Source organism: Salmo salar, chromosome ssa17, assembly GCF_905237065.1.
Source record: "Salmo salar chromosome ssa17, Ssal_v3.1, whole genome shotgun sequence".
NCBI lineage: Eukaryota > Metazoa > Chordata > Actinopteri > Salmoniformes > Salmonidae > Salmo > Salmo salar.
The window spans coordinates 13,432,105-13,504,193 of record NC_059458.1 but is presented as its reverse complement, the minus strand read 5'-3'; the positions used below and the strand labels follow the sequence as shown (position 1 = coordinate 13,504,193).

The following is a 72,089-nucleotide window of genomic DNA, read 5'->3' as shown; positions in this document are numbered from 1 at the left end:
AGGGCTGGAGCTGGAGCTAGGGCTGGAGCTAGGGCTGGAGCTAGGGCTGGAGCTGGGTCTGGGGCTGGAGCTGGGGCTGGAGCTGGGGCTGGAGCTGGGGCTGGGGCTGGGGCTGGAGCTAGGGCTGGAGCTAGGGCTGGGGCTGGAGCTGGAGCTAGGGCTGGAGCTAGGGCTGGAGCTAGGGCTGGGGCTGGGGCTGGGGCTGGAGCTGGGGCTGGAGCTGGAGCTAGGGCTGGGGCTGGAGCTGGAGCTGGAGCTAGGGCTGGAGCTAGGGCTGGGGCTGGGGCTGGAGCTGGGGCTAGGGCTGGGGCTAGGGCTGGGGCTGGAGCTAGGGCTGGAGCTGGGGCTGGAGCTGGGGCTGGGGATGGAGCTAGGGCTGGGGCTAGGGCTGGGGCTAGGGCTGGAGCTGGAGCTGGGGCTGGAACTAGGGCTGGGGCTAGGGCTGGGGCTGGGGCTGGAGCTAGGGCTGGAGCTGGAGCTAGGGCTGGGGCTAGGGATGGGGCTGGAGCTAGGGCTGGAGCTAGGGCTGGGGCTGGGGCTAGGGCTGGGGCTGGAGCTGGGGCTAGACCTGGGGCTGGGGCTAGGGCTGGGGCTGGAGCTAGGGCTGGGGCTGGAGCTAGGGCTGGGGCTGGACCTGGGGCTGGACCTGGGGCTGGACCTGGGGCTGGGGCTAGGGCTGGGGCTAGAGCTAGGGCTGGGGCTTGGGCTGGGGCTGGACCTGGGGCTGGGGCTGGACCTGGGCAGCATGCCAGGGCCTCAAACCCTACTTAACCAGGCCTACGCATTTTATAAAGATACCCAGGACAGGTTTCTAGCAGGACACACCCCGTGGATCATGTTTAATTACCTTACGGAAGTAGAACAGGAATTTGACTGGACAATTAGATGGCCAAACAGATTAGGTCTTTTTTAAATTGTAGTTGGTTAATCTTCCTAGCAATGTGTCATATCAGGGTTATGCTGCACTGTAGAGCTGTCCTGTGGAGTCGGTGGATGTGTGAAAGAGGCTGTGGAGACTTCTAACACGTGTTTGTATACTGTTTGGAGAGTTTAAAAAACGGAGTATGCTTGGTACATTTCTGCATCTAAATGACTCTGAAACAACTTCCATTGACATGTGAATATGTCCTAATATGGACACCGTACTGAAAGTCATACTGCATGAGTCAGTCTGGGACGTTTGTTGATGTGCTTGGTCACGCTCAACACGTGATAGCTTTGTCACGGTTCTCTGGGCAGACAGTTGCAACGCCAAGCGGCCAGAGAGGACACGTAAATAACAGCACAGCATCACTAGGCTGCTGCAGGCTGAGGCTATGCAGTTGGATAACTATAGGTCCCACAACGCTAGTTATTTAGCTGCCCTCATTCTGCCCACAAGCTTAACATACTGTAAATCTGTAGGAATCTCATTAAAGCAATAGCGGAGTCTAGACTGGGGGATCTTCAGGCACAAGCGTTTATTACCCTATAGCGGATGCTGCCACATCCAGCAAGTAAACAAAGCCTAATCCTCTGAAAATGTTACAGCTCACTGAAGCATAAATCCTCCACAGCCGCACAACATCAGTTGAACTGGGAGTCCCAAACTGTATAAATGTATACTACAGTTCATATATCAAAGTAAGTAGGTATTACTAAGCATATGGTTGTCTCTATATGTTAAACAAAGTCATGTACAGTTTCATATTTTGGGGTCAGTGAAATGTATATTAAAAAAAAAGATGATCTCATGTTTTGGCGTGAGTTGATTATTCGTACTTCATGTTGGATATTAGAGCAGGATAAGCTTTACAAACAGGTGTTTCAAATGAAACAGGCTTTGCCTAAAGACATTTAAATACAGTGCCTTCAGAAAGTATTCACATCGCTTGAATTTTTCCACATTTGGTAGTGTACAGCCTGAATTTAAGCTGAGCTGAGCTAAAATAAAATATTCCTGAAATTTTCCATATGCACAAAAATCTTATTTCTCTCAAAATGTGTACATACATTTGTTTACATCCCTGTTAGTGAGCATTTCTCCTTTGCCAAGATAATCCATCCACCTGACAGGTGTGGCATATCAAGAATATGATTAAACAGCATGATCATTACACAGGTGCACCTTGTGCCGGGGACAATAAAAGGCCACTCTAAAATGTGCAATTTTATCACACAAAACAATATCACAGATGTATTGAGGGAGCGTGCAATTGGCATACTGACTAGAGGAATGTCTACCACAGCTGTTGGCAGAGAATTTAATATTTATTTCTCTACCATAAACTGCCTCCAACGTCATTTTAAAGAAATTGGCAGTACGCCCAACCGGCTTTACACCTGCAGAGCATGTGTATGGCGTCGTGTGGGTGAGCGGTTTGCTGATGTCAACGTGGTGAACAGACTGCCCCATGGTGGAGGTGGGGTTATGCTATGGGCAAGAATAAGCTATGGACAACGAAGAGAAATTGCATTTTATCAATGGCAATTTGAATGCACAGAGATACCATGACGAGATCCTGAGGCCCACTGTCGTGCCATTCATCCTCCGCCATCACCTCATGTTTCAGCATGATAATGCACGGCCCCGTATTGCAAGAATCTTTACACAATTCCTGGAAGCCGGAAAATGTCCCAGTTCCTGCATAGTCACCAAACATGTTCCAGTTCCCTCACGACAATCCCCAGCAACTTCGCACAGCCATTGAAGAGGAGTGGGGCATCATTCCACAGGCCACAATCAACAGCCTGATCAACTCTATGTGAAGGAGATGTGTCGCGCTACATGAGGGAAATGGTGGTCACACCAGATACTGACTGGTTTTCTGTTCCACCTTTTTTTGTTGTTGGTATCTGTGACCAACAGATGCACATCTGTATTCCCATTCACGTGAAATCCATAGATTAGGGCCTAATTTATTTATTTCAATTGACTGATTTCCATATTTGAACTGTAACTCAGTAAAATCTTTGAAATTGTTTCATGTTGCGTTTATACTTTTGTTCAGTATATATCAAATTGTGATTTTGTGTCACTGGCTTACACACAATACCCCATAATGTCAAAGTGGAATTATGTTTTTAGAAATGTTTACAAATGAATAAAAAATGAAAAGCTGAAATGTCTTGAGTCAATAAGTATTAAACCTCTTTGTTATTGCAAGCCTAAATAAGTTCACAGGTAAAAATGTGCTCAACAAGTCACATAATAAGTTGCGTGGACTCACTCTGTGTTTCAATAATAGTGTTTAACAGGATTTTTAAATACAATTATCTGTAAGGTCCCTCAGTTAAGCAGTGAACTTCAAACACAGATTCAACCACAAAGACCAGGGAGGTTTTCCAATGCCTCGCAAAGAAGGGCAACCTATTGGTAGATGGGTAAAAAAAAACAGACATTGAATATCCCTTTGAGCATGGTGAAGTTATTATTACATTTTGGATGGTGTATCAATACACTCAGTCACTACAAAGTTAGAGGTGTCCATCTTAACTCAGTTGTCTGAGAGGAAGGAAACTGCTCAGTGATTTCACCATTAGGCCAATGGTGACTTTAAAACTGTTACAGAGTTTAATGGCTGTGTTATGAGAAAACTGAGGATGGATCAACAACATTGTAGTTACTCCACAATACTAACCTAAATTACAGAGTGAAAAGAAGGAAGCATGTGTAACGTCCGTCGTTAAAGGTAGACCAAGGGTTCATCATACTTTAATATAAACGGTGAACCAGCAAAAACCAAAACAAGCAGCAACACAACGAACGAACAGTTTCGCAGGCTACTCACAGCAGTGCAAAAACAACTTCCCACAAAAGACAGGTGGAAAAAGGGCCACCTGAGTATGGCTCCCAATCAGAGACAACGATAGACAGCTGTCCCTGATTGAGAACCATACCAGGCCAAAAACCAAAGAAATACAAAACATAGATCGGGAACATAGAATGCCCACCCCAACTCATGCCCTGACCAAACTACAATAGAGACATAAAAAGGGACTCTAAGGTCAGGGCGTGACAGCATGTTCAGAATAAAAATATTCCAACACATGTATCCTGTTTGCAACAAGGCATTACATAAAACTGTAACAACAAAAAAATGCCAAAGAAATTAACTTTATGTCCTGAATACAAAGCTTTGAGTAACACTCTTCATATTTTCAAGAATGGTGGTGGCTGCATCATTGTATGTCATCGGTAAGGAATATGGATTTAAAAAATATATACGTACGGAATAGAGCTAAGCAAAGGCAAAAGAGGAAAACAAGAGGAAAGCCTGGTTCAGTCTGCTATCCAACAGACACTGGGAGACAAATTCACCTTTCAGCAGGACAATAACCTAAAACACAAAGCCAAATATACACTAGAGTTGCTTACCAAGACGGCATTGAATGTTCCTGAGTGGACTAGTTACAGTTTAGACTTAAATTGTCTTGAAATCTATGGCAAAACCTGAAAATGGCTGTCTAGCAATGATCAATAACCAACTTGACAGAGCTTGAAGAATACAAAAATTATAATGTGCAAATATTGTACAATGCAGGTGTGGAAAGCTCTTAGAGACTTACCCAGAAAGACTCACAGCTGTAATCACTGCCAAATGTGATTCTAACATGAACCGACACAAGGGTGTGAATACTTATGTACATGAGATATTTCTGTATTTCATTTTAAATAGATTTTAAATAGATGTCTAAAAACATGTTTTCACTTTTTCAGTAGGGGGTATTGAGTTTAGATGGGTGAGGAAGCAGGCCGTAGCAACAAAACGTGGAATAAGTCAAGGCGTATGAATACTTTCTGAAGGCACTCATCCTCATCGTCTGTTTGTTTTGAGATGATGATTTATTGAGATAGGCATAGAAATCTACACAGCATAGTCTTCAGAAATCTACACAGCATAGTCTTATACCGAGAGCAAAAAACATTAGGGACACCTTCTTAATATTGAGTTGCACCCTCTTTTGCCCTCAGAACAGTCTCAATTAGACTCTACAAGGTGTCGAAAGCGTTCCACAGGGATGCTGGCCCATGTTGACTCCAATGCTTCCCACAGTTGTGTCAAGTTGGCTGGATGTGCTTTGGGTGGTAGACCATTCTTGATACACACGGGAAACTGTTGAGTGTGAAAAACCCAGCACCGTTGCAGTTCTTGACACACTCAAACCGGTGCACCTGACACCTACTACCATACCCCGTTCAAGGGCCCTTCAATATTTTGTCTTGTCCATTCACCCTCTGAATGGCACACATACGCAATCCATGTCTCAATTGTCTCAAGGCTTAAAAATCTTTCTTTAACCTGTCTCCTCACCTTCATCTACACTGATTGAAGTGGATTGAACAGGTGACAGCAATATGGGATCATATCAATATGGAGAGAGCAGGTGTTCCTAATGTTTTGTACACTCAATGTACTTTATGTGTCACCAAGAAGTGCACGTTCATATGGTACAGCATGTGCATTGAATATCATCACGTTGTCATATAACCAAACAGACAGAGGGTCATTAAGAGAAAAATGGCCTTCGAGACTTTTCCAGTCACCCAGGCAAGAGGCAAAGCTTCGTACCTATCCTCAATCAAACACCTCAAAAAAAGCACTTGTGTCGCATTAAGGAAATCCATTGGATGAGAGCCATGTCAGTGAGTCAATAGGCGACGGATACTTATCCAGCTTTTATTAGGCCAGTGAATGAAGCGGTTTCCCCATTAACAGCAATAGGTTCTTAATCACAGCTCTACCGTCTGTGGCCGTCAGAGCTTGATTCGCCCGGACGGAGGGACGAACTGTTATCTAAAGCAGATACAATTAAATTCCTGGCATAGGATTAGTGGTCAGTAGCATCTGCCGACTACCGGCCAGGAGGGGAGTCGAGAGGGGAGTCCCAGCTAAGGCCGTATTCTGATTAAAAGGGGACCTTCTGCCCTCTCCAGTCTCTTCTCCAGTCTTAGCCAGGGCCAAAAAAGCATGGAGAGGCCTGGCCAAGGTTGGCGTACTGGAAGTGGACACCAAACAGCGTGCCTAATAAAACGCCTGGCATTAATATGAACCTCTTCCTCTCCTCAGTCCACTCCTCATCCATCAGTTTTCAACTGGACTGGACATATGGGGTTCATTAGGCTAATCGACCGGGAGGGAGTAGAGCGGGCGTGAGGGGCTTACTTTGTTCGCATGCCACTCACCCTCCTTCGACCCCCCAACAGAAGGTATTTTGGGTAATGAATTTGACAGAGGTCAAGTTCACGAGAACCATGGCGTGTGTGGAAATCCACCGGGTTTATCTCACTGACCTTATGAGACGATGCAGAAGGGGTTAATACTGTGTGTGTGTGTGTGTGTGTGTGTGTGTGTGTGTCGGGGGGGTTGGAAATGTCTGTCCATCGGCCTGTCAGAACATACGTGGAACTGGGTATCTTTTACCTACAGATATAGGATCTGTACAGCAAATATATATTTATCTAAGATCAATGTTTCGGGTCACATAGAGTAGGCCGTTGTCTGTTCACTTCAACAGACCCCCAAAAGTTTCTGAGATTGGCCCCACGGCATCTTTTGCGTAGTACACACTTTCTGGTATTTGGCTATTTTGCGTGTTAATTCAGGTGTTAAATGATGTGTCTCTTTGAGTGTTAATCCATTCTACATTTAGTAGGGTAATGTGTTGAAACAGTGGGTCTACCCACCACTGGCTCTATGCGTCAACAGAGTCCAGACTGTATGAGGATTTGATGAAGTCGCACAGTTTCAAGATAAACTAAGATGAACACGGCAGTAAGTGGTGTTGGGATAGTAGATGGTAGTCAGTTCTGGACGGCGGTGTGGTGCAGTCACTGACCAGGAACGCCATGGGTGTCTATTGACGTCCCTAAGCTTCCTGTCCTGCAGATGAATGTGCAATTTGTGTGGATGGATCATTGCTGTGGATTTTGCAGAGTCAGAGGGCGAAACAGGCTTCATTTTCTTGACGAACATCTTATGTCATCATGGTAAGTACCCTGCCATTAACGTGCAAGTCACACCCTATCAATGTTGACCCCTTCTCTGAAACCTTGAGTCATTGGGTGTGTCACATGAATTGTGAATTAAAAGGGATTTGTTTATGACAGAGCAAAACATCATTGTTTTTCCAATGAAAGCGCAAGAAAAATCTTGCAATAGTTTTGCCTTTGTTTGTCAAGACTTCTGCCGAAGCCGATGCCCCTCCTTGTTCGGGTGGTGCTCGGCGGTCGACGTCACCGGGCTTCTAGCCATCATTGATCCATTTTTTATTTTCCATTGGTTTTGTCTTGTCTTCCTACACACCTGGTGCCTATCCAATTCATTACATGTTGTGTATTTAACCCTTTGGTTCCCCTCATGTCCTTGTCAGTGATTGTTTGTTGTTTTGCGTGTGTCGTCATTTTTGGTGCGTAACAGGGTTTTGTACCCTTTTTAATTTTTTTTATTGTACTTTGGTTTTGGAGTTTGTTTTACTTTATTAAACTACTCCAGTTCCACCAAGCTTATTTCTCCTGCGCTTGACTTCTCTGCCACCTACACACATGCCGTGACATTGTTTTGGAAACTCCAGTGCCATTTGAGAGCACAGCTAACTCTATCCAGCTGTGATGCTCACAACTCTGTCCTGTTCTAGGAGTTGTAAATCAGGAAAGCTGTTCTCTTGAAGACAAATTGGATCTGTGTTTATCCCATCGATCAATGTTTGTACTCTGTGTGTGTGTGTGTGTGTGTGTGTGCATGCTCTGGTAGGGGTCTCCCCTGTGTGTACCCACCACATACCAGTGTTCACAGGAAATTGACCACAGCTTTGAAGATGTGGATCAAGGGATTTTTTTTTCTCCATTGGGGATCACAAGTTAGTTCTAAACCACATTGGTTTTGATTATGGTGACTGTTGATGCATTTTGATGAGGGATCCATGCTTGTCAACATAGTTAAACATGTGGTAAATTGTTGTTGGTTTCAACCCCACTTGGACTCCCGGATGTTCCAGCGGTGCGTAGGCATGGGATGTGAGGTGAAATGTTTGTCATTCGGCAGAAGTGAGTGGGGATATCTTTGGAGCGTGTATCTTGCTTTTAAAGAGATTGATGGGTAGAGTGTATCATGATCAGTTCTCTACGTTGTCATGTCTACCACAATCCCATTGAGATTAGGCCTAGCTAACAAATGACAACTAATGATTCAATGTTTCGGGAAGAGCCTTCATAGTCCATGCAATGTCCATCGACGCAAAATCAACATTCCTTTTGCAGTTCCAAGCATTCGTTATTTGTCTACTTAATTCATTTATTTAGTCAGCTAATTAATCATTTAAGCCATTATCAGTTTATCAAGCCACTGTCATTCAATCGTACATTAACGGTATCAGAATATCTGTCATTGGTCAGAGTGAACACAATGCCTGTCCAGAGAGGGCAGTGTAGCCTACCTACTGCAGCGTGAGTACAGTAATATAACAACTGTAACCAGCTGGCTAAAATCAGTCACTGTCGCAGATACGCAGGTTAACCGATCAATTGAATGATCATTCCCGCCTTTTGGTGTATGAGATGAGATGACATCCTGTGACAATGAGGCTGTAGACAGCTGGTGTGTCTGATCAGCACAGATTGGTTTTAGTGGCACTAATAAAGCTGATTAGCTATTGGACCGCAGGCCCATTAACCTGATACAGACACCATGTATGCTCTGTGTGTGTGTGTGTGTGTGTGTGTGTGTGTGTGTGTGTGTGCCACACGTCCTCAGACACTAACACACACAACGTTAAAAGGAAGAGTTTAGTTAAGATACCTCATAGATTAAACAGCTCAGTTGTCTGAAAGTACAGTGCAGAAAATCTATCTGCAATGATAAGATTCCTGTGCCTGGTTGCATAAAACAAGCCTTGTGTCTAGCGACAGAGGTCTAGACAGAGATGCACAGTGACGCTGAGGTAACATGCTGTCTGGAAGGTACAAAGCCTCGACTGGAGGAGTCTAGGGAACGCCTCAGAACACACCAAGAAGACAGGAGAGCCCAAGCAGATAAAGCTGTTCAATATTTAATGCTTGGTTGGTTCCTCTCTTTCTCAAATGTCAAAGGAGCCCCTCAGAGTACCACAGACAATACTGTGAAAACAAACATTCACTGGATGTTTCTCTTTTAAAAGGTCTATCTATGTTGACCTATCAGATATCTGGATATAGGAATTCCTGGCTGACTGAGCCTATGATAACAGTTATTGTAAAAGATTAGGAGTAAGGGAAGATGGGAGAGAAAATGGAAGAACTCGCTATTCAAAAACAACACAAATGGTAAATGATCTAAATCTTTGTTAGTGCGTTACTTTTGACAGCCAACAGTGCCATGTAAAGACATGCTGAGGATGTTATATGTTTGAAGAAGAGAAATCACTGAAAGCAATTTGATTAAAACGTTGACTTCATATAGTGATCATGGAGAACATAGTTCCATTTTTCATACTGTTTCTCCTCACATTTACAAATGACTCTAGGAAAGCAACATTGTCCTCACGTTAGTCTCTAACCACAGTGTGAGGGCAATAATGATCTGATACCTGGACGTCTCAGGTGGAATCTAACTTCTGGGCTATCTGCAGAGCAGGTTGGCATTTATTGTCATGAATCTTGACCTGGAGGCAGCTCTGCAGAGTATTCACTAGTCACAAAGTCATGCAATCTAACACTAACCTTAACCACACTGCTAACCCTAATGCCTAACCCTAACCTTAAATTAAAAGCACATTTTAGTTTTCGTGAATTTCTGACTTTGCAGCTGACCCATTTAGCCAGCCATTTAGTTTTATCTCCATCTCTTCATTCAAAGACTCAATCATGGACCCTCTTACTGACAGTTGTGTCTGTTTTGTATGATGTGTTGGTTGTCTCTACCTTCTTGACCTTTGTGCTGTTGACTTTGCCAAATGTTTTTTGTACCATGTTTTTGTGTTTCTACCATGTTGTTGTCATGTTTTGTTGCTACCATGCTGTGTTGTCATGTGTTGCTGCCTTGTTATGTTGTTGTCTTAGGTCTGTCTTTATGTAGTGTTGTGTCTCTCTTATTGTGATGTGTGTTTTGTCCTATATTTATATTCTATTTTTTAATTTTTTATTTTAAACCCAGGCCCCTGTCCCCACAGGAGGCCTTTTGCCTTTTGGTAGGCCGTCATTGTAAATAAGAATTTGTTCTTAACTGACTTGCCTAGTTAAGTAAAGGTTAAAAAAATATATTTTCTAGCGGGAATCGCTCAGTTCTGCCTCCAGGGCAAGATTCATGACAATCAACGTCAACCTGAGTCTACAGAGCTCCTCATTGTTTACTGTTCTAACTTGAGCCACCTCTTTAAAGGAAGTTAAAACCACCATGATAGCCCATGAAGATCAAATGACTTTGTACCCATCATTCCTTCACAAAGTGTTCAGTTGTGTCCCGTTGTGGCTTTCTTCGACAGTGAACAAAGCCCTCTATAGTTGAACTGTACATGTTATATAGGTGTACAGTGGATTATTTTATTTTGCGCTCCATGGCCTGTGAAAGCAATCTGGCATCAAAGGGAAGCCAAGATACAGGTAACACAATGCTACATCAGTGACCATACAGTACGACTGTTAAAGTGTGTTTTGTGTTCTCGTCCCTACACCCCCCACTCCCCCCTCCCTTCCCACAGTGATGTAACATAACAAGGTTTTAATGTGCACGCTCAACTGACAAAGACGCTTTGTGAGCGCAAGGCTATGTACGAATCCATTGACCTTAGAGAAGTAGATCAGTAGATATAACAGCACGGCTCAGTCGTTGTCAGAGAGTGACACACCAAATGTACAGATTGAAACAGATAAGGGGGACTTTTTATCGCCTTTGTCAGAAACAAAGACTTGTAAAGTAAGATGATAAATGTGTGTTGTAAGGGGAAGAGCACCATGTGATGTTTATTCTGGGCTGTAGGTGGGCGTGATGCCCGACATTGAGGTCTTGTTGCTTTTTCTTGATGAAGCAAATCAGGTAGTGGTTCTGTTATATTTAGCTTTTAGGTTCGCTATGAATGATCTGCCACGCAGCTAGTATGACAACATCATCTTTTCCGTTGTCATTTATACAGGAGTCAATTGACAATGACATTCAGTTATTGTTTTTGACAATGGTTAAGAGCCTCTCTTCCACAATGGACCCTTATCTGACGGTCGGAGGCAAAGACTGCTAATCAGGATTACGCTTTAGTCTTTATGGGACATAAATGAATTCCTAGACTTTGATAGATGATTACTCTGTGATAAGATTTTAATAGCTTAATGTTGCCAGCAATTAATCTTCTAAGAAGCTGCTGAGTCTTTGTGCTGATTTGACCAGCGGGACCGCTGCACTGCTGGGGACCGAATCTATTTAATTAATCCTTCAGTGTGTTTGTTCCACAGGCCAGTCAAACATGTTGCCTTTCAATTAGAAAAACAATGACTCATAATAACAGTTCGTCATGTGGAGTGTACATCTGAGAGAGGAAGGAGCGCTATGAAAAATAGAATGAAGAAAAGGTCAACTACGGCGTTTCTGTCAGGGATTAAAGGGGAGAGTCTAGTTTAAACGATGATCCCATTGGATCATTCTTAAGACAGACACACAAACAAACAGACACTAGCTACACTACCACATAGAACTCCGGTGACAGAACCACATGCTATAGTTTCTCAATGAAGTGATAACTAGGTTTTAGGGCTCATGCATAAAATCAAGGCAATTATGTAATCATATCAAAGGGTTAAGGTAATTACTGAAAATATAGATATTGACTAAAATTCAAGTTCGGCTGAATATTTCATTTGGTTTTGGTTTGATGATGTCATATCAATATTTTGAGATATAGTCTTAGCACCATGTGTAGATACTAACATTGAATAGATATTGACATTGAGTACTACTTTTATTTATGTATTCTTATTTAGTTGACTTTTTTTTATTGAAGCCGCTCAACATTTACATTACATCAGTCATCTAGCAGACTCCCATGTAGCAACCAGGGTCAAGCGCCCCTCCCAAGGGCATGTCGACAGATCTCCCACCAAGTCAAGTTGGGGACGCAAACCAGCGACCCATCGGCCACCGGCCCAAGCTCCGAACTGCCAGGCCACCAACCATCCAAGATCCCCCCACAGTTCCCCAAGAGCTGCCCCTCAACCATCCGAGACACCCCCCCCCCCATTCACCACCCCCAAACACCCACCAAGCCACCATCCCCCAATGCGCCAACAACCAACAAAATGAACAAAATAGAAAAACTAGGAAATCAACAGAAAACAACAACACAAAAACAAAAGACATCAAGGACAACAAAAATCATAACAGCAAGGCAGACTGTATGCGTTTGAGTGCCTGTGTGGCACTATTTACATGTGTGTGTGTGTGTGTGTGTGTGTGTGTGTGTGTGTGTGTGTGTGTCTGTGTGTGTGTGTCCGTGTGTCTGTCTAAAGGCTTGAGAGAAGAGAGGTTGAAGGCTCTGGGGGTAAAAGCACCCTTCCCGGCTGTCCCCCTCTTTTTGGAGGGAGATAAATGTTTGCATGCGTGCAGGCGAGTCCAAGCAGGCCCAACAAAAGCCTCTAATACCGATTTAGTATCTCAATCCTTCGGCACATTTCTGTATGCTTTGACAGGTCAACTACCATGCAGCAGTCTGTTCCCCAAATATTTGTTTTCCTCAACTTAAATGACTTTTTACCTAGAGCAAGGAGGAGCAGGAGGAGGAGGGGGAGGAAGAGGATGAATTGAACCAGTAGGGGTGTATAATTAGGAGCTGGAAAAGTCCTAATTCTAGAAGCCCTTGTCTGTGACCTTCATCAACAAGGAGCTCTCAAGTATGTAGTAATTATATATATATCCATTATATTTTGGCCTAGTTGCTAGTTCATTTATTGGTATGCTATCTATGATAGATAATATGTGACTTGCTCATAATTCCATCACATGGACCCCAACATACAATTTGTTAAAACATCCGAAATGCCTTGGTTGAGTCCTCTACCTATTTGGAGTCACAAATTACAATAGTTATGTTGAGTAATTTGCTTGCTACTGTACAATGATTGATCCAGTATATACTGTAGCTACTTACCGTGACTCTGGTTATACTGTAGCGATTTACCTTGACTTTGGCTACCTACTCACCAGAGAGATTTGACATGATGATACTGACAGATGTACCGTTGAAAAGAGGGAGCTAAGCTTTGACTAGATCATCTGCTAACTATCTTGTTAGCTAGCTATAATGACCATCATTTGGAGGAAAAAGGGGGACGCTTGCAAGCCGAAGAACACCATCCCAACCGTGAAGCACGAGGGTGGCAGCATCATGTAGTGGGGGTGCTTTGCTGCAGGAGGGACTGGTGCACTTCACAAAATAGATGGCATCATGAGGATGGAAAATGATGTGGATACATTGAAGCAACATCTCAAGACATCAGTCAGGAAGTTAAAGCTTGGTCGCAAATGGGTCTTCCAAATGGACAATGACCCCAAGCATACTTCCAAAGTTGTGGCAAAATGGCTTAAGGACAACGAAGTCAAGGTATTGGAGTGGCCATCACAAAGCCCTGACCTCAATCCTATAGACAATTTGTGGGCAGAACTGAAGAAGCGTGTGCGAGCAAGGAGGCCTACAAACCTGACTCAGTCACACCAGCTCTGTCAGGAGGAATGGGCCAAAATTCACCCAATTTATTGTGGCAAGCTTGTGGAAGGTTACCTGAAATGTTTGACCCAAGTTAAACAATTTAAAGGCAATGCTACCAAATACTAATTGAGTGTATGTAAACTTCTGACCCATTGGGAATGTGATGAAAGAAATAAAAGCTGAAATAAATAATTCTCTCTGCTATTATTCTGACATTTCACATTCTTAAAATAAAGTGGTGATCCTAACTGACCTAAAACAAGGAATTTTTTACAAGGATTAAATGTCATGAATTGTGAAGAACTGAGTTTAAATGTATTTGGCTAAGGTGTATGTAAACGTCCGACTTCAACTGTAGCTACTTGCCAAAACAAATGTTTTGAAAGTTTAATATTTGGCTCTGTTTTAGTCCATGTGATTTGGATATTTCTGCCTATCATATATCCACCCTGTGTGCAGCCAGGTGTCCAGTCCTGATGATGTCACGGGGTGCATCCAGAGTGCATGAGGACACAGAAGGACCATGAACAGGTTGAGTGAACTCAGGTGAACTCTGTTACAGAAGACTGTGGAGTTTTCTAGGTAGAACGGATGTGTTATTGCTCTTAAGTCCCATTGATACACAGTGAAACCCTCTAACTTCCAGCTTGTCTCACACGCCAAACAAACAAACAAGTACTGTAGGCAATAACCTTATAAGCCAGGACAAGATGTCCACTGTAATGGCCAACTGCTCTCAGTCTGGCCTCACAACGTAGGCTAATCAATTCCCACTGTACGTTGTCTCCCACCCTAAAGTGGTGGAATTTGAAATAAAGCAATTCTCGATTTCTGTAATTATCCTGCATTTGAAGTGCAAAATTCCCGCGTGACTAAAAATGTTGACCTTTGCTGACTTTATTAGTCTTTCAAAAAAGATGACAAAAGTTGAAAGTTGAATTAAAGAACAAATGAATTCCCCAGATCTAGGCCCTTAGTCACGATAACACTGACATAACATACCCTATGTCTCCTCATTTGATTTTCATAGATTTTTCCCTCCACTAATGCCTCTAAGATATGAATTAAAATGAGATTAAACAGCGGCTTAGCAATTAAGCATCTTTACAACCCTTTGGTTTCCTAAGCTGCCCAACAGTTTACCTCCCTTTCCTCCCAACTGCTCTCCCAGAAGGTCACGGGCCCGTGAAGCCCCTACCAAGACCCTACCAAGCCCCTACCATTCCCACCTGTGGAGAGGAGAGCATAATGTCCTAAGTCCATCTTAGTGTTCTTCCCAAAGGCTTTGACCAACAGATGGTTCCTCAAATCCCCTAGTTTCCTCCGGGCTTGAACATGTGTTCATCATGCCCTCCCCCCCAACAACTCAGATATGTTTTTCCACATTACATCTCTTCTGACTGTGGTTCTGCCTGCCATGTATTTGTTCATAACCGACAAGCAATATTTAGTGTCCAAAACCGAGCCATTCAATAAATCAATATATTTTTCTCAGTTTCTATTGTTTGAAACATTGCTAAAAACAATCATACTTAGATTTGTAATAGCTGTTTTAATCTCTTCAAGCATCTTTCTCAACCAAAGAATGCAACTTGTTGTGCTTATGCTGAGAAAAACCCAAGTTAATATCTTAAAACTGTCAACTCAGTTCTTACTGTACGTTCTCTTACACTCACTCAATGCGGTGAAATGATTACATTTCTGAAAAGCCTGTGTGAAAACTCCCTATGAGAAACCCACACTGTCCAAAACAAAGCTCACACTGTAAAATGACATCTTTTTTTAGTTATCCATGTGTTCTCTTGACAACTGAAAAGAGCATGGTCCACCCCGATCATGATGGCCATTGTTCCTGCAGTCAGAGGCCATGATATCACAGTGGGACAGATTCCAGCCAGCCAACATGTCCCTTTGTCTCCAATTATGATAATGTAAAAGCCTTGGCTCCATGGAACCTGTCTGTGTATGCCCAAATTCCCAGCGGACATTCCTGTTCTCTTCATATGGAGGAGGGGGTCTATCAATCCTACGGTATGTCCTATGTCTCCGTATGTCTCCGCTCTTGAGAATGTGATGAGCTCGTGCTGCCACATTTGGTAACACTTCATTTGGAGAGTCCCCTTACATATGCTTTATAGACGTTCAACTAACAACTCATTGTTTAATTCAATATCCACTAACCCTAGCCCTATAACCGTAACCCTTAACCCTTAACCTAACCCGAGATTCTAAAATGCAGATGTACGTTCAGCCAGTGTAAAAGGTGATCGACCTTAGTGTTGCTGCCCACTAAGGCAGTACTAACCCAGGGCAGACATCAGACAGAGGATGACAGGCATCTTTGTGGTGTGTGCGGCCTGCCTGTGGCTCGCTGGGCTCACGGAGAGAATAATGGCGGTGCTGTTGCCGTGAGCAGCCTTAATGGTTTGTGATTCAGGAGACACACCAGGTTGTGTTGCTAATGACAGGGTTCACTGACGACATCAGCCCTGTCCTGCCACTCAAACGGACCCACTATGAATGCCATCATTGTTCTTACTCAGACTCCGAGAGGCAAAAGTTGCCATTGTGTGGTTTTCTAGGTCACAGGATACATATTTGTGTGACTGAAAAGATTTAGTAAGAGAGAGAGAGAGACAAAAAAACTATAATTTACTCATCGTCTATTCTAGTGTTTAATTTTGTCAGTGTGTTAGTTCTGCATTGATAAACTGACGCACAATGGGATCCCCCCTCCCTCAGTAGCCAATGATTTCATGATCAATAGTAAAAGATTTTAGCTACTCATGCAAGACGTATTGTTGTTTATTAATCATCACTTCCTTGTCATGTTAGACTGTGAGTTTCCCCACCACAACCTGCAGTTCATTATCACAAGATTTCACAACGGCATTTTCCCCCAGTGTCATCAATTAATCAAATCTCCCTCATAGGATCTTGTTTTAACAAGTTACAGATGTACGTTTGCTATGTTACGTCTAGTCTATGAGACCAGGCTTGGCAAACATAGCTACACTAACTGTCAACCGTGTGTGGCCAAACGCCTGGCCAGTGTTGTCATCTTCTATCCTGATCTTGTTTTCACCGATATAGTGTGTGCGTCCGGCCATATGAAAAGCCAAAGCGATACATACAGTGAAATCATTAGCGTGAAGAAGAAGACAAGAAGAAGACTGCAGGTGTTCTGAGCTCCCTAATTCCCCACACCTGTGAGGGCACATGGGCAGCGACACCCTACCCGCCTTTTCACCAACACCTGTCAGCAGGCCGGCTTTTTCAAAAGGAACCTTCTATCCTTCTCAACGTCCTCCCAATGCCCCAACAACAGCCATTGTTACCACAGCCCACCTATTGAAAGCAGGGCGGGGGAACCCATCATTAATAAAAAGCTGCTGTCAGTAGCTGTGAGGCTCCGAGGCTCAGCTCTAGTTTGCACCCCACAATCGCCCTGACCACATCTCTTTCAGGACCAGAGGAAGGAAGGGATAGGTGGCCATAAAGGAATTCAAACGATATTGACATTTTTACACAATGTCTGTGAGAGGGGGCACAGATGGTCGGGGAGGGAGAGAGAAGCGGCGGTGAATATCCCGCCAGCGCGCTGAGGATGTGTTATAATTTTCCTAAAGCCCTGCTTGAATATGAGGCAACATGTTGCGCTCAGCAGGATGCCATGTCCGCAGAGAAGCAATTTTATTTCCCCTCCCTACGCAGAAGGAAGCAGCAGCAACACGACTTAAGCATGACCTTTTGTGTGAGCCGAGCGGGCGCCACACTAAGCTACGACCCTAAGTGCCACAATTCTCCGAATTCTCAATTTACCAAAAGGCAAAGCCTGTCAAAAAACGTTACCGTTTGGCACAACCTTCGGCATGTATTTTGAATTTGACTACAGGCCAAAGGGAGGGGAGGAGTGTTGTGCTGTGCTGTGAGAGCCTGTCTCTGCCTGTGTGCCGTAATCAGAGGCTGTTTATTGTCCGTAAAGGGTCAAGGAGATGAGATTTGGGGTTTACTGCTGCTTGAATGAGTCAAGTTGTTCACTGCTGACAGTAATAGGAACCCAGCAGGGGACCACTCCAATGACGTGTGTTTGTTGGGCAACTGTGCCTCAGTGCTGCAGGAGTGCATTACAATGATGACCTAAAGAGCACACACACAATCAGCTACGCAGTGCATTCATTCTGCTCCCAGGAACATCACTCTGGTCATGCAATGCTCTCCCTCTCACAGCATTCTCTGTATCTTCAGTATTTCAGTCAGAGTGGAGTGGAGTGCGCTATGGGGTGCAATGGCATGGTCTTGGTGTGTATACTACACAGCTCTCCACACATTGCTGTAGTGCTATGCCACTGGGCAAAAACGGGTTAAATCAATGCTGTTTTCATGTCATTTCGACAAAATAAACCTATGTGATGACATTGGATCATTTGCAAAGGTCATCGGCGTAAGGGAATTTAATTAAAAAAATGTGTCCAATTTTTAACCGTAATCCAATGATGGTGATATTTGCTGTTGGTTTGACGTTGATTTCACATTAGTTGACAACTGAAGAAAATGCCAATCAAAACTAGACGTTGAAATGACGTCTGCGCTCAGTGGGATTGTTCGGAAAAGTGTGTGTGTGTACGGTACATGTACATTACATACGCATGTAATGTAAATGTGTGTCTGTGTACACACATTCTTCCTGGTTACTTTTCTTCTCCAGCCACACCATAGATAAGGTGGCTAGAGAGGTTGTCTGAGGTCAGTGTCCTCAGATGGCCTCATTTCTGGGCTCTCTGCTCTCCGCTTAGACTCAGAGTGTTCAGTAACTGCTCAGTAAGCACAGCAGTTGGTAGTTTTGTCCCATCCCATCTTCTCTGGCATCACTTCACCACATCATCCCTGAATTTATTCACAGCCACTCAGACAGTAGGACTGCTTTGTCACAGGAATGGCTTTCTGACTGGAAGCATCTTTTTTTACTTTGTAAAAAGCATCTAGCTTACATTAATCTCTTTTTTTGGTGAGCTGGCTTCATATCTCTTTATCATTGCCATCTGATAAACAGATGACATATTAGAAATGTATTTGAATAGTGAGTGGTGCATTTCTTTTATCTGAAAAGTAAAGTCTAAGTCTTTAGATGATGTTGAAAGAGGAAACGCATCTGGTCTCTCTCTCTCTCTCTCTCTGGGCGTGGTCTGATCATCCCTCCTGCCAAACCGCCCTCTTTCTCACTCTCACAGAACTGTCACCCCCGAGCCGAGGCCTGACAATTTTCTGTAATAAATTGGCAGATAATAGGCATGTCCAGTGGCCATTGTTTTGTCGGGGTAAAGTGTTTCAAATGATTTTAACCGGTGAGGCTGAAGAATACATTTCGTATTACGCATTTCAGTGATGTACAACGGCCCATTAGCAAAAAAAAATGATTGGGTATGATGCCAAACTCTGTAATCAAGGCCTCTCGCAGAGCCTGTGTGCCAGACAAAAGACTGCACAAAATCCCAAGCGTTAGCTATGCATGCTTTTCAGTTGCCGTGGCTAAGGGGGGTGTGCCACGCAGGGACAACATGCATGCGCACTTTGTTTTACTGCTCCTCCACAGATGCTTTTTTGTTCACATTTTCAAGCTTTGTCAATTCTACTCTTCTCTCTCTGAGCTGACTGCCTCCCCAAAACCAGAGAGAACGTGACAGAGAGATGCCCTTCAAAAAAAGCTCTGTTAAACACAATTGTGACTTACTTTGGGGTTAGAGGAGGAGAAGGTTGGATACAGAGCTGGCTGAGCTGTAGACTTGGACGGGTGAATATACAGTGGAAAGTAAATAGGTAGCTGGTCAGTATTCAATAAGGCCTTCTGTCCTTCTTGGGGCAACCTATACCTCGGTGCACTGCCACGACAAGACACACAGGTCTGGTTTCCTTGACACAGATTAATCCAAGTTCAATACTTGTCCTATATTTTACTCAGATTTTTTAAAATCATAGTTGTGGTATGCATGGCATTGACAGGTAGTATGTTGCTATTTGTGCTGGTAGGTAAAAAGCCAGAGGTTTGGGTCAATGAGTTTGTTGCACATAGCAGCTCATCTATTTGCGACAGATTTATATGATTTATAGTCACACTTGGTCTGTGTGTGTGAAGTACAGATGTAGGATCTTAATTTGATCACTCTTTTGTTGCTGAGAATTTTCCTGCGCAGCAGTAAATGCAAACTTGTAGTGTATTCGAGGTTTAAAAAGGCTTCAAAGTTTGAAATTTCCACTTTAAAATGTCAGACTTGATTTGCTCTAACGAAAAATGTATCAACCCCCACAAAAAAAGTCAATGATTTGTAATCCACATAATAATTAATGTTTCCTGTTTCTGCAGGATTATTTTCCTGCTGTAGCAAACTGGCTCAAATTAAGATCCTACATCTGTATCCATAGTATATGATAATGATGAGGTAATGCTGAATGGACAGAACAATACAGCTAATAATGTGTTAAATAGCGAGGTCGTGGGAAAAGCACAGTCTTGCCAATTAGTGGGATAGTGCTGATTAACCCTCCCTATGCCACATTGTGTAGACCCTGGGGTGGGATTCAACAGGCCACAATAGACACCCCTCAACACAAAAACAAACCTCTAGCTCATCTTCAGGGACGTGCGTGTGTGTGTTTGTGTGTTTGTGTGTGCTCAGAGGGAACTTACTCAGGCCGTGTTGAGGTTAAGCTTTCAGTTAGTATCGCAAGCCTTAACCAACTCTACAGCTAACTAGTACATTTATATGAATGTCTGGCACGTTCATAAGAGACCACATATCCATCGGTTAGAAGTTAGGTATAACACATGACACATTTCAAACAAGTTCAACCCAGCCCATAAATGTCCTCTGAGTGCCTCAGAGAACAGGTGTTGTCGGACGAGGGTCCTGTAGAGGACAGATGGATGATCTATTCAACGCTCCTCTATGTGTCTGGTGTTTGATGGGCCACATGAAAGCAGAGTCATCAACATGACTCATTGTAGTTCCAGAACCCCAACAATTCATGTTTGATGTTCTGTTTCCAGATCATTGGTTTCTGCGCTTCATTTAAACATGGATGTGTTCTTGTCAAACGCTCTTGTAAATGCAATAGTGCATGTCTGTTTTATAGCAGGAAATGCACAGATTGTTTCGATTCAAATCGTACATTTTTAAAATGTTGATTTTCATGCAATTCACTTTTGTGGGATCACACATGGCGTATTCCAGTTTGGACAAGAGAACAGATAATGTTGTTTTTAGCTTGATGTTGCGACTACAGTACAGAGATACCTGTATCTGTATGTAACCTCAAGAGATTTAATTGGCCATCTGCAAATGTGTTTTGTCTTTCTGTCTTTTTCTCATGCTCTGAATATTAGCGTTTTTCAGAGCAGTACAAACAACACATTTTATTCCAAAAACATTCACGATCATGGACCGTCACTGCAATTCTAGAGACACGTATCTTTGTTAACCCTGTCACAACATTTTCCTGAAAAATGTGCTGCTTTGTATATCAGTCTGAAGATATAACGTGAGTTTATTCCCATGGGAAAGAGCCCTTTAAATGCAGTGGCGGTTCTAGACCATTTCAACTGGGGGGGGCCAAGCTGGGGCCAGTTGTACTATTAGAGGGGCCAGTTACATTAGACGTTATTGTTGTCATATCGTTTTCTTCACTGCATGGCAGGCATTAGCAGGCAAAAGACCATGTTCATAATCATCATCATAATCATCATCGCAAAAATTTTTTATGTAAAAATTATTTCATACTCCACATTTAGGGGGGCCACAAGGGGGTCCAAAATTGTTGTCACAGGGGCACTGGCCCCCACATCCCCCCCCCCCAGAACCGCTAGTGTTTAAATGGCCTTCTGTCGATTGATGTGTCTGAGAGTCAGTGGCAACAATTTTGCTCATATGCAGTTATTCCCAGCTCCTCCAACGAGATAGAGCTATGAAAGTGTGAGTACTCAGCTTTCTCCTGCTCCCTACCATGACAGAGAGATCCCACTGGGCACACACTGATTGAATCAATGTTGTTTCCAATTAATTTCGATGAAATTACGTTGAACCAATGTGGAATAGACGTTGAATTGACGTCTGTCCCCAGTGGGATGCTTTTCCACTGTAGAAAGAGAAGCAGTATTTGCACTATAAGTGTTCAGTGAGGGGACACAGAGACTTCGAAGCTACTCCGATGTGTAGAATACTTGGTAAATGTTTTGTAAATCATCCCCAAGTCTAGATAATTGCTGAGGATGTGGGTGAGAAGTTGTTTGTTTTATAATAAGGATTCATATTGTCACATGAGATGACGCTGGAGAGACAAAGCAGGTACGGGGAGTAAAACATTTAATAAAGACGGACATGGAACGAGCGTCAGCAAACTAATACTAAAGACAAAAAACAATGCAATGCAGCAGCGGGGAACAGAGCTGGGGAACTGACAAATATAAGGGAGGAAATAAACAGGTGATGAATGAGTCCAGGTGAGTCCAATATCGCTGATGCGTGTGACGAGGGAAGGCAGGTGTGCGTGATGGATGGCAGGAGTGCGTGATACAGGGCAACCTGGCGCCCTCAAGCACCAGGGGGAGGGAAGAGCGGGAGCAGATGTGACAGTACCCCCTCGACAGTACCCCCTCCTCTTGGGGCGCCACCCGGCTGAGACATGGGTGCTGGGCAAGCCGGTTGGGGCGTGGAAGCCCGACGAACCTGTAAGAGCGTGAGAGCCTGGCGAGCCGGCTGAGGCATGGGAACCTGACGATATGGCTGAGGCCCGACGTGGGATGGGCGCCATCCGAGCCAACTGGGGAAAGGAAACCTCTCGAGCCAGCCATGGCGTGGAAGCCCGACAGGCTGGCTAGGCAGCCCCGGTTCCATCGGTGGCGACCCAGAGCCGATGCCACCATACCAACCGGAACGCCAGTACTCCCCGATGCTTCGTATGTATGGCGCTTGCATTCTGTCACATGCGCCAGGGGGCGCCTAAGCCAACCCGTCGGGCTTTCACACCCTGGCTGGCTCGAGCGGTTTCCTTGCCTTGGTTGGCTTGGCGGCTTCCCATCCCACGTCACTCTCCACCGGATCATCGGACTCCCTTACTGCAGCAGGATCGACAGGCGTCTTGCCTCAGCTGGATTGTCAGGTTCCCATGCCTCAGCCGGCTCGCCAGGCTCTCACGCTCCTGCCGGTTCATTGGGCTTCCACACCCCAACCGGCTTTCCCAGCGCCCATGTCTCAGCCGGTTCGCCCAGGTGGGACGCTGGGTGGCACCCCAAGAGGGGGGGTACTGTCACGTCTGCTCCCGCTCTTCCCTCCCCCTGGCACTTGAGGGCGCCAGGTTGCCCTGCATCACTCACTCCTGCCATCCATCACGCACACCTGCCTTCCCTTGTCACACGCATCAGCGATATTGGACTCACCTGGACTCATTCATCACCGTTTATTTCCTCCCTTATATTTGTCAGTTCCCCAGCTCTGTTCCCGGCTGCTGCATTAATTGTTTTTTCATTTGTGTTACTCATTTGCTGACGCTGTTCCTGTCTCGTTCCATGTCAGTTATTTATTAAATGTTTTACTCTCTGTACCTGCTTCGTCTCTCCAGCGTCATCTTATGTGCGACCTATGGTCTGGAACCCCCTCTACTCTGGTACTCCTTTTATCCTCTGTGAAGTGACTACAAATAGTTCTCGCTCTAAGACAGCCTGGTCCCAAACATACTGTAACAAGTGTGAACCTCATATAGCAGAACAATGAGAGCAAATCCCAACGTTTCTGGAAGATTGCATGTCTACATTGAGCCCATTGCCACAGGTCACGGATATGGTTCTGTATAAGCTTTCTTGAGCCTGGGTAGATTTCCAGTCTGTAATGGTTTTGGACCCCATTAAGATCCGAGGGTTAAGCTAGTGCTAGGGTCAATATTTCTTGACAAATGGTTGGAAAAGTGCTTAAAATGCAAAGGTCGGGGTCACAACCTTTCTGACCTCTCAACCAGTGGCCCTTAATACGTTTTACCTCTGGAGCGCCAACAGAATGGCCAAACATATGTCAAGGATAATTCAAGGTCAAATGGACCTGACCTGATAATCTACTTTGAAAGAGTCCAACTCCAGTCGTTTACTGTGTTTAACCAGGCCTGTATCTTCTGAGGATCTTCTGGACTTTATTGGACCTTTTAAATAGTGAACAAACTGTGAGCCAAGAGCCAGAAAAGATCTGCAAATATGCCCAAATCAACAGGCCCCTAGTTACTGGTTCAACAAACGTGCAAGAAAATATCTTAAACATTGTCTACTTTGAACTTGACATAATGTTTACTTCGCCTCTGAATTGATTGAAAATCCCATTGAATACAATTCTTTGGGACAAAGGCACACAACACAGAATTAAGGCCTAACAAAAGGCTTTAGACTATATTTTAACATCGTAAATTGACCTTGTCGGCCTGTTCACCTACCCCCACCTCTCTCTCTATTCTGTACCTCCCACCCTCTCCCGTTACCCACAAGGTCGTCCCCAATTGGGGTCCAGAGCCAATGGGGACAGACATCCTTTATATGTTCTTTAACGGTCCACTAAATGGGTTTGAGGTCAAGCGATTAGTCTCTCAGGTCAACCCTGGCACCTGCATGGTAACACTGATTACACAATAAGGGCAGTCTGCAAGGAGGCTGCATTTGGTAAGAGTAAATGGCTGTAGGAGATGAATTGATAGATTTGAGAAACAATCCTCGTTCTTAAAAGCTCCATTCAGTACTTCGATAAAAGGTTTTTGTGTAGTACGTTCCGTAAAAGGAGAGAGAGGCTATCAGATTCTTGAGGTCAGCCACCATGGCTGAAGAGAAGTGAAGTTATTTCAAAAGCCTCCCTGTCCATGGTCTCTGTTTCGTCCCTGTGAGAGAGAAACCACACAGCCTGACTGGAGATGGCTTTTAACAGCCGAGATTACAGTAGAGTAGCGGAGGAAGAATACACATCCTTTTATTCTCGTTTGTCTCCGCTTCAATTGCATACAACTGCCTCCCCTCTCACCATGCCGAGCCCTTCATGCATGAGCTTGTCCGCTTTTCAATAGCCTTTGTGTTAGTCAGGATTCAAACAAGATAGGTTGCCTGCCTTTGACTCCTCTGCTCTCTCTCTCCTAGGAGAAATATTTCACCTGTCACACAAAGAAGAATGTTTTGGGATCACTTGCTACTGTAAAAATCCACTTTGGGATTTAAATTGAATGAATGATTTTCAAAAAGTCTCATCCAAAAGGCTGAGGTTGGCTTTCATCAGGCGCTGTGTATTTGTTGACGTCGTGATTTGCATAGTCTTTCAGGGAGCTCAGGGAGAGTGAAATCCTGTTGCAAACCCATCGTCAACTTTAAACAGCGCCACGGTACACACAAAGCTGTCTTGAGAAGTGCATTCGTTTCCCTAATGTGTGGTGGAATTAGAATTGATTCGATTGAAAACCTTATCATCATTATTTAGAAAGATGACAGCTCGTCAATCATCTCGAAGCATAGATAATCAGTGTGATGTTAACCACCCAAACAATAATGGACATTACATCGTCACTGTGAGACATCTCTCTACAGGATACAACTCAAGGCATGACCAAGATCTAGTACCTCCTTGACTATGATTGATGAAACTGTATATCTACCGAGTCCATTCCCAAGCCTCCTGTACTGGGGATCCTTTCTCCTTTGCAGTCTTATGGCAGAGGCCTGGGACGGAGGGGACTGTTTGCTCTCTGGGTCCTGGGACCTAATTAATAATGTTTGCTCAGCCCATTGTGAAGAGGGATAGTAAGGTCACTAACTCGAACAGCAAAAGGAGTTTTAAAAGCCTTGGAAATGCATAAATTATGTAAATATGTCTATTGCCTTTAATACGTATTGTTCCCCTCATTCAAGGAATCTGTGAGAAACGAAGCACCCGGATCTCTATTGACTCCGCCTAAGGGTTTTAGATGAAAACCATGAACATCATATATAAATGTTCATATAGGCTATATGGTACCACATATTATATGTTAAATAATGTGTTCATGGACTCAATTCTTGACATTATTATTTGAACATAAAACTTAGATGCATGCAGATATCATGTTTTCCTCCAACCATTACATACAGCCGTCTATAGTCGTTTTGATATTTATGGCCATTTTGGATTTATGCGTAATGGAGAATAAAGCCAAAGCGGCCATGTTTGTCCCTTCCTTGATCAGTGTTGTATTGTATTGTTCCTGCTGGCTGGTAGTTTGGCAGGCCAGGCAGATATGGCAGTAGATTCATGGTTTAATGAGGACCAGACTGCTGCAGAGAAGCCAGGGCCCAGGGCCCACCACACACTGAAGTGAGGCCTCAGCCCCCCCATCCCCCGTCCCGTCCCCCGTCCCATCCCACTACACACACAACCCCACCACAACAAAGCACCAGGCCATCTTGTGGTTCACTACAATCGCTCAAGAGAGAGGATTTTGGATCAGTAAGTACCAAAAACGAAAGAGGCGATTGAAAGGGGGCGAGGGGGCGAGGGAGCGAGGAGCTGAAGGGTGTCCTGTGAGTTATGATCTTTGTTCAGTTCCGAGGGGCTTATGTTCCTGGGCTTCTCTCCTAACAATCAGAGAGGGAGCGGTCTTCTACAAGCAGGGCCTCTCTTGTCTCTCTGTCCACTCTAAGTTTCACCTCATTCTGGGAAGAATGGCCGCCATTGTAGATATAGCACCTCTTATAGATCCTGTACCAACCTATGAGCTTGTAATGGACTAATCTGGGCCTCCTCTCCCTTGGGAGTGAGGGAATTCCTAGAGGTTTAATTAAATGACTAGTTAATTGATTCCTGTATTGATGTTCTTGTAAGGAGGTGAAAGCGAATACACAATGACGTGGCAACAGTCAGTTACAGACTTGGCTGGGGATTCCTGGTCTAAAAATGGAACAGAGAGGATGGTTGTCCCAATAGAACAAAGCACTAGGAAAGTAAATAATCAAAATATTTGCATTGATGGTAATTAGCTAAAACCGAATGTCAGTGATTTGGATGTTACTCTATAAGTAGTTATAACAAAATTACAGGGAGTCATTTTCATTTCAGACCGGTTAGACACTTTCTTGGACAAAGATCACCTCTGTTCCACACGTTTCCCTGAATTGAACCCAAGTGTATTTGTAACTGCTAATGGCTGTGCTATGCATGGGGCTACTACAGTAGGTTTTAGTTTCATTGGATTGTTGTTACTTTTTTTTTTTTTACAGAGTGAGGCTAGATCAAGCTTCAAAGCCAGTGTTCAATTACCAAGAAAACAGAGAAAGTCTTTACAATGTTTTTTGTTATGACTAACAGCTTTCGTATTGTCATTTTTTAAATATATTTTCACCATTTTGGATTAGTTCTGCCTTCTTTATCAAGCACATTCTCAGTTGTGTTAAACAACACTTCAGGGAATCCATTTTTTCTCAGGGTGCATTTCTTCCCTGTTTATATCAGGGCTCTCCAAACCTGTTCCTGGAGAGCTACCCTCCTGTAGGTTTACTCTCCAACCTGTTCCTGGAGAGCTACCCTCCTGTAGGTTTACTCTCCAACCTGTTCCTGGAGAGCTACACTCCTGTAGGTTTACTCTCCAACCTGTTCCTGGAGAGCTACCCTCCTGTAGGTTTACTCTCCAACCTGTTCCTGGAGAGCTACCCTCCTGTAGGTTTACTCTCCAACCTGTTCCTGGAGAGATACCCTCCTGTAGGTTTACTCTCCAACCTGTTCCTGGAGAGCTACCCTCCTGTAGGTTTACTCTCCAACCTGTTCCTGGAGAGCTACCCTCCTGTAGGTTTACTCTCCAACCTGTTCCTGGAGAGCTACCCTCCTGTAGGTTTACTCTCCAACCTGTTCCTGGAGAGCAACCCTCCTGTAGGTTTACTCTCCAACCTGTTCCTGGAGAGCTACCCTCCTGTAGGTTTACTCTCCAACCTGTTCCTGGAGAGCTACCCTCCTGTAGGTTTACTCTCCAACCTGTTCCTGGAGAGCTACCCTCCTGTAGGTTTACTCTCCAACCTGTTCCTGGAGAGCTACCCTCCTGTAGGTTTACTCTCCAACCTGTTCCTGGAGAGCAACCCTCCTATAGGTTTACTCTCCAACCTGTTCCTGGAGAGCAACCCTCCTGTAGGTTTACTCTCCAACCTGTTCCTGGAGAGCTACACTCCTGTAGGTTTACTCTCCAACCTGTTCCTGGAGAGCTACCCTCCTGTAGGTTTTTGCTACAACCACAGTTGTAACTAACCTGTTCAGCTTATGAACTAGCTAATTATTAGAATCAGGTGCGTTAGATTAGGGTTGGAGTGAAAACCATACAGGGTGGTAGCTCTCCAGGAATAGGGTTGGAGAGCCCTGGTTTAAATTACAGTCCGCCATGTTTTAACTATCGCCTGTTAGTTTATGATTTTTGATTGGATTTCATAGAAAGGGACCCATCAATGATGAGGGCCTTCCGCCTCCTTGGGAAACCACAAATGGAATTCAGAACTCAGGTGAATTTGACTCATTCTTTGATAGAAAACATGAGTAACTACAGTATCACTGTTATTTCCCAGCCATTCTTGACACATTTTACTTGAATGAAATTGACTCATTATTGAGTAAACTGATAAGAAATTGCACCATTATGGCTGCAGTTATATACAGTAACCCACCCACCCACCTTGTTGACCTTGGCTTTTCCAACCATCAAAAGTAAAACATTTCACTAAGAGCTCCCACCCCAAGGTCATTTCACTAAGAGTTCCCACCCCAAGGTCATTTCACTAAGAGTTCCCACCCCAAGGTCATTTCACTAAGAGTTCCCACCCCAAGGTCATTTCACTAAGAGTTCCCACCCCAAGGTCATTTCACTAAGAGTTCCCACCCCAAGGTCCTTTCACTAAGAGTTCCCACCTCAAGGTCATTTCACTAAGAGTTCCCACCCCAAGGTCATTTCACTAAGAGTTCCCACCCCAAGGTCATTTCACTAAGAGCTCCCACCCCACTAAGAGCTCCCACCCCAAGGTCATTTCACTAAGAGTTCCCACCCCAAGGTCATTTCACTAAGAGCTCCCACCCCAAGGTCATTTCACTAAGAGCTCCCACCCCAAGGTCATTTCACTAAGAGCTCCCACCCCAAGGTCATTTCACTAAGAGTTCCCACCCCAAGGTCATTTCACTAAGAGTTCCCACCCCAAGGTCATTTCACTAAGAGTTCCCACCCCAAGGTCATTTCACTAAGAGTTCCCACCCCAAGGTCATTTCACTAAGAGTTCCCACCCCAAGGTCCTTTCACTAAGAGTTCCCACCTCAAGGTCATTTCACTAAGAGTTCCCACCCCAAGGTCATTTCACTAAGAGTTCCCACCCCAAGGTCATTTCACTAAGAGCTCCCACCCCACTAAGAGCTCCCACCCCAAGGTCATTTCACTAAGAGTTCCCACCCCAAGGTCATTTCACTAAGAGTTCCCACCCCAAGGTCATTTCACTAAGAGTTCCCACCCCAAGGTCCTTTCACTAAGAGTTCCCACCTCAAGGTAATTTCACTAAGAGTTCCCACCCCAAGGTCATTTCACTAAGAGTTCCCACCCCAAGGTCATTTCACTAAGAGCTCCCACCCCACTAAGAGCTCCCACCCCAAGGTCATTTCACTAAGAGTTCCCACCCCAAGGTCATTTCACTAAGAGCTCCCACCCCAAGGTCATTTCACTAAGAGCTCCCACCCCAAGGTCATTTCACTAAGAGCTCCCACCCCAAGGTCATTTCACTAAGAGTTCCCACCCCAAGGTCATTTCACTAAGAGCTCCCACCCCAAGGTCATTTCACTATGAGCTAGTGGATTGGTCGCTTTACTTGAGTTTTATTTCACCATTTAAAAAAATAATAATTTGAGGCGTGTATGGAACCCCTCTTTTTGCTGGGACCACCACTTTTAAACTCACATCGACTTTTTTGTGTCAAGTCACATCGATGTTCTCACACAAAATGTGTAAATGAAAAGCTTAGAAAAATCTATTCCTATTTGTTCATCTCCTCATAAGGTCAGAAGATCCACTCATTCAGCCACTGAGAAGATAAGCCCGTCAATCGTAAATATGAGGGATGAAAGAAACTCTGTTTACGCTCTGCAGTGTACCAAATCAATGGAAAGACAATGTTTACGCTCTGCAGTGTACCAAATCAATGGAAAGACAGTGTTTATGCTCTGCAGTGTACCAAATCAATGGAAAGACAGTGTTTACGCTCTGCAGTGTACCAAATCAATGGAAAGACTGGATCAAAGACATTCTTGACTTCCTGCACTAAGCTAAGGCCTGTATTATTGCATGGTCACCTGTGTAATAAAAGTATTACATCCCAAATGGCACTCTCTTCACAGTACTGCACTACTTTTGACCATGGCTCATAGGGCTCTGGGCAAAATTAGTGCACTATATAGGGAATAGGGTGCAATTTTCGGACGCATTAAGTGGTGTGAGAGGGCCTTCCCTTCCCTTCTTCTGCCCTTCTATGAGCTGAGCTGTGCTGGGCATGCCATACATGTGAACCCCAATGATCAAAATGGTCTTGTTAACACCCCAGGGCTTATAAATGGGAACTGGACCAGAAAGGCAAAAACATTGGGAGGGTAGAGTGGGATGCGGTGGGGAGGGGCGTGTGTTGGGGTGGGTCCTTTGGGAGGGTTTAGGGGGGCTACTGTATGAACCCACCCAGAGATAATACAAGGATATAAAGGCACTCTGTTCCAAATATAGCAATGTGAGGAGCGCTCATGTTTGTCCGTTTAATTAAAGGAACCAAATGAGACTTTGTAACCTTGTCTACCTATTACAGAAATTATGTATGGAACCAGTTTAAAAAAAATCTGCAATACAAGGAATAGGAATTGACACAACATCATCTAATGATTTGTACCAGTGCAGACCTGGAGAATATCAACCTCCATGGGGTGAATTCCCCCCTTATTTCCAGGCTGGAAATGTGTCAGCCAGACAGCATGTCTTACGTCTGGCAGTATAGCAGTTAACGTGAACAGCTAGCCAAACCCAGAATGTGTATGTGTGTTTGGGTACCGCAGCAGATGAGCGTTTTCAGAACGGAAGCATTAGCTAACAGGCGTGGAGAATGCATCTGATGTGTCCAGTCACATCCAGTCTTTTTCCACTCTGCCCATCAGTCCAGTTGTGGTTAGTAGGACGGAGTGGGACTGACACAGATTGACTTGACATGGGTAGCTCCCCTTAATCTGAGGGCAGAGGACAGGCACCATGAGGCGATGTGTGTAAAGATCCTTCAGGGCCTGCCTGTCACCCTGCCCAAACCTCTCTCGCAGTGTACACACACACACACACACACACACACACACACACACACACACACACACACACACACACACACACACACACACACACACACACACACACACACACACATATACACACACACACACATATACACACACACACATACAGACAGATACAAATGCATGCATGCACACACACCGTCCACCCCTATCCTTCTGGCACACTGGGGTCCTAGTTGTGTCCCATCACTCTCCACTATAGAGGAATGTTCTAGAATAATTTATCAAATTAATTCAAATTCTATGTTCTCCATTGCCCTGCCCTGCTGCAGTGTGGGATGCAGAAGGGTCATAAATCCTTATATAGCCCCATTCTAAGCAAGAGGTGGACAGCACTGCAGGTTTTCACTAGTTGTCAGTGTATGCATGGGCCTGGCTGGTATGCATCAATTCTCTTTCTGTTGATTTTTCCACCAGAATAATGTATTACCTTTTGATTAGACCACTTCTACCTGTAAATATCTTACACTTATGTCTACTCTTTACTATATACCAGGGCTGCCCAACCCTCTTCCTGGAGATCTACCGTCCTGTGGGTTTTCAGTCCAACCCTCTTCCTGGAGATCTACCGTCCTGTGGGTTTTCAGTCCAACCCTCTTCCTGGAGATCTACCGTCCTGTGGGTTTTCAGTCCAAACCTCTTCCTGGAGATCTACCGTCCTGTGGGTTTTCAGTCCAACCTTCTTCCTGGAGATCTACCGTCCTGTGGGATTTCAGTCCAACCCTAATTAACACACCTGATTCTAGTTATTAGCTGCTTAACTAGCTGAATCAGATATACTAAATTAGAGTTGGACTGAAAACCTACAGGACATTAGATCTCCAGGAAGAGGATTGGGCAGCCCTGCTATAGTGTATAAATGAAACAAATTGCAAAAATGAAACAAATTGCAAATTATCTTTGAAGAATTTGAGAGGTGTAGCCTGGGTGGCATCTGTTCATTTATCTTAGTAGAGTCCTTCTTTTGTCTTGATGGCAGGTCCGTCTTATCCTACTGTCAGAGAGGCCGTAAAGAGAGAGATGCCGGCTGAGACAAGCCCATGCTAAGCTGAGCTGTGCTTTTTTTTAAACACCTTGTTAATGTGGGATCTTAAGGAAACGTATCGTGATTCATGCGGGACGTGCACTGTAGCACATCAATGCCTGATTGATAAGTGTTTAACTTTACAATTTGCGTCACCACTGCATCTGTGGGGACTTTTGTAAAGGGATACCCATTACATAATACTTGCAGCATTCACTGTGGTCTTACACCACAGTGAATGTGTACAGTGTTCTGATATGAATGTACACTCATAGAAGAAAGAGTTTCAAAAGGGTTCTTCAGGTGTCCCCATAGGAGAACCCTTTTTGGTTCCAGGTAGAACTCTTTTGGGTTCCAGGTAGAATCCTTTTGGGTTCCATGTAGAACCCTCTGTGGAAAGGATTCTACATTGAACCCAAAAGGGTTCTATCTGGAACCAAAAGGGTTCTACCTGGAACCAAAAAAGGTTCTTCAAAGGGTTCTCCTGTGGGGACAGCCGAAGAACCCTTTTAGGTTCTAGATAGCACTTTTTTTCTAAGAGTGTAGGTTACACTATGATTTGTCCTTAATGTGATGACCCTCCCATTGTCTGCATGGTTCGGATTGTGCCGCGGGAATAAAGGGTTGAATTCGTTTCTGGTACATTCCCTGTCACATCCTCACAGAGCTCAGATAGTTGAAAGTAATCTCCTTGCACCATTCACAATGAATTGGAATTGATTTCCCCCTGGGGGTCTTAGCAATGACCTCTAAATTATTGTCTGGCCTTATTTGTTTGAGTTGGGCTTTTATTATGAAAAGTACCCATATCTATGGGGTCAGAACAGAATAGCTGCATAGCTCAATAAAGAAGCCTAGATTTAACATTTAACCCACTTAGTCATAGTGAGAAGTTTTCATGGTTTAACCTGATTCTGAGCTGATGGTTATAATAGGAAACTATTTTGGGGAGTAGTGTTGCTGCTTTATTTTGGACTCATGGTGGCCCTCCTGCCTGCCTGTTCAGCCTGAGGTGTCCAATAACCCAATTTGAGTTGACTTTGCTTGTCCAGGGAGAGAGGCGGCCTGGGGTTATGGAATGGGATAATTCAAGGAACACAATGAAGTCAAAGATAGAGCGCACACACACACGAGCGTGCGCACATCCATGCACACACACGCACTTGTACACACGCACACACACACAAATGAACACGCTCACGTGCAATGCTCGAGCGAGCTAATTCGGTTCATTTTAGAGGCTGCATTGCGATCACAACATCTACAGTATTTGATGATCAATATGGAACATATCTCTACTCCACTTCGCTCTAACTAGACCTTACATTCTCTCGTTGAATTTTGTCTATTATCTCAATACAGTTTTATAATATTCGTTATTATGAAAACTCTTATTTTAAATGAATATTTTCCGTGAAGTTTGAATAATTAAACTGAGTAGTAAAGTGTAGTTGAGCATCTGAACTACACTTTACTGTTCAGTTGAATTATTCAACTTGAGCCTTGGTAATGCATGAGTCATTCTTCACTTATGGACAAACCTCTTTGTTGACTATGAATCAGCGAATATGGATGAAATGGCTATGAATTAAACCAGCTCCCTGCTGACTCCTGATCATCAGACCAAATGGTGCGTTGATGGCATTAAACAGGGCAATTGGTGAAAACAGAGTGATGAGAAACGCATTCATCCCTCGATCACAGCAGATCGAAACAAACGAGTGAGAATGTTCAGACGCTTGATGTGTGTATAGTAATTATATTGTGTAATTTCCCCTCTAATGTCATGAACAATGATATTATTCATAAAAGTTGCGTGAAAAAAAAAAGACTGACGTCAGAGGTTCCCTTTTACACGTGACATGATTCAGTTTATTGATTCGTAAACTGGAAGAAAATCTAAGATCCACTTGAATACTACATTACAGCTATTCCACGCTCCATCCCTAAGTGATTTCGCCCCTATATGTTTTTGTCAATATTGATTGATATCTTCATTAATTGCCAGGCGGCGTCGGACCAGGTGCTGAGTGTGTGGAGCTCGGGGATACGTTGTGCTGTGAACGTCATGCCTTATTAAGAGCTGGGCCCGACGGCCTCGGAGCGAGCAGTAAGCGATTGTTGGACTTGGCAACAGCTTATAGCTCCCTGGGGTTTGTGCCATAAAAGGTCTTTCTGTTAGTGGCCCGAATGCTTATTGTAGAAAAATTGTCCCTCAAAATAATTAGCATAGAAGAATGCAAAATGCATAATGTTAGGCAATTGACAGCTGCTTAGCTGAAACAAAGGGCTGTAAAATGGCTTTTGGTGTGAGCAGCACTTCTCATGGAAATGAACCATTGCCTGCCTTTTGGAGGCAAAGGGATATATCTATGTGGTTATGCTAATTGTGTATTCATTCATATATCTGATAAAGTATTAGTGTATTTAGTTCCGTATTCATTTGTATTCAAATAGATGCATAGGCTAGATTGTCCTCTCTCTCTTTGTCTCTCTCTATCTTTGTCTCCGTGTCTCTCCCTCTTTCTTTCTTTCTTTCTTTCTTTCTTTCTTTCTTTCTTTCTTTCTTTCTTTCTTTCTTTCTTTCTTTCTCTCTCTCTCTTTCTCCCTTTCTTTCTCTCTTTATATCTCTCTCTCTCCCACTTTCTCTCTCTCTCTCTCTATATATCTCTCTCCCTCTATTTATTTATTTCTCTCTCTCTCTCTTTATATATATCTCTCTCCCTCTATTTATTTATTTCTCTCTCTCTCTCTTTATATCTCTCTCTCCGTATTTCTTTCTTTCTCTCTCGCTCTCTCTCTCTTTATATCTCTCTCCATCTTGTGTCAAGTGAACGTCATTTAGGGACAAACGTGCAGAAATGTCACACAGAAAACTACTGTTTTATTTAAGAAAAGGTTTCAATAATTTATGATTATTTTAGGATCCACAAGATTCCTGGTGTCTACGCAGCAGGCTGGCAACATCCCAACATAACCTTTGCAGAATAACATCCTCCAAAAGAACTCCCTTGTTGAGATAACTAGAAACAAGTTATCACTTTCTTGCCTGAATACTTCTGGAATGGGGTTAGTTGAGTCCTTGTGGTCCTCAAAAGGTTGGGGTTGTGGGATAGAGCACATATTTAAGTAATGTAAAGTGCTAACAGCATGTATTCATAGAGGGAGGATTCCAGAAGGTTGTGTGATTCCTGACTGATGTAGGCTATGGAAAGGACTGACATTATCTCCAACATTCCAGACAGGGCCTGTGCCCTGTGTTTAGTATGCTAATTCTCCCTCTAATTCAGCTTTGGGCGCAGAAACAAAAAAGTGAGCAGTGCCAGAGGCATCATGCCCATTGGGGGAAAAAGTGGCACGTGCCCCCTCAAATGTATATATATATATATATATATATATATATATAAAATAAAAAATATATATATATAAAATAAAATGTAAAAATGTTTGTTGTTGTTTCTGTATAATACTACTAGCCGGTTAGCAATTTAATGACGTTGGCTTTAGCTAGCCCAGATAGGATCCCAATCTCCCAACCTCATAACTAGGTACCAAGAAGCCATTTCAGGCTATCAATCAAGTTAGAGTAGCTAGATGTTCTAACTAACTATCTTAGGCGTCATCCCTGCTGGCAAGGTTGGTAGACTTTAGAAAAGCAACCAATTACTAAATGTACTGAATAAATCTAACATTCCTTTCAATCTTTTACCCAGATTTTAGCAGAGAAGCATATTTAGTTTCTTTAACAAAATAACCATCAGTCAGGAGGACACAGACAGCTCAAGAGGTATGCTTAGACATGCAAAATAATAAACATATTATTGACATAGAATCAAGCATAACGATTATGGTTCTAGATTGCAGGAAAAAGCTGTTTCAGGTGTTTGAAAAATTCAAAATTCTACAACTTCGACCCCCCAGCCATCCTCATGTACTTTGTGCCCCCTCAGATTTTCATGGTGCATGACGCCCCTGAGCAGTGCTGCTGTGATTGTGAGGAGATCAGGTGTCAGCGGCTGTATAGGGCTAATTACTGGCAGATGAATCATCACAGAGGACATGTGGACTGACTGACTGATGGACGGACTAACTGTCTGACTGGCTGGCTGGTTGACGGACCGAGTAACTGACTGACTGACCAACTGGCTGACTGGCTGGCTGACTTGTTCACTGACTGACTTACTAGCTAACTGACGGACGTACGGACGGACTGATTGTCTGTCTGTCTGACTGGCTAATTGGCTGACTGACTGATTGGTTGACTGACTAGCTGACTGACTTACTGGTTGGCTGATTGGCTGACTGACTAGCTGACTGACTGACTGGCTGGCTGACTGGCTGAGGCCAGAGGATGAAACATGGCCGAACTTTCCATATGAGCTATCTTCAAGAAGACGGGCCCCACCTTCCCTTCCCTCCCCCGGGGGCTGCAGTGTTCTTTCTAGGTTCAGATGTTTTCGTTTGGTTTTCAAGTGATCAACTTGATAGAATACAGAAGCATGCAGAGAGATCTTATAAATTATACCTCTGGATTCTATATGTAATTATATGGAAGCATGTACTGTATATAATATGATGCCCCAGACTGTATGCTTCTACATCATTTAAATGTGTATGTAAAGCATAACTACACCCTGGGAAAGTGATTGTGTCATAGGAAGTTCATAAAGGATTGGAGAAATGACTGAGATTTACTGAAATAGATCTCATACGTTAGTCCAGACCTTGAGATGTATGGATGGCACTGTAGCTTCTAATTCCAGTCATGTTGATGCCCTAAATAACCACATTGGAACCAATGCATCATTTGCTGGGGAGACATACTTTATCTCTCTCTTATCTTAAACAAATTCACATTAAACACTAACTTCCTTCAAATCCCAGTATAGTCTTCAATCATAAAAAAAAAATCACTGTTAATATTGAGCCAACATAATCATTTCCATCACAATATCTCTTTCTGTGTTCACTTTAGAGATGTCCGTCAGAGGGCTGTAGAGATAGGCAGCAGTGATTTCCCTGCTCTCTGCTTCACGCTCTTTAATAGTTGAACTGGCGCAGCAGCAGCACACCCATTCTCCCATTGTTCCCAGAGCAGAGAGCCAGGCGCTTGGTATTCCCAGCACAGGCCGACCGTTCCAAACTTCGGCCTGGAGGAGGATAGTCAGTGCATTAAGAATCCAGCCTAGTGCCGCTGGTTCTCTCACTGAGCTTTCCAACCCAATCTTGGTCTGTGGTGTATGCCGTTCCTCCTCCTTCCTCCTCCCCAGCCCATTCCTTTGGACTATCATGTACATCATCTCTAGAGGAGTAGAGCTTGTTTTAATTATTTTGAGTTATGGCTGTGTAACTTATTCACTTATATTATTCCAACTGTTGTCCCTGTGTATAGTGCAAGTCCACTCCACCGCAACACGAAACCAGAAAGTCCCCTCATTCGAGTGTTGCATCAGGAACTGATTCAGACTTCTCCTAAAACACTTGAATTATGGGCCGCGCTGTGTAATATTTCATCCACTGTCATAGGACAGGAAAATACTAAAACCATTTGTATTTTGTTTAGAAGTCACCCTAAATCATCAAGGACTTGAGAGAGGCCTCTCACCTGTTTTCTCATGAAACGATCCCTTTCACATCAGCAGTCCAGCTGGTTTCTGTACTCTCCTGGCTTGATTAGAAGGCATGAGAGAGAGAGAGCGAGAGAGAGAAAGAGAGAGCGAAAGAGAGAGAGAGAGACCCAGACTGATGGTGATTTATTTTCTTAACATGACATCTGTCTAAAGTGTTTTTTCTTGAAGTCTTTCGTCAGTCACTTCTGTACCCTTACCAACCAACCTCTCTCAGTTGTGCTTCATACGTTGCGCTTCATGCTGTTTGAAGGGGAAATAAGTCCTAATGTTGAATCAAAATACACCATTCCTCTTGTTTGTTTAATGTTGAAGGGATGGCCAGTGCCATTCAACGTTGTTCTTTCTCTCCGGGCCTCTTCCAGGCTGGGCTGGTGGTAGTGTGATGGACATTATTTGGCTACACTAGCGTTAGTTTGATAGACAGTGTTTGGCTCCACTTGTGGTGCTACGGTAGTAAATGATGGACAGGGTCATAGTGGGGGACAGTGGCTCAGTGTGCTGGGTTCTGCCCTCGGAGCACACAGACTGCAGACACTCTGTTCTGGCCCCATGGGGGGTTACAGAGCTCTAAACCCCTTACAAATCTCTCAATTGTGCTCCTCAACACACACACAACAGACATACACATGCATACACAGGCCCCACATGATTGTTATCAGGCCTCTCTCCCTAATAACGCACACCCACCTTAAATCACCATCCATGTATTACATTCACCATACATTCACCATACACTCACTGTCACGTCCTGACCATAGAGAGCTCTTATTTTCTATGGTAGAGTAGGTCAGGGCGTGACTGGGGGGGTTTATCTAGTTTATTTATTTCTATGTTGGGTTCTAGTTTATTTTTTCTATGTTGGGTTTTTTGTATGATTCCCAATTAGAGGCAGCTAGCTGGTCATCGTTGTCTCTAATTGGGGATCATATTTAAGTAGTTGTTTTTCCCACCTGTGTTTGTGGGATATTATTTTGAGTTAGTGTATGTAGCACCTCTTTAGTCACATTTTGTTTATTCTTTATTGTTTTTGTATTTTGGCTAAGTTTCACATATTAATAAAGATGTGGAACGATACTCACACTGCGCCTTGGTCCTTAAATACACACAAACGTGACAGAATATCCCACCACTCACGGACCAAGCAGCGTGCCCAGGAGGAGCTGGGATGAAATAATGGCAGGAGACAAAAGCCTGCCATGGAAGCAGGCGGAAGCAGCGAGGGAGGAGAATCTGCGACGCCGGGGTTCGCTACCACGAAGTCAGCCAAAAAGACAGCCACATTTATTTTTTTGGGGGGGGCACACGGGTTGGTCGGCAAAGCCGAGGGGTGAGTCTGAGAGCGAAGAGGAATATTGGGAGAGACTGAGCGAGGAGTACTGTGAGATAGTGGAGGGGGGTGATGAGAGAGAGCTGTTGGTTTGGCGTAGTATGTACGGTATTTTCCCTGAGGAGCGTGTTAGCCGTCAGATGCCACCTGAGTCAGCTCCCCGTACTCATCCCGAGAAGTGTGTTAAAGTTCCGATACAAATGAGGCCGGCTATATCTACCAGGTCTTCAGTGCGCCTTCACAGCCCAGTACGTCCTGTGCCACTCACCGTGGGGAGCGTGTGACCGGTCAGGCACCATGTTTTGCGGTGATATGCATGGTGTCTCCAGTGTGCATTCACAGCCCAGTGCGTCCTGTGCCAGCGCCCCGCACTTGCCGGGCTAAAGTGAGCATCCAGCCAGGACGGATTGTGCCAGCTCCAGGCCTCCACAGTCCAGTATGTCCTGTGCCTGCTCCTCGCACTCTCCCTGAAGTGCGTGTGCCCAGTCAGGTGTGTTCTGTGCCTGCTCCCCGCACTTGTCCTGAAGTGTGTGTCACCAGTTTGGCACCACTTGTGCCAGTTCCACCCACTAGGCCTCCAGTGCGCCTGCCCAGTCAGATACGTCCTGTGCCTGCTCCTCGCACTCACCCTGAAGTGCGTGTCGACAGTCTGGCGCTACCTGTTCCAGCTCCACACACCAGGCCTCCAGTGCGCCTTCCCAGTCCAGAGCTTCCGATGACAGTTCCCGGTCCAGAGCTTCCGGCGAGAGTTCCCGGTCCAGAGCTTTCAGCAACGGTTCCCGGTCCAGAGCTTCCGGTGACGGTTCCCGGTCCAGAGCTTCCGGCGACGGTTCCCGGTCCAGAGCTTCCGGCGACGGTTCCCGGTCCGGAACCTCCTGAGACGGTTCCCGGTCCGGAACCTCCTGAGAAGGCCCACGGTCCGGAACCTCCTGAGAAGGCCCACGGTCTGGAACCTCCTGAGAAGGCCCAGTGTCCGGAACCTCCTGAGACGGTCCACGGCCCGAAGCCTCCAGCGATGATCCACGGCCCGAAGCCTCCAGCGAAGATCCAGGGCCCGGAGCCTCCAGCGACGGTCGGCGGTCCGGAGCCTCCAGAGACGTTCCGCAGTCCGGAACCTCCTGAGAGGGTCAACAGTCCGGAACCTTCAGCTCCATGGCCGGAGCCTTCCCCTGCGCCGATGCCCAGTCTGAGCAAGGCGTCCAGTCCAGCTCAAAGGCCAGAGTCTTCTTCTGTGTTGGTGCCCAGTCCAGGCACAGCGTTCAGTCTGGGTCCATGGCTGGATCCGGGGGATGAGCAGGTTCTTTGTCCCGCACCAGAGCCACCCCCGATGCTGGCGGATCTATGGGATGAGCGGGTTTTTCGTCCCGCACCAGAGTCGCCTCTGATGCTGGAGGATCCGCGAGATGAGAAGGTCCTTCGTCCTGCACCAGAGCCGCCACCAACACTAGACACCCCCCCAACCCTCCCTTTTGGTTTCAGGTTTTGCGGCCGGAGTCCGCACCTTTGGGGGGGGGGGTAGTGTCACGTCCTGACCATAGAGAGCTCTTATTTTCTATGGTAGAGTAGGTCAGGGCGTGACTGGGGCGTTTATCTAGTTTATTTATTTCTATGTTGGGTTCTAGTTTATTTTTTCTATGTTGGGTTTTTTGTATGATTCCCAATTAGAGGCAGCTGGTCATCGTTGTCTCTAATTGGGGCTCATATTTAAGTAGTTGTTTTTTCTACCTGTGTTCGTGGGATATTATTTTGAGTTAGTGCATGTAGCACCTCTTTAGTCACGTTTTGTTTATTCTTTATTGTTTTTGTATTTTGGCTAAGTTTCATATATTAATAAAGATGTGGAACGATACTCACGCTGCGCCTTGGTCCTTCTCTACACACTAATGTGACACTCACCATACAGTCACCATACATCCTCTATAGATTTGACTATGGTGATCACATCTTAATGGGGTATCCATCCAATATCTAATATAAGAAGTGTGATTAGGAGAAGTAGGTGCTGGAAAGAAAAGCCCTGCTTGCGAGCGGAAGAGACGTGTCCACCCTCAGTTCCTAGAGGCTTCTTGCCAATATTTGTTCATGTTCCCTCAACTGAGATCTCAGCCCGGCTGAATTTTGTATGAACACAAGCTGCGAGTGATGTCATTCATTGAGCCGGGGACCTGGGGTTTGAATCCCAGTAATGAATTGTGAATGGGAACAGATTAGTTGCAGGCAGCAACTCCCTAGCTCCCTAGCTCCATAGCTGGCTTCTTGAACGGTTGCCATCTCTCCTGGGGAATGGTGTGTGGAGCCGGGCGCTCTTTATTCTACACTTGTTAGCACGTGCACTTACCAGGTCAGTCAGCAGTCAGTCAGGCTGGAAACAAGGAAGGTTAATGAGTCCATGAGATGTTGGCTGAACTGTTTTGGGAGTCAAAACCATCATTGTGAGTGATTTGATACGCAAATAGATATAGGATAAATCAGCTATGTGCCAGTATCGGGTTAGATTTATTGCAAAAGCAATATAAGCTAAGAACACAGTGGTTCATTGTCTACATTGGCTTTAAATCTAGTCACCTACAGTATGTGTACATTTCTTTGATCACAAGAAAGGTACTGTTTTAATGGCAAGCATTGAGTCATTTTCTAAATATTTTCAAACGGGTCTGTTTCTGTCAAGTGTTCTCTGTAGTTTCTGTACAAATAACTACTGAAAGTCAAGAATATACCTGTACGTCTTTGATGCTTGATATGGTTCCTACCTGATTTACACTGAATGTATAAAACATGCTCATTCCATGACATTATCCCATGTAAACCGCTGTGAAATATCTTTACCATAATCCTAAATATTGTATTTTCAGCTGTTTGAAACTGGTGTACCAAACCGAAAGTAAAAGACAAAAAAAACGAAACTTAAGGACGGGAAGCATAGAAATAACGCACAGAGAACAGATCTACCGCGTCTTAGACTTGCTTTCAATGAGAATGACAGATCTATAACATACATTTCAATATGAATTTGGTCGGGTCTGCCCAAAATGCAGCTTTAAGTCGTCGTGGTAAACAACTTAGTGACTCAGCTTAACGAAATAAGGCGTAGTAAGTCCTCTTTCTTTAGGAACAAAAAGTGTGGCTTTAAAGCAAACATTCCAACATGAAATCCACCTAAGACCATAATAGCATTTTGGTATTCCCACACAAGTTTCTTTAAGCCCCGTTAATCATGTGCGTTGTACAATCGTTTTGGCGACTGCGTTCTTAACTGGTGAAGTCACTAATACCAGCCGATTAGTGGATTGCTTGTGAGGCTGTGACCCTAAAATAGCATGGCTGCTCTGCAGCTGACCCACAATAAACATGCATCAGATTGGCCTATTGGTTGAGCTGCTTTACTGTCCAGCGTGTGTATGGATTTCTATAGAGGCCATGCAACCTCGATAACACAACGCGTCTTTATGTCTTTCATGGAAGCATACGATTACCAATAATTAGGAATGTGGAGTTAGTTAATCATCAGGTGGTAGAGCCAAATTCCATTACTCTTTCACACTGACAGGTCTTCATAGATCCTTGGGCCCCGGACTGGTACACAACAACGACCCTGTGTGTGTGTGTGTGTGTGTGTGTGTGTGTGTGTGTGTGTGTGTGTGTGTGTGTGTGTGTGTGTGTGTGTGTGTGTGTGTGTGTGCGTGCGTACGTGTGTGTTTGCTCCTATTCCCTATAGCCCCTTACATACATCAGCCAGACAGACTCCGCAAGACACAGTAATTGCTCCCCCTAAAAGTTGAGGCAATCAGCAGCTCAATCAGGCCCCAGCGTTACTGCGTAGTACAATGGGAACTGCACTACTCAACACAGGAGGAGCACTCTGGGGGCCCCCAAATCTCTGGAACTAATGACTGTGAATATGTGGCCCAGAAGTATGTGCCCTAAAGAGATGCAGCTAACTAAGCAGAAATATGGAAACCTGGGGCCGGATTCACAAAACCTTCTTAAGAAGACTTTTCTTTTTAACTGCCATTTTTTCCTTAACTATAGACTTAAGAAGAAAGCAAAGTTGCTATTCCTCAATAAAGTTATTGGAAATGTTCTTAAGGTTTTTCCTAAGTTTATTCCTAAGGAAAAAGTTAAGAAGAAATGGGATTCTTGAAAATAATGCTATAGGATTTCTTCTTGGAAATGTATTTTTATAATTTTTTTTAACTTTAGGACAGCTAAACCCTTGTCTTGAGACAAATGGATACTTTTGTAACCATGAACGTTTTCTTGCGCCACAGACCCAGTTGGCTACCGGATTTTTAAATACAGCAAGAATACAAATGAAACACGCATTATCTAGCTAGCTAGTAATTAGCAATATATTACAATATTCTAGAAGTGTTAAATTTGCTAGCGCTATCTCATCAATTTGCAAAGAAGAACTTGGCTGACTTAGCTAACGTTAACGTCATTAGCTATGTTGGCTATAATGTCTTTACACGTTAGCTAGCTAACGTAGCTAACTAACTTACCGGTCGCACAGTCCCTCTACCGCCATCTCTATGATGGACGACACCTTCTCCTCCAACTAGTCCACATGAATGGTCCTTCAGCTCACCTTCTTCTTAGCTGCCGACTTGATGTCGGACCACTTGTTTTTTAAGGCGTCACTGTCCCTTGCCATACCCCCGACGGCAGAGACAGACTCAGCCACTCTCGCCCATCCTTTCTTTTTGGTCTCTGCGGTGACCCCGCAGTTATCAAGTCTCCCCAACAGCAACCTTTTCCTGGCTGCTATTTCCTCCACCATCACATCAATCTCTTTTCTTGGTTATCCATGTTTGATTTTGATATAGCTAGTCTGATGGCTGTAATGTGTGAAAATAACGAAATAACGAAATCCGATCATCCCTGTCACATAGGATTATTTATTGGTTTTAAGCATGTCACTAATGTCAATGCCACGTAAGAAGATATTTACTAAGTTCATAAGAAAACTACGAATTCCTAAGAACATTTTGAGGAATTGCCTTTACGAACTATCTTATGAACGTCCTATTTTTTCCCTTAAGAAACGTATGTTTTTTCGTAAGTAATGTTTTGTGAATCCGGTCCCTGGAGGCAGGCAGGCAACACCATATAGAAAAAGAGAAAATCCCCCAGAAATACACTTGTTGGAAATATGAACCCCTCACGCCCCACCTATCTAACTCGGGACTCCAGGAGCATGCTGGAACCTGCCAAGGCAGAAACCAGTGTGTACAGTACATGGAACAGTGCGGATCTGAATCTCCTCTAGGCCCACTCAGTCAGTCAATGTTCTTCATTCTGCCAACGGAACACTGCAAATGGTTCTGAGGGATTCTAGAGCTTCTAGAGATGCCACACTGATACTGTATGTATGTGTCCTTAAATAACATGGATGTCAGGGTGAAGACATGTCTGCTGTGACCTAATTTGATAGAATTATAGGTTTCAGGCTGCTTTTGACACCTGTTTGGTCGATTACTAAAATTGTAGTCCTACAAAACCTGACCAGAAGATACTGAAAAGAGCAATTAAGGCCCACTGTTATATCCTCAACGTATGTGCGCTGACCTAGATCTCCCTATATACAGTATAAAACAATGGAAACTTACAAAAACAATGTGTTGGTGATCTTCTAGTAAAACTAAATTCTAAGTGAATGTAATATATGTATTCATCTTTACTAACCAATGAAATGCAAGTCATCAGTCCAATCCTTGCAAAAAGAAAAGTTATTGGTATGCCTTGTCTCTCTTCTCTGTGACCTAGGAAAGAGGATCAGCATCTGCCTTCATCGGGGAGAAAAATATCCACTACTTTACAGTATTTTTATGAATTACTCTCATTATTTAAGGTTACTGATCTACTGTGAGAGACGTGTCACGGTGCAATGTACTGCATTATCTAAATCTTCATAGGACCGCTCGCATGAATATTTATAAGCAGGACAGGCTGACGTCATTCTCATGAGCTCTGAGCAATATGAATATTCTAATGAGGCTGGGGAGGAAAGGGTTGGAGGGAGGGGGGGGGGAGGCTGTCTTCACTCCCAACAAGCAACAAACGTCCTGCATCAATATTCATGAGGGAAAGATGCTGCGATGCTGCCCCGTGTTTCCAACGGTGTGTGCGTGCATGCACGTGTGTGTGTGCGCGCGTGTTTGTTGCGGGGGGACAATTATCCTCAGTGGTCCCACAGTAAAAGCAACACACCATCTGTAGCATTTAGCAGAAGAATGTTGTAGCTACTCTGCGCTAGGTCTCAAAAGTAAAAGGACATGCTTACAAGCCTCCAGAGTGGACCACGTTTCTCTGCCCATGCTTTTACTAGAACACATTACACGACTGTCCTAGTTGACCGCCATATCACCCTTTAGGATACAGTCTAGATCTGCGCTGTCTAGGTCAGTCACTTAGTGTTCCTTCTCTATTCTTCATCCATGTTAATTGAATAATTGATCAAAGCTGCAGAATAGCGGTAAATGTTTGCCTGTTGTCATTCATTCCTCTGCAACGGCGTTTTCTCTCTTCTTAGGTGCCTTCTTCGTCAAGGCTGTGGTTCAATAACAATGTGAAGGTCATCTGTTGGTTCATCATCAGCACAGCCCATGTGCTCTGAACAGACTAGTGCACACATCACGTTACCGACCACGGGCCCCTGGGATTGTAAGGAGTAATGACCCACAGGTTATTTTCAGAGGTGAAGACATTAGCTATGCCTTTGAGATCATTCTGTTCTTATCGTACCAACTAGCAACCTTCTCCCAACGTTATCCCACGTACAGCCAAGTGTTTGGGACGGGGTGGTTGAGCATCTGACTTATCCCTCATCTTGAGACCTGGGTTGGGCTGAAGTGGGCTGAATGTGTGGAGCCTGACTGGAGAGGACAAATATGCAAGGCACTGTTGCTGCGTGGGGATGGATGGCTGCAGGAAAGAAGCTTTGACTAACAACTTGATCACTGTGTGTGAATTCAGTGCCTTCAGTGTGTTTGTGTGTGTCTCAGGTTTTAATGGATTGCAGTTCTTTTGTTGCTTTAATGAGTCTGTAAAAACACAGTCATTACAGGACTCTTCATCTTGTGTGGCCTGACTGGACTGTCTATGTGTCTCTTTAACAGACCGTTCACAAGTTAAACATTTTGTCTGAAAACATCTCTGGGCTACGGAGGTCAGAGAAAGACAGATCTGCCTAATGAAACTCAAGGAAGAGGGAACCATTTTGATTTATGAACTATGAATCGTTGTGTGTTGATGCCTCGGGTAGAAATATCTAGAGATGTACATATTTTGATAACTGAAGTGGAACATTCCAGTCATTCCCGGTAATAAACTCATGAGAACGAGAGCCAGGAAAGTGGTGACGCCGTTTGAAACAAGACACTTTACTTCTGCCCACAGCTAGTATCACTCTGTCTCTTTGAGAGACAGTATGTCAATGGAGTTTGCTGGTATTTTTGGTCATGTGCAAGATGATATAGGAAAACGGAATCTTGTCATGTTATTGCCAATAGTTTTGCGTCAACCAATTCAAGCTTCTGTGAATTGGTCATGCTCCCAGCAGGCTTTGCGGTGCCAATGGGAAAAGATGAGCTTCAACCAATTGATGCATGTGTCAATATATCGATGAGTGTCATAGGCTTGATGCTAATGTCAATACATTTACATTCACATTTACATTTAAGTCATTTAGCAGACGCTCTTATCCAGAGCGACTTACAAATTGGTGCATTCACCTTATGATATCCAGTGGAACAACCACTTTACAATAGTGCATCTAAATCTTTTAAGGGGGGGGGGTTAGAAGGATTACTTTATCCTATCCTAGGTATTCCTTAAAGAGGTGGGGTTTCAGGTGTCTCCGGAAGGTGGTGATTGACTCCGCTGTCCTGGCGTCGTGAGGGAGCTTGTTCCACCATTGGGGTGCCAGAGCAGCGAACAGTTTTGACTGGGTTGAGCGGGAACTGTGCTTCCTCAGAGGTAGGGGGGCCAGCAGTCCAGAGGTGGATGAGGATCAATACATCCCAGTCAATGGGAAAAGATGAGTGTCAACCAATTGACGCTTATGTCAATACATTGTATTCAACGGGAAAATATGAGTGTCATAGGGTTGACGTTTACGTCAGTACATTGCAGCGAGAGGAGGGAGGGGAGAGAGAGTCAACAGACAGACAGAGGTGGGAGAGAGGAGGGATTGAGAGGAGGGGAGGGAGGGAAAGAGAGAGATGAGAGGACGGGGAGGGAGGGGAATGAGAGAGGGAGGGGGTAAAAGAGGGAGGGGAAGACAGAGGACGGATGGGAGAGAAAGCGAGAGGAGGGAGATAGGAGGGAGAAAGAGAGAGAGAGGGAGGGAAAGAGAGAAAGGGAGAGAGGGGAGAGGCGGAGGGAGTGAAAGAAGGGGATGGAGAGAAGAGGAGGGGGATAAAGAGGAGGTAGAGAGATAGAGACAGAAGTAGGCAAAGAGAAGGAGAGAGAAGGGGGAGGGGGGAGAGAGAGGAGGGAGAGAGCGAGAGAGAGAGAGAGAGAATAGAGAGACGGGGAAAGAGAGAAGGACTGTCTGTCTGTGAGTCTCATCTTTTCATATTTTCCCATTTTTTTTATATATATTTTTATTTGTAACTTTTATTTATACAGGTTTTTCTCATTGAGATAACATCTCTTTTCTAATTGAGACCTGGTCCAATAGCAGCAGGGGAACAAAGTTTCAGACAAAACAACTTACATACACTAACACAACATTAAACAAAACTATAAACATACACAGTACAACAAAAACATTTTACGTAACAAACATGAAAGTCTTGACTAAAAACAGCTGGCCTAAAAACAATTACACTCTTCTATGATATATACATCGATCAAGTGTTTGAACTCCACCAACAAAACTAGATCATCACATTTTCAAATGTTCAGGAGAGATTTGCAGGACCACGGAGCTAAGTAACTAAAACTATTTCTACCATGACCTGTTCTAATTTTTGGTACTGTTAGAAGCAAATGAGAATTTCTATTTATTTACCGACCTGACTAAAAATGTAATTGAATGGAATGTATTGACATAAGCATCAATTGGTAGACAGTGTCAACCAATTTCCCATTAACAGCAATGTATTGATATAAGCATCATTTGGTTGACGCTCATCTTTTCCCATTGCTACCGCAAAACCTGATGGGAGCATGGCCAATTGACATAAGCATCAATTGGTTAACACCACTTTTTTTTTTTGATGAGCATCAATTATGCTTTGGGGCTGATAATGGGCTGACGTAATGTCCCATCTTCTTTAATCCTTTTCCCTAACTGGGAATTATGTTTATGCCTTCAGAAAGTATTCATACCCAGATGACTTATAAAAACTTTTGTTATGTTAAAGCCTGAGTTCAAATTGGATTAAATAGATTTTTTCTCAACCATCTGCTCACAATACCCCATAATGACAAAGTGAAAACATGTTTTTAGAAATGTTTACAAATATATAGAAAATGAAATACAGAAATATCTAATTTACGTAAGTATTCACACCCCTCAGTCAACACTTTGTAGAAGCACGGTTGGCAGCGATTACAGCTGTGAGTCTTTCTGGGTAAGTCTGTAAGAGCTTTCCACACCTGGATTGTGCAACATTTGCCCATTATTCTTTTCAAAATTCTTCAAGCTCTGTCAAATTGGTTGTTGATCATTGCTAGACAACCATTTTTAGGTCTAGCCATAGATTTTCAAGTAGATTTAGGTCAAAACTGTAACTCGTCCACTCAGGAACATTCACTGTCTTCTTGGTAAGCAACTCCAATGTAGATTTGGCGTTGTGTTTTAAATTATTGTCCTGCTGAAAGGTGGAAAGCACACTGTACCAGGTTTTCCATTAGGATTTTGCCTGTGCTTAGCTCCATTCTGTTTATTTTTCATCCTGAAAAACTCTCCAGTCCTTGGTGATTACAAGCATACCCATAACATGATGCAGCCAACACTATGCTTGAAAATATGGAGTGTGGTACTCAGTAATGTGTTGAATTGGATTTGCCCCAAACATAACACTTTGTATTCAGGCCAAAAAGCTAATTACTTTGCCACATGTTTTGCAGTATTACTTTAGTGCATTGTTGCAAACAGGATACAGTACATGTTTTGGAACATTTTCATTCCGTAAAAGCTTCCTTATTTTCACTCTGTCAATTAGGTTAGTATTGTGGAGTAACTACAATGTTGTTGATCCATCCTCAGTTTTCTCCTATCACAGCCATTAAACTCTGTAACTGTTTTAAAGTCACTATGGGCCTCATGGTGAAATCCCTGAGCGGTTTCCTTCCTCTTAGGCAACTGAGTTAGGAAGGATGCCTGTGTCTTTGTAGTGTCTGGATGTATTGATACACCATCCAAAATGTAATAATAACTTCACTATTGCTCAAAGGGATATTTAATGTCTGCTTTTTTATTTTTAACCATCTACAAATAGGTGCCCTTCTTTGCGGAGAATTGCAAACATCCCTGGTCTCTGTGGTTGATTCTGTGTTTGAAATTCACTGCTCGACTGAGGGACCTTACAGATAATTGTATGTGTGAGATGAGGTAGTCATTCAAAAATCATGTTCAACTCTGTTATTGCACACAGAGTGAGCAACATATGTGACTTTTGATGGACATTTTTTACTCCTGAACTTATTAAGGCTTGCCATAACAAAGGGGTTGAATACTTATTGACTCAAGACATTTCAGCTTTTCATTTTGTATTAATTTGTAAACATTTTGAAAAACATAATTATGGGTGTAGGCCAGTGACCAAACATCTCAATTTAATTAATTTTTAAATCAGACTGTAACACAACAAAATGTGGAAAAAGTCAAGCGGAGTGAATAATCTCTGAAGGCAGTGTGTGCCGGTATTCACATGGAATGGTGTTTTTCATTCTTACATTCCTATCCAAGAAGGGGATTATCAGGTGAAGCCTCGTAATTCAGTCCCATTTTCTATGAAGAAGAAAGACAGAAAAAAGAAGAGAACTACAAGGGAAGGCCAGAGCCCATAATCATAGTGCATAATCGACGGGCACCTGTGTTCACTTTAAAGTTGTCTAAGAGAGCGTTATCTCTCTCATAATAATAGTATTGAATCCTCTTTTGTTCCTGTGTTCTGTGAAATTATAGACATGTTTTATGTTACCGCATTCCATTGAAGTGCACTCATACAGCGTGTATGGTTCATTCATACATACACTCAGGGATTTTCAACACCGCAGGCATCTCACTCACATTTACAAGAATGTGTCTGTTATTGTGTATAGATCAATCAAGTGTTTTGTTGAGAACTTGTTGTGAACTTTGGCTGTCTGGCGAGAACAACATTGACTTGTCCTGTCACCCTGTCAACGCCACACCCACCCATCTCATTGAGGTTGGAGTGAGGAGGGGTGAGGTTGGAGTTAGGAAGGCGGAGAGGAGGGGTTAGGTTGATGTGAGGAGGGTGAGTTTGGAGTTAGGAGGAATGAGAAGGGGTAGAGGAGGGATGAGGTTGGAGTTAGGAGGAATGAGAAGGGGTAGAGGAGGGATGAGGTTGGAGTTGGGAGGGATGAGAAGGGGTAGAGGAGGGATGAGGTTGGAGTTAGGAGGAATGAGAAGGGGTAGAGGAGGGATGAGGTTGGAGTTAGGAGGAATGAGTAGGGGTAGAGGAGGGATGAGGTTGGAGTTAGGAGGGATGAGAAGGGGTAGAGGAGGGATGAGGTTGGAGTTAGGAGGAATGAGAAGGGGTAGAGGAGGGATGAGGTTGGAGTTAGGAGGAATGAGTAGGGGTAGAGGAGGGATGAGGTTGGAGTTAGGAGGGATGAGAAGGGGTAGAGGAGGGATGAGGTTGGAGTTAGGAGGGATGAGAAGGGGTAGAGGAGGGATGAGGTTGGAGTTAGGAGGGATGAGAAGGGGTAGAGGAGGGATGAGGTTGGAGTTAGGAGGAATGAGAAGGGGTAGAGGAGGGATGAGGTTGGAGTTAGGAGGAATGAGTAGGGGTAGAGGAGGGATGAGGTTGGAGTTAGGAGGGATGAGAAGGGGTAGAGGAGGGATGAGGTTGGAGTTAGGAGGGATGAGAAGGGGTAGAGGAGGGATGAGGTTGGAGTTAGGAGGGATGAGAAGGGGTAGAGGAGGGATGAGGTTGGAGTTGGGTCAGGTCACTAGAGGCCGATGACAACATGTTATGGCTCTTCAGATGTTCCTTTGTTGTCTCTTGTTTTAGCTATAAAGCCCCTTGAGAGGGGAGCTGAGTCAATTCCATGAAACCGAAGAGCATTCCTACTGTACAGAGGAGGCCTTGTGTGACATATTTGTGGCTATTGGGGTAGTTTATAGTACTGAAGGGCAGAAAGGTCTTGTGGCATGCAAGGTTTTTCTGAGTAAAAATCACATATTTGTCTCTAGTGGGTACGTTTTTCAATTTGGCATTTTGACAGTCAAAACCCAATAAATCGAACAGTTTGATCTAACAGTGAGGGAGACGTTCACACCTTTATTCAGGACAGCCTTTCCAGGATTGATGGGCACGTACATGTAAAAAGACGATCTGTAGGCTGTGACTGGTATATGGTGTGATGGGTTCAGCTAAATGAAAACCTGCAGCTACTTGTTCAACCACAACTGAACCTATAACCAACTCGCGGAGTGATAAGTCTTCTATATAACCCACAGATCAATTGCATAAGTTATTGCTAATAACTTCTAACTAATATATCTTCAAAAGTTCTTGAAAAATGGAACGCCTGACATACAATAAATGTCTCAAGAGAAGGTTTAATGTCTGAATTTATGATCTAAAAATGAGATTAGCGAATCACCCATACCATAAATCAATATACCTGTAGCTGCATATTCTTGGCTTTAGCTGTATTCATGCCATGTGATTCTAATCGGATCATGCTGTCAGTTAGTGTCAAAACACAGAGCTGGCCTATCTCAGCCTGCCTAGCTCATCATGCCTATCTCAGCCTGCCTAGCTCAGCCTGCCTATCTCAGCCTGCCTAGCTCAGCCTGCCTAGCTCAGCATGTCTATCTCAGCCTGCCTAGCTCAGCCTGCCTATCTCAGCCTGCCTAGCTCAGCCTGCCTAGCTCAGCATGCCTATCTCAGCCTGCCTAGCTCAGCCTGCCTATCTCAGCCTGCCTATCTCAGCCTGCCTAGCTCAGCATGCCTATCTCAGCCTGCCTAGCTCAGCCTGCCTATCTCAGCCTGCCTAGCTCAGCCTGCCTAGCTCAGCCTGCCTATCTCAGCCTGCCTATCTCAGCCTGCCTATCTCAGCCTGCCTAGCTCAGCCTGCCTATCTCAGCATGCCTAGCTCAGCCTGCCTGTCTTCACTTCGCTACAAGATGTTCAATTTAGCTAAAAGCATGTGGCTGTTCAGTCAGTCAGTCAGTCAGTGTTGTGCAGCAAACTAGCATAGCCTGAAGCTCTGTTGTGTCATTAACATTCCTGCAGCTGAGGAGAGGTGGCTCCTTTAATGTTCTGAATGTTCTGCTACATGATAAAACAGCTCGGCCTGTCACCTGGGACCTGAGCGGCACACTCCATACCCCCTCCTTGTGTCCTTGTTGAACTGTTCCTGGAACTACACCTCTCAACACTCAACTCTAACAACTAGTTTGTGCTGCCAGTAATTTGGAAAACATCTTTCTCACTCCTTCTCTCTGCCTGTCTATCTTTCTCTCTCTATCTCTATCTCTGTCCATCCTCCCCTCTCTCTCTGTCTTTCTCTCTCTCTGTAATTTAGGAAACATCTTTCTTTCTGTTATTTCTCACTCCTCTCTCTCTCCTTCTCTCGCTCTTTCTCTTTCTCTTTCTCTTTCTCTCTCTATCTCCTTCCTTCCTTCCTTCCTTCCTTCCTTCCTTCCTTCCTTCCTTCCTTCCTTCCTTCCTTCCTTCCTTCCTTCCTTCCTTCCTTCCTTCCTTCCTTCCTTCCTTCCTTCCTTCCTTCCTTCCTTCCTTCCTTCCTTCCCCCTCTCTCTCTCTCTCTCTCTCTCCCCCCCCTCTCTCACAACACCAGATTATAACACTGACTCATCCCTTCACTGCCAGATTGAGGGACGGTCTGTTTTTATCTGAAACATATTATTTCACCCGGCTGACAAAAACACTTAATTCCCTTGGCAGACCGTGCTAGATACATTTAAAGTGATTATCTTGCTGATGGACGTGAGAGACACAGCATCGTGTTGTCATGTGTGGTCTCCTGGCATTGGTGTGTGTGTGTGCGCGAGCGCATGTCTTTGTGCGTGTGCAGTCCTGCCGTCTGTCTCTCTCACTGATTCTGACGTGTGAGGTATTTTGTTCACCCTCAGGTTAACACTGAGTGGCGTTCTTTAAAAACACTACTGCAAAACAAACGAGAGCCTATAGGTAACCAGATCTGATGCTATCAGCTAATGTTGTTGATTGCTTCTGTTTACCAATCACTGAGAGTGTGACCTAGGGCCAACCACTTGAGCCCTGGAGCTCTGCCCAGATTCACTCTACACTAATTATTGTGTGTGTGTGTGTGTGTGTGTGTGTGTGTGTGTGTGTGTGTGTGTGTGTGTGTGTGTGTGTGTGTGTGTGTGTGTGTGTGTGTGTGTGTGTGTGTGTGTGTGTGTGTGTGTGTGTGTGTGTGTGTGTGTGTGTGTTCGAGTTTGAGTGGTCACACGTTTAACGACTAGATTAGAGTTGGCCACTCCTGCCATATCTTACATATTGAAGTAGCCTCCAGAAAGACTCAAGAGAGTGAGAAATTCAGAATAAGACATTTTATTTTTCAACAATTCCAAAGAACAAAATATTTTTTAATCATATTTATATCTTACATCAGCTGTACAGAGATGACGTGTTTTTTCTAAATGATTCTGGAACAAGAACTGAACTAGAAAACCGAAGAGTATTTAAGTCGATGAAAAAATATTTGTCAATACAAAATAGAAAAAAAGACGAACTGAAAATGGAATCCATAATATTGTATCCTGATGCAGTGTTTAGGCCTCTTAACTGGTCACAAAGTATTTTACAAAATAATACCACGGCCTCTTATAATAGCAAAAAAAATCTTGGCCTCTTTGGTTCCATGATTAGGTATAATACATTTGAACAGAACTCAATTTGCTTTCTAGAAAAATAACTTTTTTTCCAATAGCAGTTTCTTTATTTTTTAACTAATCACGCAACTTTTCAGTGCAAATATTGTAACTGTCATTCACTTTGAAGAAGAAGTGAAAGATTACATTTCAAGTACTGGTAATAGTTAATAACTGTAACTAAAAGTTCAGTTTGTCTGGTGTCTGTGGGTCAATACTATACATTGCATAGCTCATGCGGCACTTACATTTAAAAGGATTGTGAGCAAGGGTTGGTGTACCACATTGTACTCTTTAAAGGCATTTCAATCTGCAAGTGCTATTTAATGTGTATTATTAAGTGCTATGCTGCACCAGGACTTTAACCAAGCAATATGGTAACTCTTCGCTTTTGATTTGCTGACTGAAATGAGAGGGAAACTTGTTGTGCTACAGCTGTTGAAGAATTTAAACTCTTCCCGTTAAAAGTATGAACGAAAGAAGGAAGGATTCAGAAGGAAGTAACAGAAGGTCAGAATTTTTTCCCTATTGTCACTGTTTCATATCACAGCCTAAACTCCCAGGTTTTGATGACAGCTTCAACATTCGCATGGTGTGTTGGAATGTATTTTTATTTTCTGCTCACTCTTCTGACATGGAAGCCATTTTGATTTCCGGATGCTGGCCCGTAAAAGGAAAATGGTTTTATATAAAAATGGAATCTTGTGACACATCAACAAAATGTATTTCTTGTTAGAAGTGCTGAAGTTGTACAAGAGGTGGGTTGTCAGTGCTTTCACTATACGTTTTGCAGTTATACTTTCTTGAAAGAGGCGTGGTTGGGAGTTGTCTATCAGCAATTGCACCTCCTTCATAATCTCAGCCTCTTTTCCACCTTCGTCAGAGTATCGAAATAGAACTCTCCATTTTCAGAATAGAAATGGCAATCTTGGAAAATATATAATGCGATAAGAACCTGTTAGTTCCAATCCCTCTGATAATGACACCTACATGAATTGGGATTGAATCATATGTTCACATGTTGGCAAAAGAAAAAAGGCTTCGACCAGAGAACATTATTAACAAACATAAATATATATACAAGTGTTTGTTCAGGCATGTGTGAGAATGAGTGTGTAGGATATGCGTAAATGAATGAAGTTGTGTGTGCATGTGCGTATGCCTTATGTCCATAAATATCACTTTGATTTCTATAATTCATTTTGGAATATCTTTTTCTTGTTTACAAATGTTCGTAAAAGTCCACTTGAAGCACGTGCAGTCTCAACTCAAGCACATCCACACTCCTCCACGATCATATTGGGTACGTCTCTCTTGACGATGTTGTATTCATCGTCGAAGTAGAGCATTGACATGGTGCTGAGCTTGGTGGGGATGCAACAGGAGTTCATGGAGCCGGGGCTCATGCCTCTCATCCGATACTGATTGACCACTGCAGTGTGGAAGGACGACGCCGACCCTGGCACTCCCGCCATGTACGCTGGACAGTTGCCCTCGCAGTAGTTCCCAAAGTACCCCGACGGTGCGATGATCCAGTCGTTCCAGCCGATGAGGCGGAAGTCTATGTAGAACTGCTGTCTGCAGCACAGACTACTGCTCCCGTCACACTCCAGCCCCCTCTTCCTGATGCGGTGCTTGTTGTCTGCTTGCCGGGCCTGTACGACTAGAAACGGCCTGTGGGATTCGTCGTTCTGGTTCACGAGGATCGGTAAGACCGCCAGGTCCTCGCAGCCTTCACAGCGCACGTCTAGGTTCTGCCGCCGGCCGCCCTTCTCGAACACCATCTGGATAGCGTTGGTCAGGGGGAAGGTGTGCCAGCCGCTCCTCTTCAGCTCGACACGCTTTTCCACCAGGTTCCACTTGCTGCCCAGGCCAGGCTCCTGGTAGTACACCTTGACTGTGACCTTCCTCCGCTGGCCCTTGTCCAGGGTGTTAGGAAGCAGCCTTAAGTACAGCCAGAGGGTGGCCTGGGTCACATACAGGTGCTGGTTTCCCTCGTTAGAGATCAGGAAGAACAGGCTGGATTTGGATGATACCAGCTCATCTGGGAAAGACAGGAACAGAACAGGAAAAGTCAGTTAAAAGTCCGTTTAAACCTATAAAGGTTAGTATGGCAATGCTAAAAGAGGAGACAAACACACAGATTCATTGGCCATATGGTGTAAACAAACATCTTTCAAAAACCTTACTGCTATTGGACAAAGCGTCAAGAAGATACTACCACACTGGGTGGTTCCAAGCTTGGATTGTTGGATGAATAGCTGGACAAGAACTGGGCACATTGGGAACAGTTCAACAGTTTGGGATTAAATTGAGATAGACGGTTACTATGGCCTCCCTGGTTATAGCCTGTCTTAATGTCATCTTTATCTGGCCTGGGATGTAAACAGAGTTTGGACTGGTACTAAAGGGATTTGGTGGATGGGTGTACACTGGGAGACAGCTCTAACAGAGACAGTCAGCCTCTTCTTGGTCCAGGGCCCGTATTCAGAAAGCGTCTCAGGGTGCTGATCCAGGATCAGTTTTGTATTTTAGATCATCATGAATAAGAGGGGGGACCTGTTCCTAGATCAGCACTCCTACTCGGAGACGCTTTATGAATACAGGCCCTGGTCTTGTCACATAGGCCTACATGAGGACTGCAACGACAGTGCAGCATCAGCAGGTCTGGAATCAGTTCCAGCTGGCCCTTGCCTATAGGGAGCCTTGACAGTGACAATAACAGTACAGATCTGGGATCAGGCCCACTTGAAGTTGCCCCTGGCCCTGAGTCAGGCTGGTTATGGGGAAGAGGGCTTATCAGAGCCAAGTACAAAGGCTCAAAGGCTTTGCTGTGAATACTGCAGAAAAACGAGAGCTTACTGAGCCTAACTGCTTACACAATGCACAGTAATGTGATGTAAAGGAAGCAAACGCATGGTAAAGCCAGGCACATTGAGTGAAGAGGAGCACAGCTTCACTGTGGATTTATGATGAAGGAAAAAAGTAATTTACATGAAACTAGCTGGCCTTCCCAACAACCCAACTATCACCACATAAACCTTTTACTGGCTGTACAGTGTGTGCCAATGTTTAGTCGTTTTTGGCTTGTGCCATATTGTTTACATGTGTGGGTAGGTTCAGGTTCGGGTTAGGGTAGGGTTCAGGGTCCAAAATCAAATTCAAATCTAACTTGCACTTGTCACATGACATGACCAAAACAACTCCTACTCATCCACACTCTTCAGTAGCTAAGGCAGTCATTGAAATAGATGGTTTCACCCCAGTCCTCCAGTGAGAGTGAAAACTTCTAACCTGAGAGACCATCAGCAGCACTCTACATGGATGCTCTGTGACTGACTGAGCAACATGCAGCTGTCAGGGGGAGGAAAGTGGGAAAACGCACACATGTCAAGGGTCACCTCTCCAGCCTGAACACTGAGCTGTGCTGCCTGCCTATCTGCCTGCCTGCCTGTTTGCTTGCCGCCCAAAGTGAGGGGACCCGACCTGGGCGGGCCTGAGCCCCATCATCAGGCATCACCAGCCAGTCTCCATCTGCACTGCCTCACACATCACAAGACAGGTAATCTCCTTGTTATTACTAAACTCAAAGACTTAGTCAACAGACAGCTATAGACCACACTCTGACTGTACTAGCACCAGGCCATGGGTGGCAGCACAGCTGTCAAGACGTGACCAACAATAAGCAAAAAGCTAAGACCTAGTGTCTCCTGATTGAAATGGATGTTCTATTTATCTTCTGTTTACCAATGGATGACTTTGATATATTACTGTATCGGTTATTTCTTCTTTCAACAGGGGAGGGGGGCTTTGTGAAACAAACCTAAGGGGTCCATTTTTCACTCTGTGAGTAAAGAGGGACATTTTCTCAGATGGAACAGGATACTCAAGAACAGAATACTCCCCAAAAAGACACATCCAATCAGAAAGTGGTTTGTCAGGTGATCTTATGAAAGCGCCAATGCAGTATACAGCATTCTTTCTTTATCCTTCTCAGGAACAGAAACAGAGTTGCAGAGAAAGCGTCTTTAGATGCTATCACTGTAGCTGACATTGTGGCATCTTTGTCAGGCAACTGCTGTAGTAACCGTACGCAACAACGGCAAATACAAGGTCTAACATACAAGCATGATGAAGTCAATGAGTACTGTGCAGGCAGGAACCAAGTGCCACTCTAGGACTATATAAGGGAGATGGTCACACCATGCATTCTAATACGGAACAGTCAGTGGCAGTGAGTTCACCATTCCAGTTCACTTTACATTCAGCATGCATGGTCCTGACACAAAGCGCTGACCTTATGTAGATGTACAGCCAATCTAAAGCAGCCCTGATTTCAGGTCAGCTTGTCAGGGTTATTCGGCTGTCCCCATAGGAGAACCCTTTTTTTGGCTCCAGGTAGAAGAACCCTTTTGGGTTCCATATAGAACCCGCTGTGAAAAGAGTTTGACAAGGAACCCAAAAGGATTCTACCTGGAACCAAAAGTGTTCCACCTGGAAGCAAAAAGGGTTCTCCTATGAGGACAGCTGAATAACCCTTTTAGGTTCTAGATAACACAATTATTTCTAAGTGTATTTGAGAAGCACCAAACAGGGTTGGTTTTGATCAGCTAACCAAATCACTGACACTAATTGTGTTGGAGAGATGCGCAGACGGTTAGAGAAAATCTGGGGTGACTTAAACTGCTATAAGAATAAGAGGCAATAAGAGTTTTGATTTGAATACACGTGGACCCAAGCAGGTGGCATCATTGATCATGAACAGTCCCCCTTCAGCATCTCTAAGCAAATTGTTCTGTGAGCTCTTCTCAGTGCCACGACCAGCTGGCATCAGCTACCACCCTGGGTAATACTGCCAACTGGCAAGGAGGGCAAAGAGGCACAAGGAAGGCAACCCAACTGAATCTACACAAATATACAGTACAAAGTTACAGAGCTTTTGTGAATAATGTGAAAATATTATGGGGCTTTTCAAATCTTTTTGGGATTGTCCATATCATTCCTTTGAATGTGAATGTGATATTATACCTACCCTTAATCTATTCTATGCCAACCATGGATTTTATGTGTTGTTTTGAAGATGAGTGCTATGAGGCTGTTATAGTGACATTATTTATGAGTCTCTGGGGTGTGAACCTAAGCCTGAGGACACACTTTGTCTATGCTCACACTCTAACAAATGCTTGGTTGTTTGGTTGACCTAACTGCTGGGTTACTGACGCTGGGTTATTGACGCTGGGTTATTGAGATATCACCCAGAGGATCAGAAGACTGGAGGCACCGTTTAGTAAGGGGCCTGGCATTCAGAGAGTTATTTTTAGCCACCTGAGTAAATGTCATTCATCTGTTCTGTTGAATAGCTACCACATGCTATGGTTAAATGTGGACTTCTTTGTCGCTTTAATGATGCGTATAGAAGTGTACAGTATATAAGTGTCAATCCCTAATATAAGCATCATTCCCTAAGTTCCCTAAAAGCCTCTGTAAATACCATTGTTGGGATACAATAAGGTGGTATACCTTGTTATAATATGTCATGAATAAAAGCATTCTTTGCAGTATGATGAACATGACGAACAGGAATGACATGTCTGATGTTAGATAAGGTCTCTGACACTAACAGTTGTCCTCTCAGATGAAGCTTCTTACTGTGACCAATGCCTGTAGCATGACCCAGGTTATCACTCAGCCAACTGGAGTGCATACCAGTAGTGTTGGATCTGTGACAACCACTTGCACTGATCATCTCTTCACTAACGCTGCAGAGCTTTGCTCCAGAGCAATGTCAGTTCCCATTGGCTGTAGTGACCATAACATTGTGGCAATAACAGGGAAAGCCAAATTACCAAAGGCAGAGCCTAAAGTTATTTATAAGAGATCATACAAAATGTTTTCTGAGGACTTTTTTTGTTGAAGAAGTAAAAAATGTATGTTGGTCTGATGTGTATAAAGAGGAGAATCCAGATGCAGCACTTGGAGTATTTGTAAAATGATTCTTGCCAATTGTTGACAAACATGCACCTGTTAAGAAACTAAGTGTGAGAACTGTTAGAGCCCCCTGGATCAATGACGAATTGAAGAATTTTATGGTTCAAAGAAATTATGCAAAAACAGTGGCAAACAAGTCAGGCTGCTCATCTGATTGGTTGACATACTGTAAATTGAGACATTTTGTGGCCAAACTTAACATTGAAGTTGATGGGTCATTTATAACGAAACCTTTTGATATAGGCAATGATTTCAATGGTTTTTTCAACCTGTAAAGTAGACAAACTGAAAAGTGAAATGACAACATTGAACAGTGAACCATCACATTTGGGCATTGAAGATCTAATATTGAAAGAGAAGGATTGCAATGTTACATTTTGGTCAAGTTTGAGTGGAAGAGGTTGAAAAGCGGTTGTTATCTGTCAATAATGATAAGGCACCAGGTACCGACAACCTAGATGGGGAAACTACTGAGAATTGTAGCAGACTGTATTGCCACCCCTATTTGCCATGTCTTTAACCCAAGCCTAAAGGAGTGCGTCCACAGGCATGGAAGGAAGCTAAAGTAATTCCACTCCCTAAAAATAGTAAAGCACCATTTGCTGCCTGTTCTTAGTAAACTAATGGAGAGAATTGTGTTTGAACAAATACAATGCAATTTTTTTAAAGAACAAGTTAACTACTGACTTTCAAAATACATATAGGGAAGGGCACTCAACTTGTGCTGGACTGACTCAGATGACTGATGATTGAATAAAATAAATGGATAATAATATGATAGTTGGAGATGTATTATTAGATTTCAGTGTAGCCGTTGACACTATTGATCATAATCTGTTATGAAAAAACTCACTTGTTATGGCTTTACATAACCTGCCATTACGTGGTTGGAGAGTTACTTATTCAATAGGACTCAGAGAGTATTTTTCAATGGAAGCTTCTCTAACATTAGATATGTACAGTGTGGTATCCCTCAGGGCAGTTGCCTTGGGCTGTTAATCTTCTCTATTTTTACAAATTATTTGCTACTTGTCTTACAAGAAGCTAAAATCACTATGTATGCTGATGATTGCACACTCTACGTATCAGCACCTACAGCCAGTGAGCTCACTGAGACTCTTAGCAATGAGTTACAGTCAGTGCTAGAATCGGTAATAAACAACAGACTGGTCTTAAATAAATCTAAAACCAAAAGCATTTTATTTGGTTGAAAGTATTGTCTTAGACCTAAACCTCAACTGGAGTTGTGCATAAAGGGTGTGACCATTCAACAAGTTGAAGAAGCTGAACTCTTAGCAGCAACATTGGATGATCAGTTATCATGGTCAAGTCATATTGACAAAGTTGTTGTGAAGATGGAGTGAGGTATGTCTGTTATAAAAAAATATGTTCCTCATTTTCGAAACAAAGATCAACTGTACTAGTTGTTCAGGCTTTGATCTTGTCCCATCTTGATTACTGTCTGGTAATATGGTCTGCTTCAGCAAAGAAAGACCCAGAAAAGCTGCAGCTGGCTCAAAACAAAGCAGAACGCCTTGCCCTTAACTGCACACACAGAGCTAACATCAACAACATGGTTGGGGGTTGAGGAGAAATTCATTACTTCTCTCGTAGTCTTTTTAAAAAACATTTGTGTTTTGAAAATGCCTAACCACTTGTATAATCTATTTGCATACACTTCAAACAGACATACCACACCAGACACGCAACTATGGGTCTCTTCACTGTACCCAAACCAAAACCAGATTGGATGTGTAGCTCAGGTATGTATAGAGCCATGTCACCATGGAATGCTCTTCCACCAGAGGTTACTCAGGCAAAAGAAAGTCTAGCTTTAAAAACAGATTTAAAAAACATATTGTGTCACAACGCCTCTCCTATTTCTAAATATCTAATTTAACTGTACTACATATAAGAATATTGATATGTACAGTTGAAGTCGGAAGTTTACATACACTTAGGTTGGAGTCATTAAAACTCGTTTTTCAACCACTCCACAAATGTCTTGTTAACAAACTATAGTTTTGGCAAGTTAGTTAGGACATCTACTTTGTGCATGACACAAGTCATTTTTCCAACAATTGTATACAGACGGATTATTTCACTTATAATTCACTGTATCACAATTCCAGTGGGTTAGAAGTTTACATACACTAAGTTGACTGTGTCTTTAAACAGCTTGGAAAATTCCAGAAAATGATGTCATGGATTTAGAAGCTTCTGATAGGCTAATTGACATCATTTGAGTCAATTGGAGGTGTACCTGTGGATATATTTCAAGGCCTATCTTCAAACTCAGTGCCTCTTTGCTTGACATCATGGGAAAATCAAAAGCAATCAGTCAAGACCTCAGAAAAAAAATGTAGACCTCCACAAGTCTGGTTTCCAAATGCCTGAAGGTACCACGTTCATCTGTACAAACAATAGTATGCAAGTATAAACACCATGGGACCATGCAGCCGTCATGCCGCTCAGGAAGGAGACGCGTTCTGTCTCCTGGAGATGAACGTAATTTGGTGCGAAAAGTGCAAATCAATCCCAGAACAACAGCAAAGTGAAGAAGGAAGGAATGGGCCAAAATTCACCCAACCTATTGTGGGAAACTTGTGGAAGGCTACATGAAATGTTTGACCCAAGTTAAACAATTTAAAGGCAATGCTACCAAATACTAATTGAGTGTATGTGAACTTCTGACCCACTGGGAATGTGATGAAAGAAATAAAAGCTGAAATAAATCCTTCTCTCTACTATTATTCTGACATTTCACATTCTTAAAATAAAGTGGTGATCCTAACTGACTTCAGACAGGGCATTTTTACTAGGATTAAATGTCAGGAATTGTGAAAAACTGAGTTTAAATGTTTTTGGCTAAGGTGTATGTAAACTTCCGACTTCAACTGTATATGTGAATAGTGTGTAAATATTGTTTTGTTGAATTTTGGTTTCTTTCCTATATATAAAACTATTTTTGTTTTGAATTTATTGTAATATTTTATGTTGTTCTTGATATTACTGTTCAGTACTTTGTCATGTATTTGTAGGTTTCTATGTGGACCACGGGAGGTTGGTGGCGCCATAATTGGGGAGGATGGGCTCAGGGGCGGAAATCCCGGGGGGGACACGACCCCCCCCCCCATCCTGGGAAAAATATGATTTGTCCCCCCCAATATATCACTGAAACATAACTATGTAATTTAAATAATATTAATAATACGCAATGAAAGCAATTGTGCTGATTATAGACACTTAATAGTGCGTTTTTAAGTTTCAAAAGATTGCGACCCCCCACCCTTTGCCTCACAATGGTTTCATCCACTGCCAGTTCCTTAGTTGGCAAGGTAACAGAGGGGTCGTGTCTACTGTCTGAAAGGCACTCAATGAACGTAACTGACGTAAGGTTAATCCAGTCAATCGCGCACACACACTAGCGGAATATGCAGAGCTAGCGCGCAAATATTAACTATTAAGCTAGCTAGTACCTATTCCATTTATGTGGCGTCGTCAAAGATGGAATCTTTGCTATCGTCAATTTATTCCAAGATCAGCATGCAGATGATGTAAGTTAGTGCTTCAAAGTCCCTGTGATAAGGTTAGCGATAAACTGAAGTCCAAACTGAACAGAACTACACTCTCTTCTACCGTTGTCTTAAATATATTTAATGGTCTCGTTGCAAAAGCTAAATTGTCGCAAGGGAACTTTTATTTATTTATTTTATTTCACCTTTATTTAACCCGGGTAGCAAAGATTATAGCAAACACCACTGAAACTGAATTGGTGCTCGCTAGCTTTTCAAATTCAGCTATTGTTGGAAGCCAGCCAATATGAAACAAACTATTAAAATTACAAAAGGTTGCAGCATATGTTGTGTAAATGGTGAACTCATACAGCTGTCAACTCTTGTCATTTTAATCCGTTTCACATTTGCTAGCTACCTTTTAGATCGAAGCCCAAATAGAATGATAGAAGATGATAGAAGCCCATCTCCTACTGTAAATAACCTACACACTGTGTGTGTGTGTAGCCAGCCAGCCAGCCAGGTAGAAAAATGGCAGAAAAATAAAAGACGGACATCAGAGTATTTTTCAGTACACCAAAACGCAAAGTAAGAACCCTAGTAGCCTAATATCTCAGACTAGTTGATACAATGTTCATAAGAAAGAAATGAAATTCTAATGGAAATGTTTCACAATGATGTCATTAAGCAGAGCAGGCAACAGATGGCACACAGACAGCAGAGTTGGGGACAGCTATGCAGGGACAGACTGGCAGATACAGGGAGTCTCAGGTAAGTTTGTTGAGTCTTTGTTTGGCAACATTATGAAAGGTTCTCAATTTTTTTGACTTGTAAAATAGGAACATAATTGGAAAATGCCATGGATACCCCCACTCTCAACTTAAACTGGTGACTGAACTAAGATTTGTTAAAGGCAATGGTATTGCTGTTGTGATTAGTTGTGTAGTTTTGGGTACCGGTAGTTAGGAGTACGGCAAACACCTTATTTCTTTGGTTCCTCAATATACATTTACCATATTACAATGTAGGCTATGTGTTACAGCACTACTTTTGGTGTCCCCCTCAGGAATTGCTCTTGAGAAAATTTCATGTAATTGTCCCCTCCAAAGTTGATATCAGGTTTTCGCCCCTGGATGGGCTCAAATACAACAAATACATGGTTTCCCAAAAAATGTCAACTGTTCATTTGACTAAACCTGGATCCCTTTTAGCCATGACCATAGCCAATGGGGATCCTAATAAACTAAACTCATGGGTGGCCAATAAGATTTAGCCGAAAGCCATGCCCCTAATAAGACACGCCTCCTGAAAATAACCTAAGGATTACATTCAAAAAGGCCCAGCTGCTAGGTACACCCAGCATGGGAGTAATAAATACCCAACTGATGGTTAAATTAACCCATGTTTGGGTAATCCCAACAAACCAACATGTTGGGCTATTCACCCAACCCAACTGGCTGGGTCAAAATAACCCAACATGTTCTGTCCACTAGTTAACCAGCGCTGGGTTACCAAATAACCCAAAGTGTTAGCAGAACAGCTTGGGGAAAGTAATCATTTAAAATATCTATAAATGATAAACACAAGCAACATTTGGTTTTGTTTCGTTTTATATTTCAAGCTATTTGACCTAATTTTCCTGTATGCATGGAACCCGCATCAGTTGATTTCTGGTTTCATGCTCCCTACCCTTAAATACAAATACACAACATTTAGAAAGTAGGCTACTACTGTGCCTACTGTAAGGAATTTGTGAATGTATTGTTTTCAAATCACAGACCCTTTCTGCTCTTAGCGGGGCCAGGGATGATGCGCGACATCACCTTGATCAACTGTGTGGTCCAAACTTTACGCACCAGACCAAGCTTGGTCTTTGCGTAAAAGTGGTTTTATTTGTTGTTTTTCCCCCTAATACAATAGAGTAAACGGTAGCTTGCCTATAATATACAATAATTACACACCTGTCTCTGCGAAACTGATTATCTCCGAGCTTTCCTCCAGCACGTCATTGGCATTGCTGGTCGCGTGTCCATCCAGATTCGGGATTTCTACTCTCCCATCCTCGCGGACTTTACCGGCGTGGAGTTTCCGAAGCGCAGTCACCATCGCCGCCTTCGGGATAGGATGGGTGATGTTGGGTCTTACCCGCATCTGTAACCTGCTCAAGATATGCCTTTTCACCGCCTCCAGAAAGTCAATGTCCACCCGTCCCGATTCCTCGGGCTGACCGATGCCACACGAAGTGCAAGTTTCCTGAGCTACGGTTTGCGTCTCCGTTCCCGGCAAAGGGTTCAAGGATCCCGGCGCCGCTTCTTTGCAGCGGACAGTCAGCACGCAAGCCACAAATAATGCCACTTTGATTATACAGTTAATCATTTTCTTTATGAAGAAAAAAAGTCGTGATATTTCAAGTGCAATATGCCTATAATTCGTTTTCTACTATAAACAGGTATGCAAAATATTGCTCTCAAATGTAGGCTATTCACTTGGCGTTTTTAAGAAAATACGATTTCGAATGAAAAGAAAGATAAAGTTGTAGAATCCCGTCAGTCCGTATACATTTGCAAGGAGTCCATGCAATAATAAATATTTCACTCAATTCAGACGCATTGTGATGGAATTAAATATTCCTTTCACCGTAACTTGAAATATTCCCCTTATTTCGTGTCTGTGTTCATTCCCGATGTCTGTCACTCAGTTGACTTCACTTCAGGGGCACATTGGGAGTCAAGTCCGTTCTGCTTGTCTCAATGACTTTGCTTCACCCTTTCAAGGTAACACAATTTAAAAAACAGTAGGCTACCATTATCCGTCAATTGAGTTTCAGTTCAATGCCTGACGTATCGTGCCATGGTTTAATTGAACTGCAATCCGCAATAACCATCATTTAGAAACGATTAGAAGAGGACAAACTAAACGAATAGAAAATCACCCATTGGTTGATAAACTCAAGTCAGGATATTCCATAGATGGAAAAAGCTGAAGGGTCGGTCAAATAATAACTTATCGCATATTGTAGCATCCAGTTTGTCATTTGCTTTGGACTTATTCCTTGAGTTTTTGTTCCTGTGTATCCTTATTAAAATGCATCTTAATTGGATTTGAATTCCCGATAGGAAATTGCCCTGATATACTTGAGCATAAAGAGGTCTGATGATCGGACGAACCTTTCTCTTGCTAGGTCGATTTAGGAGCCCTCCATCGACTGAAAGTTTTTATACAAGGAGTTGAAACCACGTGGGACGTCCCACCAACTAGACAGACTCCTAGTATTTGGTAGGAGATTATGCATAGGCTTAAGGTAAACTATCCTCCTTAGATCTCCTATCCTGTCCAGAGAAAATGCTCATGGCCTATGGAAAACGAATTAGGAGAGATAAAAAATGACTTAAGAATTCGAGTAACCAATTGTTTACCAGACTGACTGATGACTTGTGCATAATGCATTGATTTGCGCACAATATATATAATCATTAGCATAGGCTATCTTTACAGTGGAAACGATCTACTTTAGAAATAAGAACGAGGATTACATCAATAAACTTCCATTATATAATTAATGAACATTTAATATGTTCCTTATAAAGCCTGTCGGTCTAATAGTCTTGACAAGGCCATGTTTTAACATAAAACATTTCCATCAACACATGCTTTCCAAATTCACTTTTTTGGGGGGCTTTTAATGAATTAAACAAACAGAAAACGTGTCCCCTATAGATGCTCTTAATTAAAAAACGGTCAAATGAATGGCACCGACAGATTTTTGACAGGCCTTTCTTGTTGTGGCTCAAGCATGACAGCATGGCGACCATAAGCATCTCCTAAACAATGCTGGTTGTATTGGAAACAACACCAAGGTAATCAAGATTTAAGCGCCAAAGGTGACACTACCAAAGGCACCACTTTTTTATTATTTGAAGTGACACAAAAACATTGACCAATTCAGAGCTCTGTTTTGTCGTCACTCAAATATGAGTGAATTATATGCCTAATACATATATCACATAATACATGTGACCTAACATTGGCAGCACAGCAATTTGTGAATGCCCAACATATTTTAACCTCATTCTTTTAGGTGCGCTCTCCCAATACTATAACAACCAGATCAAGCTGAAACTTGTTAAATGCTGCCACCCTTCTTCTAAATATTGCAACTACACATTGCATGAACCGCACACGTTTTTTTTGCAATCTGCAGCCAGGCAATACACCGATAGGCCTGAGCCATATAGCTTATATCGGCATATCTATCTAACAGTTTAAAAATAAAACATTAATTTACAGCATAAATCATGAAATATGCTGGATAATATTGAGGGAAAACAATGCACATAGAATGACTGTGTAGGCTACTATAGATAATGAGGTGTGATAAATTAAAACGTTTGCGCTGTTTCTAATTGTCATAGGCCTTCAGGCCTACAGACCTATAGCCGATGTATTTGTCAAATGCAGGTCTGCGCAATTCCGGTCCTGGAGGGCAGAAACACTTTTGGATTCTGTTTCTACCTGTAGTTAATTGCAATTACCCATGGGGCCTCATTTATAACCGTTGCGTAGGCATACATACAAAATACATAGGCTACCCATAAACATGCGTGCGCCATTTAAAAAAAACGGAACTTGACCTGCGAATGTTCTTAGCTTCCCGCAAAGTTAGACCATGCGTACGCACAATTTCTAGTGGTTGAAGTATTGCGTTGCCAGCAGACAAGCAGCCGAGTATTTCGTGCAAATGGGGGATATGATGAAGTGCTTCTTCATAACAAAAAACCCTATAATATAATATATATGATTCAGTTACTTGCTGTTAGTGAGAAGAGTGAAGATCAATTTCTTTGAAACTTTGCATTCTAAAATTGCTATTTCCTATGATCATTGCAGAATAAATTCCTCACCTTTTCTAACTGTGATGGTTTCATAGTCACAAAGTACTCGCTAGGCAGGGGCGCAACTTTGGTTTTAGAAGTCGGGGACATAAATTCTTTATATAATCATTTGTTTTATCCAGTTGGATAAACAGTCCAAACAACCTAACCAACCTCTCGGAGGCGTCCGCATGGTCCTAAAGCACACTGTTGCCTCGTTTTGTATTACATTCCAATGATAAAACCTGGGACAAAAATGAAATTTCAGAATGTGGGAGGGATGTCCCCCCTGTCGCCAGTGAAAGTTGCACCCCTGCCCATAGGCCTATTAGGACTACAACCTCCCATCTCCAATTTAATTGGATCCACTTTATAGTAGTAATTAGATTTCAAGTAGCCAATTTTGCTCCATGCAGTCCGATTCGGAGTGCAATTTAAGGGTAGAACAGGCGGTTCACCTTTCCCATTTACATTTTTTTCCGGCTAGGCTACTGTATATCTGAATACCCTACTGTAATTTCAAATGCCTCAAGTAAACAACATTTCATTTAGAAACATAATACATAATACATATTTTCATGCAGAATAAATTCCTCCCCACCTTTCCTGGCCATGATAGGTTCATATTACAGAAGGAGTTTTAACCTACAACAAATTACCATGCGCATCTCTCATTTAATTGGGCCTATTAGTTAGGCTATTATTTCAAGTATTTTGCTCTGTGCATCCAAAAGGGAGCGCGGTTTATAATATAGCCTACAGTAGAATTTAACAGATGAGCTTTGCTTTGAAGAGTGTAGGATACCACCGTAAATAGGCCTACTAGGTTTTACAGCTTGTCGAGCATACTAGACAACGTTTCAGAATTTGTGGGCAGTGCAGCATATTTAGGTTTGGGGAAAAGTAAATGCAAAACATTATCGAATTCAAATGATCTGTTTACAGGTCCACAACAATTTGCAATAGTTTTTTTAATTCAGAAATTGTCAGATACAGCAAATGTCACTGTAAAAGTTTTAAACATTCTGCCAACACCTCCAGAGACATTTGATCACATTCGCCATGGCCATTTCCTTTAGAAACTGCCTTGGCCAGATTGCAATAAAGAGAAATAGTAACCTAATGGAGTCTTTTTGTAGGCACAAACTCCGCCATGGTTTGTTGGACAAAACCTATGAGGAAAATGAATGGTGTTTTTGGAGAGTTTTTGGATAAACCCCGAAAACAAAATCTGTGGCAGACCCAGGCTTATGAGATCTTATACATTTTGTTCTATGAAATAATCTTCACTTTTTGTGATTTTAAAAGAATTGATGTTATAAAAAAAAGCACAAAGAACATAAATGCTTCATAATTCATAAAGGTCATGTTAACTGCTATTATCTCATAGAACAAAACAAATAAGATCTCCTAAGCCTGTGCTAAGGATCGGACCCTTTTCCCCAATTTTCGCCTAAAATGACATACCCAAATCTAACTGCCTGTAGCTCAGGACCTGAAGCAAGGATATGTATATTCTTGATACCATTTGAAAGGAAACACTTTGAAGTTTGTGGAAATGTGAAAGTAATGTAGGAGACTATCACATATTAGATCTGGTAAAAGATAATACAAAGAAACAAACATGTTTTTTTGTTTTTGTATTTTTCCATATTTGAAATGCAATAGAAATGCCACAATGTATTATTGCGGTTTAGGTGCATTTTGGCCACTAGATGGCATCAGTGTACGTGCTACATTTTAGACTGATCCAATTAACCATTGCGTTACTGTTCAAAATATTGTATCAAGTCTGCCCAAATGTGCCTAATTGGTTTATTGATACATTTTCAAGTACATAACTGTGCACTCTCTTCAAACAATAGCATGGTATTCTTTCACTGTAATAGCTACTGTAAATTGGACAGTGTAGTTAGATTAACAAGAATATAAGCTTTCTGCCCTTATAAGACATGTCTATGTCCTGGGAAATATTATTTTTACTTACAAGGTCATGCTAATCACATTACCACACGTTAGCCCAACCGTCCCGTTGGGGGGACACTGATACCGTAGAGGTTTCATCAGACCTTATTTTCATAATTTATTCCAAAACCCTATTCTTTCCTCATTCATCTTTCCCCATGGATGGCTGAACAAACCAGAGGTAACTCATTTCTGGGTTTTGGGACTAGATGCTGGCAAGTTCTATAGAGCCCCACAGTGGTGTTATAATACCCATGAAACCTAGTGGTCAACAGGGAAATGATTCCAATTGTTTTTACACCATTCATTTTTCCCATAGGGGATTTTAAAAACACTTAAAATAAGGGCTGTGTTTCGTGTAAGCTTAACCTGGCGTGACGTTTTGATAACCATGTAAATCTCTTTCGGACAAGGTGACACCACTTGGGAGGCCCTAGTTGTAACAACTTGTGAGAAAATCTTACACCTAACCCTGAGTAAAACTGAATGTTTTTGGTACATGTTTTCTTATACTTTCAGCATGCCTAGATCATCGAAAAGAAAGACAGACAGTGGAGTACCTCTCCAGACTTTGAACAGAGATGTAGCAGATCATGTAGCAGAGCAGGGGAAGTCTATCAGATCAAAGTTGTACTGCACATGTCATGTCACTCTGTACAGATTCTGCAAAGAGAGAAAGAAGCTACTGGACAGGAGCGTGTACGGGCCATTGAAGAAAATGGTGAACTCAGCCAGTGATGCCTGTTTGAGGATGAAGCCCGGAAAGACCATGACCCCTGCTCCAGCTGACACACTGGTCTTTCCAGCTGCCTCCCAGGTCACCTCTTCAGACACTTCTCAGGCCACTGTGCCCACAGCTATCCAGGCCACCTCTCCAACTTCCTTCCAGGCCACCTCTCCAACTTCCTTCCAGGCCACAGCTCCAACTGCCTTCCAGGCCGTCTCTCCAACTGCCTTCCAGGCCACCTCTCCAACTTCCTTCCAGGCCACAGCTCCAACTGCCTTCCAGGCCGTCTCTCCAACTGCCTTCCAGGCCACCTCTCCAACTTCCTTCCAGGCCACAGCTCCAACTGCCTTCAAGGCCGTCTCTCCAACTGCCTTCCAGGCCACCTCTCCAACTTCCTTCCAGGCCACAGCTCCAGCTGCCTCCCAGGCCACCTCTCCAGCTGCCTCCCAGGCCACCTCTCAAACTTCCTTCCAGGCCACCTCTCCAACTTCCTTCCAGGCCACCTCTCCAACTGCCTTCCAGGCCACCTCTCCAGCTGCCTCCCAGGCCACCTCTCAAACTTCCTTCCAGGCCACCTCTCCAACTGCCTTCCAGGCCATCTCGCCAGCTGCCTCCCAGGCCACTTTTTCAGCTGCCTTCCAGGCCACCTCTCCAACTGACCATAAATGACATTCCAGGCCTTGTCGAAACAGGTGCCACAACACCCACCAATGTACAGGCTGGGTTCAGGTGTGCTGGCATTTGGCCATACAATCCTGATATATTTAAGGGATGTGACATTGCACCCTCACTTGTCACTGATCCTCCTGCTCCAGCAGACACACTGGTCTTGCCAGCTGCCTCCCAGGTTACCTCTTCAGACACTTCTCAGGCCATTATGCCCACTGTGCCCACAGCTATTCAGGCCACCTCTCCAACTGCCTTCCAGGCCACCTCTCCAACTGCCTTCCAGGCCA

At 43.5% G+C, this 72,089-nt stretch overlaps 1 protein-coding gene across 1 annotated transcript; it reads right to left on the bottom strand.

Annotated features, from left to right (window-relative positions):
• Nucleotides 1-53,731: 53,731 nt before the first annotated feature.
• Nucleotides 53,732-66,769, bottom strand: LOC106575190 (inhibin beta B chain). Its single transcript, XM_014151516.2, has 2 exons — nt 65,532-66,769; nt 53,732-56,111 (listed from the first exon to the last, which is right to left on the bottom strand). The coding sequence occupies exons 1-2, from the start codon at nt 65,944-65,946 to the stop codon at nt 55,336-55,338; spliced, it is 1,191 nt and encodes a 396-aa protein (XP_014006991.1). The 5' UTR covers nt 65,947-66,769; the 3' UTR covers nt 53,732-55,335.
• Nucleotides 66,770-72,089: the final 5,320 nt, after the last annotated feature.

Coding starts and splice junctions, on each gene's coding strand:
- LOC106575190 (XM_014151516.2), bottom strand. CDS start 65,946: ATGATTAACTGTATAATCAAAGTGGCATTATTTGTGGCTTGCGTGCTG. Junction 56,112..65,531: donor AATCAGTTTCGCAGAGACAG/GTGTGTAATTAT, acceptor TGTCTTTCCCAG/ATGAGCTGGTATCATCCAAA.